Source organism: Macaca nemestrina, chromosome X (genome assembly GCF_043159975.1).
Source record: "Macaca nemestrina isolate mMacNem1 chromosome X, mMacNem.hap1, whole genome shotgun sequence".
NCBI lineage: Eukaryota > Metazoa > Chordata > Mammalia > Primates > Cercopithecidae > Macaca > Macaca nemestrina.
The window spans coordinates 101,164,711-101,236,799 of NC_092145.1; positions in this window are offsets into that span (position 1 = coordinate 101,164,711).

Sequence of the window (72,089 nt, forward strand, 5' to 3'; positions counted from 1 at the left end):
ACAGAAATAAGGCTAGAAAAGTGATCCACGAGATACAGATGTAACTCTCTGAGATGAATTAACAGAACACTAAGCAGTTTCTCAGAAAGCTTCTTTCCAGATTTCATCTGTGGATATTTCCTTTTTCACCATAGCCCACTATGGGCTTCCAAATATCACTTTGCCAATTCCACAAGAAGTGTCATAGCGAAAGGCTTCTTAAGGGGAAAGCTGTAACTCTGTGAGATGTTTTCACAGAACACAAAGAAGTTTCTCAGAAAGGTTCTTTCTCTTTGTTATCGGAGGATATTTCCTTTGGACCTATAGTCTTCAAAGGGATCCGAAATATCTGTTCTCAGATTCCACAGAAATAAGGCTAGCAAAGAGATCCACGAAATACAGATATAACTCCGTGAGATGAATTAACAGAACACTAAGCAGTTTCTCAGAAAGCTTCTTTCCAGATTTCATCTGAGGATATTTCCTTTTTCACCGTAGCCCACTATGGGCTTCCAAATATCACTTTGCCATTTCCACAAGAACTGTCTTAGCGAAAGGCTTCTTGACGCAAATCTGTAACTCTGTGAGATGATTTCACAGAACACAAAGAAGTTTCTCAGAAAGGTTCTCTCTCTTTGTTATCGGAGGATATTTCCTTTGGCCCTATACTCTTCAAAGGGATCCGAAATATCTGTTCTCAGATTCCACAGAAATAAGGCTAGCAAAGAGATCCAAGAAATACAGATGTAACTCTGTGAGTGGAAGTCACACATCACAGAGCAGTTTCTCAGAAAGCTTCTTTCCAGATTTCATCTGAGGATATTTCCTTTTTCACCATAGCCCTCTATGGGCTTCCAAATATCACTTTGCCAATTCCACAAGAACTGTCTTAGCGAAAGGCTTCTTGAGGAGGAAGCTGTAACTCTGTGAGATGATTTCACGGAACATAAAGAAGTTTCTCAGAAAGCTTCTTTCTCTTTGTTATCGGAGGATATTTCCTTTGGCCCTATAGTATTCAAAGGGATCCGAAATATCTGTTCTCAGATTCCACAGAAATAAGGCTAGCAAAGACATCCACGAAATACAGAAGTAAACCCGTGAGATGAATTAACAGAACACTAAGCAGTTTCTCATAAAGCTTCTTTCCAGATTTCATCTGAGGATATTTCCTTTTTCACCATAGCCCACTATGGGCTTCCAAATATCACTTTGCCAATTCCACAAGAACTGTCTTAGTGAAAGGCTTCTTGAGGGGAAAGCTGTAACTCTGTGAGATGATTTCATAGAACACAAATAAGTTTCTCAGAAAGCTTCTTTCTCTTTGTTATCAGAGGATATTTCCTTTGGCCCTATAGTCTTCAAAGGGATCCGAAATATCTGTTCTCAGATTGCACAGAAATAAGGCTAGCAAAGAGATACACGAAATAGAGATGTAACCCCGTGAGATGAATTAACAGAACACTAAGCAGTTTCTCAGAAAGCTTCTTTCCAGATTTCATCTGAGGATATTTCCTTTTTCACCGTAGCCCTCTATGAGCTTCCAAATATCACTTTGCCAATTCCACAAGAACTGTCTTAGCGAAAGGCTTCTTAAGGGGAAAGCTGTAACTCTGTGAGATGATTTCACAGAACATAAAGAAGTTTCTCAGAAAGCTTCTTTCTCTTTGTTATCGGAGGATATTTCCTTTGGCCCTATAGTCCTCAAAGGGATCCGAAATATCTGTTCTCAGATTAAACAGAAATAAGGCTAGCAAAGACATCCACGAAATACAGAAGTAACCCCGTGAGATGAATTAACAGAACACTAATTAGTTTCTCAGAAAGCTTCTTTCCAGATTTCATCTGAGGATATTTCCTTTTTCACCATAGCCCTCTATGGGCTTCCAAATATCACTTTGCCAATTCCACAAGAACTGTCTTACCGAAAGGCTTCTTGAGGGGAAAGCTGTAACTCTGTGAGATGATTTCATAGAACACAAAGAAGTTTCTCAGAAAGCTTCTTTCTCTTTGTTATCGGAGGATAATTCCTTTGGCCCTATAGTCTTCAAAGGGATCCGAAATATCTGTTCTCAGATTGCACAGAAATAAGGCTAGAAAAGTGATCCACGAGATACAGATGTAACTCTCTGAGATGAATTAACAGAACACTAAGCAGTTTCTCAGAAAGCTTCTTTCCAGATTTCATCTGTGGATATTTCCTTTTTTACCATAGCCCTCTATGGGCTTCCAAATATCACTTTGCCAATTCCACAAGAAGTGTCTTAGCGAAAGGCTTCTTAAGGGTAAAGCTGTAACTGTCTGAGATGTTTTCACAGAACACAAAGAAGTTTCTCAGAAAGGTTCTTTCTCTTTGTTATCGGAGGATATTTCCTTTGGCCCTATAGTCTTCAAAGGGATCCGAAATATCTGTTCTCAGATTCCACAGAAATAAGGCTAGCAAAGAGATCCACGAAATACAGATATAACTCCGTGAGATGAATTAACAGAACACTAAGCAGTTTCTCAGAAAGCTTCTTTCCAGATTTCATCCGAGGATATTTCCTTTTTCACCGTAGCCCACTATGGGCTTCCAAATATCACTTTGCCTCTTCCACAAGAACTGTCTTAGCGAAAGGCTTCTTGAGGGGAGAGCTGTAATCTGTGAGATGATTTCACAGAACACAAAGAAGTTTCTCAGAAAGGTTCTTTCTCTTTGTTATCGGAGGATATTTCCTTTGGCCCTATACTCTTCAAAGGGATCCGAAATATCTGTTCTCAGATTCCACAGAAATAAGGCTAGCAAAGAGATCCGTGAAATACAGATGTAACTCTGTGAGTGGAAGTCACACATCACAGAGCAGTTTCTCAGAAAGCTTCTTTCCAGATTTCATCTGAGGATATTTCCTTTTTCATCATAGCCCTCTATGGGCTTCCAAACATCACTTTGCCAATTCCACAATAACTGTCTTAGCGAAAGGCTTCTTGAGGGGAAAGCTGTAACTCTGTGAGATGATTTCACAGAACACAAAGAAGTTTCTCAGAAAGCTTCTTTCTCTTTGTTATCGGAGGATATTTGCTTTGTCCCTATAGTCTTCAAAGGGATGTGAAATATCTGTTCTCAGATTCCACAGAAATAAGGCTAGCAAAGAGATCCACGAAATACAGATGTAACTCCGTGAGATGAATTAACAGAACACTAAGCAGTTTCTCACAAAGCTTCTTTCCAGATTTCATCTGTGGATATTTCCTTTTTCACCATAGCCCTCTATGGGCTTCTAAATATCACTTTTCCAATTCCACAAGAACTGTCTTAGCGAAAGGCTTATTTAGGGGAAAGCTGTAACTCTGTGAGATGATTTCATAGAACACAAGGAAGTTTCTCAGAAAGCTTCTTTCTCTTTGTTATCGGAGGATATTTCCTTTGGCCCTATAGTCTTCAAAGGGATCCGAAATATCTGTTCTCAGATTGCACAGAAATAAGGCTAGAAAAGTGATCCACGAGATACAGATGTAACTCTCTGAAATGAATTAACAGAACACTAAGCAGTTTCTCAGAAAGCTTCTTTCCAGATTTCATCTGTGGATATTTCCTTTTTCACCATAGCCCACTATGGGCTTCCAAATATCACTTTGCCAATTCCACAGGAAGTGTCATAGCGAAAGGCTTCTTAAGGGGAAAGCTGTAACTCTGTGAGATGTTTTCACAGAACACAAAGAAGTTTCTCAGAAAGGTTCTTTCTCTTTGTTATCGGAGGATATTTCCTTTGGCCCTATAGTCTTCAAAGGGATCCGAAATATCTGTTCTCAGATTCCACAGAAATAAGGCTAGCAAAGAGATCCACGAAATACAGATATAACTCCGTGAGATGAATTAACAGAACACTAAGCAGTTTCTCAGAAAGCTTCTTTCCAGATTTCATCTGAGGATATTTCCTTTTTCACCATAGCCCACTATGGGATTCCAAATATCACTTTGCCATTTCCACAAGAACTGTCTTAGCGAAAGGCTTCTTGACGGGAAATCTGTAACTCTGTGAGATGATTTCACAGAACACAAAGAAGTTTCTCAGAAAGGTTCTCTCTCTTTGTTATCGGAGGATATTTCCTTTGGCCCTATACTCTTCAAAGGGATCCGAAATATCTGTTCTCAGATTCCACAGAAATAAGGCTAGCAAAGAGATCCAAGAAATACAGATGTAACTCTGTGAGTGGAAGTCACACATCACAGAGCAGTTTCTCAGAAAGCTTCCTTCCAGATTTCATCTGAGGATATTTCCTTTTTCACCATAGCCCTCTATGGGCTTCCAAATATCACTTTGCCAATTCCACAAGAACTGTCTTAGCGAAAGGCTTCTTGAGGGCAAAGCTGTAACTCTGTGAGATGATTTCACAGAACACAAAGAAGTTTCTCAGAAAGCTTCTTTCTCTTTGTTATCGGAGGATATTTGCTTTGTCCCAATAGTCTTCAAAGGGATGTGAAATATCTGTTCTCAGATTCCACAGAAATAAGGCTAGGAAAGAGATCCACGAAATACAGATGTAACTCTGTGAGATGAATTAACAGAACACTAAGCAGTTTCTCAGAAAGCTTCTTTCCAGATTTCATCTCAGGATATTTCCTTTTTCACCATAGCGTTCTATGGGCTTCCAAATATCACTTTGCCAATTCCACAAGAACTGTCTTAGCGAAAGGCTTCTTGAGGGAAAAGCTGTAACTCTGTGAGATGATTTCACAGAACACAAAGAAGTTTCTCAGAAAGCTTCTTTCTCTTTGTTATCGGAGGATATTTCCTTTGGCCCTGTAGTCTTCAAAGGGATCCGAAATATCTGTTCTCAGATTCCACAGAAATAAGGCTAGCAAAGAGATACACGAAATAGAGATGTAACCCCATGAGATGAATTAACAGAACACTAAGCAGTTTCTCAGAAAGCTTCTTTCCAGATTTCATCTAAGGATATTTCCTTTTTCACCGTAGCCCTCTATGGGCTTCCAAATATCACTTTGCCAATTCCACAAGAACTGTCTTAGCGAAAGGCTTCTTAAGGGGAAAGCTGTAACTCTGTGAGATGATTTCACAGAAGACAAAGAAGTTTCTCAGAAAGCTTCTTTCTCTTTGTTATCGGAGGATATTTCCTTTGGCCCTATAGTCTTCAAAGGGATCCGAAATATCTGTTGTCAGATTCCACAGAAATAAGGCTAGCAAAGAGATCCACGAAATACAGAAGTAACCCCTTGAGATGAATTAACAGAACACTAAGCAGTTTCTCAGAAAGCTTGTTTCCAGATTTCATCTGAGGATATTTCCTTTTTCACCGTAGCCCACTATGGGCTTCCAAATATCACTTTGCCAATTCCACAAGAACTGTCTTACCGAAAGGCTTCTTGAGGGGGAAGCTGTAACTCTGTGAGATGATTTCATAGAACACAAAGAAGTTTCTCAGAAAGCTTCTTTCTCTTTGTTATCGGAGGATATTTCCTTTGGCCCTATAGTCTTCAAAGGGATCCGAAATATCTGTTCTCAGATTGCACAGAAATAAGGCTAGAAAAGTGATCTACGAGATACAGATGTAACTCTCTGAGATGAATTAACAGAACACTAAGCAGTTTCTCAGAAAGCTTCTTTCCAGATTTCGTCTGTGGATATTTCCTTTTTTACCATAGCCCTCTATGGGCTTCCAAATATCACTTTGCCAATTCCACAAGAAGTGTCTTAGCGAAAGGCTTCTTAAGGGGAAAGCTGTAACTCTGTGAGATGTTTTCACAGAACACAAAGAAGTTTCTCAGAAAGCTTCTTTCTCTTTGTTATCGGAGGATATTTCCTTTGGCCCTATAGTCTTCAAAGGGATCCGAAATTTCTGTTCTCAGATTCCACAGAAATAAGGCTAGCAAAGAGGTCCACGAAATACAGATATAACTCCGTGAGATGAATTAACAGAACACCAAGCAGTTTCTCTGAAAGCTTCTTTCCAGATTTCATCTGAGGATATTTCCTTTTTCACCGTAGCCCACTATGGGCTTCCAAATATCACTTTGCCTCTTCCAAAAGAACTGTCTTAGCGAAAGGCTTCTTGAGGGGAAAGTTGTAACTCTGTGAGATGATTTCACAGAACACAAAGAAGTTTCTCAGAAAGGTTCTTTCTCTTTGTTATCGGAGGATATTTGCTTTGTCCCTATAGTCTTCAAAGGGATGTGAAATATCTGTTCTCAGATTCCACAGAAATAAGGCTAGCAAAGAGATCCACGAAATACGGATGTAACTACGTGAGATGAATTAACAGAACACTAAGCAGTTTCTCAGAAAGCTTCTTTCCAGATTTCATCTGAGGATATTTCCTTTTTCACACTAGCCCACTATGGGCTTTCAAATATCACTTTGCCAATTCCACAAGAACTGTCTTAGCGAAAGGCTTCTTGAGGTGAAAGCTGTAACTTTGTGAGATGATTTTACAGAACACAAAGAAGTTTCTCAGAAAGCTTCTTTCTCTTTGTTATCGGAGGATATTTCCTTTGGCCCTATAGTCTTCAAAGGGATGCGAAATATTTGTTCTCAGATCCCACAGAAATAAGGCTAGCAAAGAGATCCACGAAATACAGATGTAACTCTGTGAGTGGAAGTCACACATCACAGAGCAGTTTCTCAGAAAGCTTCTTTCCAGATTTCATCTGAGGATATTTCATTTTTCACCACAGACCTCTATGGGCTTCCAAATATGACTTTGCCAATTCCACAAGAACTGTCTTAGCGAAAGGCTTCTTGAAGGGTAAGCTGTAACTCTGTTAGACGGTTTCACAGAACACAAAGAAGTTCCTCAGAAATCTTCTTTCACTTTGTTATCAGAGGATATTTCCTTTGGCCCTATAGACTTCAAAGGGATCCGAAATATCTGTTCTCAGATTCCACAGAAATAAGGCTAGCAAAGAGATCCAGGAAATACAGATGTAACTCTTTGAGTGGAAGTCACACATCACAGAGCAGTTTCTCAGAAAGCTTCTTTCCTTATTTCATCTGACTATATTTCCTTTTTCACCATAGCCCTCTATGGGCTTCCAAATATCACTTTGCCAATTCCACAAGAACTGTCTTACCGAAAGGCTACTTGAGGGGAAAGCTGTAACTCTGTGAGATGATTTCACAGAACACAAAGAAGTTTCTCAGAAAGCTTCTTTCTCTTTGTCATCGAAGGATATTTCCTTTGACGCTATAGTCTTCAAAGGGATCCGAAATATCTGTTCTCAGATTCCACAGAAATAAGGCTAGCAAAGAGATCCACGAGTTACAGATGTCACTCTGTGAGATGAATTAACAGAACACTAAGCAGTTTCTCAGAAAGCTTCTTTCCAGATTTCATCTGAGGATATTTCCTTTTTCACCATAGCCCTCTATGGGCTTCCAAATATCACTTTGCCAATTCCACAAGAACTGTCTTAGCGAAGGGCTTCTTAAGGAGAAAGCTGTAACTCTGTGAGATGATTTCACAGAAGACAAAGAAGTTTCTCAGAAAGCTTCTTTCTCTTTGTTATCGGAGGATATTTCCTTTGGCCCTATAGTCTTCAAAGGGATCCGAAATATCTGTTCTCAGATTCCACAGAAATAAGGCTAGCAAAGATATCCACGAAATACAGATATAACTCCGTGAGATGAATTAACAGAACACTAAGCAGTTTCTCAGAAAGCTTCTTTCCAGATTTCATCTGAGGATATTTCCTTTTTCACCGTAGCCCACTATGGGCTTCCAAATATCACTTTGCCTCTTCCACAAGAACTGTCTTAGCGAAAGGCTTCTTAAGGGGAAAGCTGTAACTCTGTGAGATGATTTCACAGAACACGAAGAAGTTTCTCAGAAAGGTTCCTTCTCTTTGTTACCGGAGGATATTTCCTTTGGCCCTATAATCTTCAAAGGGATCCGAAATATCTGTTCTCAGATTCCACAGAAATAAGGCTAGCAAAGACATCCACGAAATACAGAAGTAACCCCGTGAGATGAATTAACAGAACACTAAGCAGTTTCTCAGAAAGCTTCTTTCCAGATTTCATCTGAGGATATTTCCTTTTTCACCATAGCCCACTATGGGCTTCCAAATATCACTTTGCCAATTCCACAAGAACTGTCTTAGCGAAAGGCTTCTTGAGGGGAAAGCTGTAACTCTGTGAGATGATTTCATAGAACACAAAGAAGTTTCTCAGAAAGCTTCTTTCTCTTTGTTATCGGAGGATATTTCCTTTGGACCTATAGTCTTCAAATGGATCCGAAATATCTGTTCTCAGATTGCACAGAAATAAGGCTAGAAAAGTGATCCACGAGATACAGATGTAACTCTCTGAGATGAATTAACAGAACACTAAGCAGTTTCTCAGAAAGCTTCTTTCCAGATTTCATCTGTGGATATTTCCTTTTTCACCATAGCCCTCTATGGGCTTCCAAATATCACTTTGCCAATTCCACAAGAAGTGTCTTAGCGAAAGGCTTCTTAAGGGGAAAGCTGTAACTCTGTGAGATGTTTTCACAGAACACAAAGAAGTTTCTCAGAAAGGTTCTTTCTCTTTGTTATCGGAGGATATTTCCTTTGGCCCTATACTCTTCAAAGGGATCCGAAATATCTGTTCTCAGATTCCACAGAAATAAGGCTAGCAAAGAGATCCACTAAATACAGATATAACTCCGTGAGATGAATTAACAGAACACTAAGCAGTTTCTCAGAAAGCTTCTTTCCAGATTTCATCTGAGGATATTTCCTTTTTCACTGTAGCCCACTATGGGCTTCCAAATATCACTTTGCCATTTCCACAAGAACTGTCTTAGCGAAAGGCTTCTTGAGGGGAAAGCTGTAACTCTGTGAGATGATTTCACAGAACACAAAGAAGTTTCTCAGAAAGGTTCTCTCTCTTTGTTATCGGAGGATATTTCCTTTGGCCCTATACTCTTCAAAGGGATCCGAAATATCTGTTCTCAGATTCCACAGAAATAAGGCTAGCAAAGAGATCCACGAAATACAGATGTAACTCTGTGAGTGGAAGTCACACATCACAGAGCAGTTTCTCAGAAAGCTTCTTTCCAGATTTCATCTGAGGATATTTCCTTTTTCACCATAGCCCTCTATGGGCTTCCAAATATCACTTTGCCAATTCCAAGAACTGTCTTAGTGAAAGGCTTCTTGAGGGGAAAGCTGTAACTCTGTGAGATGATTTCACAGAACACAAAGAAGTTTCTCAGAAAGCTTCTTTCTCTTTGTTATCGGAGGATATTTGCTTTGTCCCAATAGTCTTCAAAGGGATGTGAAATATCTGTTCTCAGATTCCACAGAAATAAGGCTAGCAAAGAGATCCACGAAATACAGATGTAACTCCGTGAGATGAATTAACAGAACACTAAGTAGTTTCTCAGAAAGCTTCTTTCCAGATTTCATCTGAGGATATTTCCTTTTTCACCATAGCGTTCTATGGGCTTCCAAATATCACTTTGCCAATTCCACAAGAACTGTCTTAGTGAAAGGCTTCTTGAGGGGAAAGCTGTAATTCTGTGAGATGATTTCATAGAACACAAGGAAGTTTCTCAGAAAGCTTCTTTCTCTTTGTTATCGGAGGATATTTCCTTTGGCCCTATAGTCTTCAAAGGGATCCGAAATATCTGTTCTCAGATTGCACAGAAATAAGGCTAGAAAAGTGATCCACGAGATACAGATGTAACTCTCTGAGATGAATTAACAGAACACTAAGCAGTTTCTCAGAAAGCTTCTTTCCAGATTTCATCTGTGGATATTTCCTTTTTCACCATAGCCCACTATGGGCTTCCAAATATCACTTTGCCAATTCCACAGGAAGTGTCATAGCGAAAGGCTTCTTAAGGGGAAAGCTGTAACTCTGTGAGATGTTTTCACAGAACACAAAGAAGTTTCTCAGAAAGCTTCTTTCTCTTTGTTATCGGAGGATATTTCCTTTGGCCCTATAGTCTTCAAAGGGATCCGAAATATCTGTTGTCAGATTCCACAGAAATAAGGCTAGCAAAGAGATCCACGAAATACAGAAGTAACCCCTTGAGATGAATTAACAGAACACTAAGCAGTTTCTCAGAAAGCTTCTTTCCAGATTTCACCTGAGGATATTTCCTTTTTCACCATAGCCCACTATGGGCTTCCAAATATCACTTTGCCAATTCCACAAGAACTGTCTTACCGAAAGGCTTCTTGAGGGGAAAGCTGTAACTCTGTGAGATGATTTCATAGAACACAAAGAAGTTTCTCAGAAAGCTTCTTTCTCTTTGTTATCGGAGGATATTTCCTTTGGCCCTATAGTCTTCAAAGGGATCCGAAATATCTGTTCTCAGATTGCACAGAAATAAGGCTAGAAAAGTGATCCACGAGATACAGATGTAACTCTCTGAGATGAATTAACAGAACACTAAGCAGTTTCTCAGAAAGCTTCTTTCCAGATTTCATCTGTGGATATTTCCTTTTTCACCATAGCCCTCTATGGGCTTCCAAATATCACTTTGCCAATTCCACAAGAAGTGTCTTAGCGAAAGGCTTCTTAAGGGGAAAGCTGTAACTATGTGAGATGTTTTCACAGAACACAATGAAGTTTCTCAGAAAGGTTCTTTCTCTTTGTTATCGGAGGATATTTCCTTTGGCCCTATAGTCTTCAAAGGGATCCGAAATATCTGTTCTCAGATTCCACAGAAATAAGGCTAGCAAAGAGATCCACGAAATACAGATATAACTCCGTGAGATGAATTAACAGAACACTAAGCAGTTTCTCAGAAAGCTTCTTTCCAGATTTCATCTGAGGATATTTCCTTTTTCACCGTAGCCCACTATGGGCTTCCAAATATCACTTTGCCTCTTCCACAAGAACTGTCTTAGCGAAAGGCTTCTTGAAGGGAAAGCTGTAACTCTGTGAGATGATTTCACAGAACACAAAGAAGTTTCTCAGAAAGGTTCTTTCTCTTTGTTATCGGAGGATATTTCCTTTGGCCCTATACTCTTCAGAGGGATCCGAAATATCTGTTCTCAGATTCCACAGAAATAAGGCTAGCAAAGAGATCCACGAAATGCAGATGTAACCCTGTGAGTGGAAGTCACACATCACAGAGCAGTTTCTCCGAAAGCTTCTTTCCAGATTTCATCTGAGGATAATTCCTTTTTCACCATAGCCCTCTTTGGACTTCCAAATATCACTTTGCTAATTCCACAAGAACTGTCTTAGCGAAAGGCTTCTTGAAGGGAAAGCTGTAACTCTGTGAGATGATTTCACAGAAGACTAAGAAGTTTCTCAGAAAGCTTCTTTCTCTTTGTTATCGAAGGATATTTCCTTTGGCCCTACAGTCTTCAAAGGGATCCGAAATATCTGTTCTCAGATTCCACAGAAATAAGGCTAGCAAAGAGATCCACGAGATACAGATGTCACTCTGTGAGATGAATTAACAGAACACTAAGCAGTTTCTCAGAAAGCTTCTTTCCAGATTTCATCTGAGGATATTTCCTTTTTCACCAAAGCCCTCTATGGGCTTCCAAATATCACTCTGCCAATTCCACAAGAACTGTCTTAGCGAAAGGCTTCTTAAGGGGAAAGCTGTAACTCTGTGAGATGATTTCACAGAAGACAAAGAAGTTTCTCAGAAAGCTTCTTTCTCTTTGTTATCGGAGGACATTTCCTTTGGCCCTATAGTCTTCAAAGGGATCCGAAATATCTGTTCTCAGATTCCACAGAAATAAGGCTAGCAAAGAGATCCACGAAATACAGATGTAACCCTTTGCGTGGAAGTCACACATCACAGAGCAGTTTCTCAGAAAGCTTCTTTCCAGATTTCATCTGAGGATATTTCCTTTTTCACCATAGCCCTCTATGGGCTTCCAAATATCACTTTGCCAATTCCACAAGAACTGTCTTAGTGAAAGGCTTCTTGAGGGGAAAGCTGTAACTCTGTGAGATGATTTCACAGAACACAAAGAAGTTTCTCAGAAAGCTTCTTTCTCTTTGTTATCGGAGGATACTTGCTTTGTCCCAATAGTCTTCAAAGGGATGTGAAATATCTGTTCTCAGATTCCACAGAAATAAGGCTAGCAAAGAGATCCACGAAATACAGATGTAACTCCGTGAGATGAATTAACAGAACACTAAGTAGTTTCTCAGAAAGCTTCTTTCCAGATTTCATCTGAGGATATTTCCTTTTTCACCATAGCGTTCTATGGGCTTCCAAATATCACTTTGCCAATTCCACAAGAACTGTCTTAGCGAAAGGCTTCTTGAGGGGAAAGCTGTAATTCTGTGAGATGATTTCACAGAACACAGAGAAGTTTCTCAGAAAGCTTCTTTCTCTTTGTTATCGGAGGATATTTCCTTTGGCCCTATAGTCTTCAAAGGGATCCGAAATATCTGTTCTCAGATTCCACAGAAATAAGGCTAGCAAAGAGATACACGAAATAGAGATGTAACCCCATGAGATGAATTAACAGAACACTAAGCAGTTTCTCAGAAAGCTTCTTTCCAGATTTCATCTGAGGATATTTCCTTTTTCACCGTAGCCCTCTATGGGCGTCCAAATATCACTTTGCCAATTCCACAAGAACTGTCTTAGAGAAAGGCTTCTTGAGGGGAAAGCTGTAACTCTGCGAGATGATTTCACAGAAGACAAAGAAGTTTCTCAGAAAGCTTCTTTCTCTTTGTTATCGGAGGATATTTCCTTTGGCCCTATAGTCTTCAAAGGGATCCGAAATATCTGTTCTCAGATTCCACAGAAATAAGGCTAGCAAAGAGATCCACGAAATACAGAAGTAACTCCGTGAGATGAATTAACAGAACACTAAGCAGTTTCTCAGAAAGCTTCTTTCCAGATTTCATCTGAGGATATTTCCTTTTTCACCATAGCCCTCTATGGGCTTCTAAATATCACTTTGCCAATTCCACAAGAAATGTCTTAGCGAAAGGCTTCTTGAGGGGAAAGCTGTAACTCTGTGAGATGATTTCACAGAACATAAAGAAGTTTCTCAGAAAGCTTCTTTCTCTTTGTTATCGGAGGATATTTCCTTTGGCCCTATAGTATTCAAAGGGATCCGAAATATCTGTTCTCAGATTCCACAGAAATAAGGCTAGCAAAGACATCCACGAAATACAGAAGTAACCCCGTGAGATGAATTAACAGAACACTAAGCAGTTTCTCCGAAAGCTTCTTTCCAGATTTCATCTGAGGATAATTCCTTTTTCACCATAGCCCTCTTTGGACTTCCAAATATCACTTTGCTAATTCCACAAGAACTGTCTTAGCGAAAGGCTTCTTGAAGGGAAAGCTGTAACTCTGTGAGATGATTTCACAGAAGACAAAGAAGTTTCTCAGAAAGCTTCTTTCTCTTTGTTATCGAAGGATATTTCCTTTGGCCCTACAGTCTTCAAAGGGATCCGAAATATCTGTTCTCAGATTCCACAGAAATAAGGCTAGCAAAGAGATCCACGAGATACAGATGTCACTCTGTGAGATGAATTAACAGAACACTAAGCAGTTTCTCAGAAAGCTTCTTTCCAGATTTCATCTGAGGATATTTCCTTTTTCACCAAAGCCCTCTATGGGCTTCCAAATATCACTCTGCCAATTCCACAAGAACTGTCTTAGCGAAAGGCTTCTTAAGGGGAAAGCTGTAACTCTGTGAGATGATTTCACAGAAGACAAAGAAGTTTCTCAGAAAGCTTCTTTCTCTTTGTTATCGGAGGACATTTCCTTTGGCCCTATAGTCTTCAAAGGGATCCGAAATATCTGTTCTCAGATTACACAGAAATAAGGCTAGCAAAGAGATCCACGAAATACAGATGTAACCCTTTGCGTGGAAGTCACACATCACAGAGCAGTTTCTCAGAAAGCTTCTTTCCAGATTTCATCTGAGGATATTTCCTTTTTCACCATAGCCCTCTATGGGCTTCCAAATATCACTTTGCCAATTCCACAAGAACTGTCTTAGCGAAAGGCTTCTTGAGAGGAAAGCTGTAACTCTGTGAGATGATTTCACAGAACATAAAGAAGTTTCTCAGAAAGCTTCTTTCTCTTTGTTATCGGAGGATATTTCCTTTGGCCCTATAGTATTCAAAGGGATCCGAAATATCTGTTCTCAGATTCCACAGAAATAAGGCTAGCAAAGAGATCCACGAAATACAGATGTAACCCCGTGAGATGAATTAACAGAACACTAAGCAGTTTCTCAGAAAGCTTCTTTCCAGATTTCATCTGAGGATATTTCCTTTTTCACCATAGCCCACTATGGGCTTCCAAATATCACTTTGCCAATTCCACAAGAACTGTCTTACCGAAAGGCTTCTTGAGGGGAAAGCTGTAACTCTGTGAGATGATTTCAGAGAACACAAAGAAGTTTCTCAGAAAGCTTCTTTCTCTTTGTTATCGGAGGATATTTCCTTTGGCCCTATAGTCTTCAAAGGGATCCGAAATATCTGTTCTCAGATTGCACAGAAATAAGGCTAGAAAAGTGATCCACGAGATACATATGTAACTCTCTGAGATGAATTAACAGAACACTAAGCAGTTTCTCAGAAAGCTTCTTTCCAGATTTCATCTGTGGATATTTCCTTTTTCACCATAGCCCTCTATGGGCTTCCAAATATCACTTTGCCAATTCCACAAGAAGTGTCTTAGCGAAAGGCTTCTTAAGGGGAAAGCTGTAATTCTGTGAGATGTTTTCACAGAACACAAAGAAGTTTCTCAGAAAGTTTCTTTCTCTTTGTTATCGGAGGATATTTCCTTTGGCCCTATAGTCTTCAAAGGGATCCGAAATATCTGTTCTCAGATTCCACAGAAATAAGGCTAGCAAAGAGATCCACGAAATACAGATATAACTCCGTGAGATGAATTAACAGAACACTTAGCAGTTTCTCAGAAAGCTTCTTTCCAGATTTCATCTGAGGATATTTCCTTTTTCACCGTAGCCCATTATGGGCATCCAAATATCACTTTGCCTATTCCACAAGAACTGTCTTAGCGAAAGGCTTCTTGAGGGGAAAGCTGTAACTCTGTGAGATGATTTCACAGAACACAAAGAAGTTTCTCAGAAAGGTTCTTTCTCTTTGTTATCGGAGGATATTTCCTTTTGGCCCTATATTCTTCAAAGGGATCCGAAATATCTGTTCTCAGATTCCTCAGAAATAAGGCTAGCAAAGAGATCCATGAAATACAGATGTAACTCTGTGAGTGGAAGTCACACATCACAGAGCAGTTTCTCAGAAAGCTTCTTTCCAGATTTCATCTGAGGATATTTCCTTTTTCACCATAGCCCTCTATGGGCTTCCAAATATCACTTTGCCAATTCCACAAGAACTGTCTTAGCGAAAGGCTTCTTGAGGGGAAAGCTGTAACTCTGTGAGATGATTTCACAGAACACAAAGAAGTTTCTCAGAAAGCTTCTTTCTCTTTGTTATCGGAGGATATTTCCTTTGTCCCTATACTCTTCAAAGGGATGCGAAATATCTGTTCTCAGATTCCACATAAATAAGGCTAGCAAAGAGATCCACGAAATACAGATGTAACTCCGTGAGGTGAATTAACAGAACACTAAGCAGTTTCTCAGAAAGCTTCTTTCCAGATTTCATCTGAGGATATTTCCTTTTTCAAACTAGCGCATTATGGGCTTTCAAATATCACTTTGCCAATTCCACAAGAACTGTCTTAGCGAAAGGCTTCTTGAGGTGAAAGCTGTAACTCTGTGAGATGATTTCACAGAACACAAAGAAGTTTCTCAGAAAGGTTCTTTCTCTTTGTTATCGGAGGATATTTCCTTTGTCCCTATAGTATTCAAAGGGATCCGAAATATCTGTTCTCAGATTCCACAGAAATAAGGCTAGCAAAGAGATCCACGAAATACAGATGTAACCCCGTGAGATGAAATAACAGAACACTAAGCAGTTTCTCAGAAAGCTTCTTTCCAGATTTCATCTGAGGATATTTCCTTTTTCACCATAGCCCACTATGGGCTTCCAAATATCACTTTGCCAATTCCACAAGAACTGTCTTACCGAAAGGCTTCTTGAGGGGAAAGCTGTAACTCTGTGAGATGATTTCAGAGAACACAAAGAAGTTTCTCAGAAAGCTTCTTTCTCTTTGTTATCGGAGGATATTTCCTTTGGCCCTATAGTCTTCAAAGGGATCCGAAATATCTGTTCTCACATTCCACAGAAATAAGGCTAGCAAAGAGATCCACGAAATACAGATATAACTCCGTGAGATGAATTAACAGAACACTAAGCAGTTTCTCAGAAAGCTTCTTTCCAGATTTCATCTGAGGATATTTCCTTTTTCACCGTAGCCCACTATGGGCTTCCAAATATCACTTTGCCTATTCCACAAGAACTGTCTTAGCGAAAGGCTTCTTGAGGGGAAAGCTGTAACTCTGTGAGATGATTTCACAGAACACAAAGAAGTTTCTCAGAAAGGTTCTTTCTCTTTGTTATCGGAGGATATTTCCTTTGGCCCTATAGTCTTCAAAGTGATCCGAAATATCTGTTCTCAGATTTCACAGAAATAAGACTAGCAAAGAGATCCATGAAATACAGATGTAACTCTGTGAGTGGAAGTCACACATCACAGAGCAGTTTCTCAGAAAGCTTCTTTCCAGATTTCATCTAAGGATATTTCCTTTTTCACCATAGCCCTCTATGGGCTTCCAAATATCACTTTGCCAATTCCACAAGAACTGTCTTAGCGAAAGGCTTCTTGAGGGGAAAACTGTAACTCTGTGAGATGATTTCACAGAACACAAAGAAGTTTCTCAGAAAGCTTCTTTCTCTTTGTTATCGGAGGATATTTGCTTTGTCCCTGTAGTCTTCAACGGGATGTGAAATATCTGTTCTCAGATTCCACAGAAATAAGGCTAGCAAAGAGATCCACGAAATACAGATGTAACTCCGTGAGATGAATTAACAGAACACTAAGCAGTTTCTCAGAAAGCTTCTTTCCAGATTTCATCTGAGGATATTTCCTTTTTCACACTAGCCCACTATGGGCTTTCAAATATCACTTTGCCAATTCCACAAGAACTGTCATAGCGAAAGGCTTCTTGAGGTGAAAGCTGTAACTCTGTTAGATGATTTCACAGAACACAAAGAAGTTCCTCAGAAAGCTTCTTTCTCTTTGTTATCGGAGGATATTTCCTTTGGCCCTATAGTCTTCAAAGGGATCCGAAATATCTGTTCTCAGATTCCACAGAAATTCGCTAGCAAAGAGATCCATGAAATACAGATGTTACTCTGTGAGTGGAAGTCACACATCACAGAGCAGTTTCTCAGAAAGCTTCTTTCCAGATTTCATCTGAGGATATTTCCTTTTTCACCATAGCCCTCTATGGGCTTCCAAATATCACTTTGCCAATTCCACAAGAACTGTCTTAGCGAAAGGCTTCTTGAGGGGAAAGCTGTAACTCTGTGAGATGATTTCACAGAACATAAAGAAGTTTCTCAGAAAGCTTCTTTCTCTTTGTTATCGGAGGATATTTCCTTTGGCCCTATAGTATTCAAAGGGATCCGAAATATCTGTTCTCAGATTCCACAGAAATAAGGCTAGCAAAGAGATCCACGAAATACAGATGTAACCCCGTGAGATGAATTAACAGAACACTAAGCAGTTTCTCAGAAAGCTTCTTTCCAGATTTCATCTGAGGATATTTCCTTTTTCACCATAGCCCACTATGGGCTTCCAAATATCACTTTGCCAATTCCACAAGAACTGTCTTACCGAAAGGCTTCTTGAGGGGAAAGCTGTAACTCTGTGAGATGATTTCATAGAACACAAAGAAGTTTCTCAGAAAGCTTCTTTCTCTTTGTCATCGGAGGATATTTCCTTTGGCCCTATAGTCTTCAAAGGGATCCGAAATATCTGTTCTCAGATTGCACAGAAATAAGGCTAGAAAAGTGATCCACGAGATACAGATGTAACTCTCTGAGATGAATTAACAGAACACTAAGCAGTTTCTCAGAAAGCTTCTTTCCAGATTTCATCTGTGGATATTTCCTTTTTCACCATAGCCCTCTATGGGCTTCCAAATATCACTTTGCCAATTCCACAAGAAGTGTCTTAGCGAAAGGCTTCTTAAGGGGAAAGCTGTAACTCTGTGAGATGTTTTCACAGAACACAAAGAAGTTTCTCAGAAAGCTTCTTTCTCTTTGTTATCGGAGGATATTTCCTTTGGCCCTATAGTCTTCAAAGGGATCCGAAATATCTGTTCTCAGATTCCACAGAAATAAGGCTAGCAAAGAGATCCACGAAATGCAGATGTAACCCTGTGAGTGGAAGTCACACATCACAGAGCAGTTTCTCAGAAAGCTTCTTTCCAGATTTCATCTGAGGATAATTCCTTTTTCACCATAGCCCTCTTTGGACTTCCAAATATCACTTTGCTAATTCCACAAGAACTGTCCTAGCGAAAGGCTTCTTGAAGGGAAAGCTGTAACTCTGTGAGATGATTTCACAGAAGACAAAGAAGTTTCTCAGAAAGCTTCTTTCTCTTTGTTATCGAAGGATATTTCCTTTGGCCCTACAGTCTTCAAAGGGATCCGAAATATCTGTTCTCGGATTCCACAGAAATAAGGCTAGCAAAGAGATCCACGAGATACAGATGTCACTCTGTGAGATGAATTAACAGAACACTAAGCAGTTTCTCAGAAAGCTTCTTTCCAGATTTCATTTGAGGATATTTCCTTTTTCACCATAGCCCTCTATGGGCTTCCAAATATCACTAAGCCAAGTCCACAAGAACTGTCTTAGCGAAAGGCTTCTTAAGGGGAAATCTGTAACTCTGTGAGATGATTTCACAGAAGACAAAGAAGTTTCTCAGAAAGCTTCTTTCTCTTTGTTATCGGAGGACATTTCCTTTGGCCCTATAGTCTTCAAAGGGATCCGAAATATCTGTTCTCAGATTCCACAGAAATAAGGCTAGCAAAGAGATTCACGAAATACAGATGTAACCCCGTGAGATGAATTAACAGAACACTAAGCAGTTTCTCAGAAAGCTTCTTTCCAGATTTCATCTGAGGATATTTCCTTTTTCACCATAGCCCACTATGGGCTTCCAAATATCACTTTGCCAATTCCACAAGAACTGTCTTACCGAAAGGCTTCTTGAGGGGAAAGCTGTAACTCTGTGAGATGATTTCACAGAACACAAAGAAGTTTCTCAGAAAGGTTCTTTCTCTTTGTTATCGGAGGATATTTCCTTTGTCCCTATAGTATTCAAAGGGATCAGAAATATCTGTTCTCAGATTCCACAGAAATAAGGCTAGCAAAGAGATCCACGAAATACAGATGTAACCCCGTGAGTTGAAATAACACAACACTAAGCAGTTTCTCAGAACGCTTCTTTCCAGATTTCATCTGAGGATATTTCCTTTTTCACCATAGCCCACTATGGGCTTCCAAATATCACTTTGCCAATTCCACAAGAACTGTCTTACCGAAAGGCTTCTTGAGGGGAAAGCTGTAACTCTGTGAGATGATTTCAGAGAACACAAAGAAGTTTCTCAGAAAGCTTCTTTCTCTTTGTTATCGGAGGATATTTCCTTTGGCCCTATAGTCTTCAAAGGGATCCGAAATATCTGTTCTCAGATTCCACAGAAATAAGGCTAGCAAAGAGATCCACGAAATACAGATATAACTCCGTGAGATGAATTAACAGAACACTAAGCAGTTTCTCAGAAAGCTTCTTTCCAGATTTCATCTGAGGATATTTCCTTTTTCACCGTAGCCCACTATGGGCTTCCAAATATCACTTTGCCTATTCCACAAGAACTGTCTTAGCGAAAGGCTTCTTGAGGGGAAAGCTGTAACTCTGTGAGATGATTTAACAGAACACAAAGAAGTTTCTCAGAAAGGTTCTTTCTCTTTGTTATCGGAGGATATTTCCTTTGGCCCTATAGTCTTCAAAGTGATCCGAAATATCTGTTCTCAGATTCCACAGAAATAAGACTAGCAAAGAGATCCATGAAATACAGATGTAACTCTGTGAGTGGAAGTCACACATCACAGAGCAGTTTCTCAGAAAGCTTCTTTCCAGATTTCATCTAAGGATATTTCCTTTTTCACCATAGCCCTCTATGGGCTTCCAAATATCACTTTGCCAATTCCACAAGAACTGTCTTAGCGAAAGGCTTCTTGAGGGGAAAACTGTAACTCTGTGAGATGATTTCACAGAACACAAAGAAGTTTCTCAGAAAGCTTCTTTCTCTTTGTTATCGGAGGATATTTGCTTTGTCCCTGTAGTCTTCAACGGGATGTGAAATATCTGTTCTCAGATTCCACAGAAATAAGGCTAGCAAAGAGATCCACGAAATACAGATGTAACTCCGTGAGATGAATTAACAGAACACTAAGCAGTTTCTCAGAAAGCTTCTTTCCAGATTTCATCTGAGGATATTTCCTTTTTCACACTAGCCCACTATGGGCTTTCAAATATCACTTTGCCAATTCCACAAGAACTGTCATAGCGAAAGGCTTCTTGAGGTGAAAGCTGTAACTCTGTTAGATGATTTCACAGAACACAAAGAAGTTCCTCAGAAATCTTCTTTCTCTTTGTTATCGGAGGATATTTCCTTTGGCCCTATAGTCTTCAAAGGGATCCGAAATATCTGTTCTCAGATTCCACAGAAATAAGGCTAGCAAAGAGATCCACGAAATAGAGATGTAACCCCGTGAGATGAATTAACAGAACACTAAGCAGTTTCTCAGAAAGCTTCTTTCCAGATTTCATCTGAGGATATTTCCTTTTTGACCGTAGCCCTCTATGGGCTTCCTAATATCACTTTGCCAATTCCACAAGAACTGTCTTAGCGAAAGGCTTCTTAAGGGGAAAGCTGTAACTCTGTGAGATGATTTCACAGAAGACAAAGAAGTTTCTCAGAAATCTTCTTTCTCTTTGTTATCGGAGGATATTTCCTTTGGCCCTATATTCTTCAAAGGGATCCGAAATATCTGTTCTCAGATTCCACAGAAATAAGGCTAGCAAAGAGATCCATGAAATACAGATATAACTCTGTGAGTGGAAGTCACACATCACAGAGCAGTTTCTCAGAAAGCTTCTTTCCAGATTTCATCTGAGGATATTTCCTTTTTCACCAAAGCCCTCTATGGGCTTCCAAATATCACTTTGCCAATTCCAGAAGAACTGTCTTAGCGAAAGGCTTCTTGAGGGGAAAGCTGTAACTCTGTGAGATGATTTCACAGAACACAAAGAAGTTTCTCAGAAAGCTTCTTTCTCTTTGTTATCGGAGGATATTTCCTTTGGCCCTATAGTCTTCAAAGGGATCCGAAATATCTGTTCTCAGATTCCACAGAAATAAGGCTAGCAAAGAGATACACGAAATAGAGATGTAACCCCATGAGATGAATTAACAGAACACTAAGCAGTTTCTCAGAAAGCTTCTTTCCAGATTTCATCTGAGGATATTTCCTTTTTCACCGTAGCCCTCTATGGGCTTCCCAATATCACTTTGCCAATTCCACAAGAACTGTCTTAGCGAAAGGCTTCTTAAGGGGAAAGCTGTAACTCTGTGAGATGATTTCACAGAAGACAAAGAAGTTTCTCAGAAAGCTTCTTTCTCTTTGTTATCGGAGGATATTTCCTTTGGCCCTATATTCTTCAAAGGGATACGAAATATCTGTTCTCAGATTCCTCAGAAATAAGGCTAGCAAAGAGATCCATGAAATACAGATATAACTCTGTGAGTGGAAGTCACACATCACAGAGCAGTTTCTCAGAAAGCTTCTTTCCAGATTTCATCTGAGGATATTTCCTTTTTCACCAAAGCCCTCTATGGGCTTCCAAATATCACTTTGCCAATTCCACAAGAACTGTCTTAGCGAAAGGCTTCTTGAGGGGAAAGCTGTAACACTGTGAGATGATTTCACAGAACACAAAGAAGTTTCTCAGAAAGCTTCTTTCTCTTTGTTATCGGAGGATATTTCCTTTGGCCCTATAGTCTTCAAAGGGATGTGAAATATCTGTTCTCAGATTCCACAGAAATAAGGCTAGAAAAGAGATCCATGAAATACAGATGGAACTCCGTGAGATGAATTAACAGAACACTAAGCAGTTTCTCAGAAAGCTTCTTTCCAGTTTTCATCTAAGGATGTTTCCTTTTTCACACAAGCCCACTATGGGCTTTCAAATATCACTTTGCCAATCCCACAAGAACTGTCTTAGCGAATGGCTTCTTGAGGTGAAAGCTGTAACTCTGTGAGATGATTTCACAGAACACAAAGAAGTTTCTCAGAAATGTTCTTTCTCTTTGTTATCGGAGGATATTTCCTTTGGCCCTATAATCTTCAAAGGGATCCGAAATATCTGTTCTCAGATTCCACGGAAATAAGGCTAGCAAAGAGATCCACGAAATACGGATGTAACTCTGTGAGTGGAAGTCACACATCACAGAGCAGTTTCTCAGAAAGCTTCCTTCCAGATTTTATCTGAGGATATTTCCTTTTTCACCATAGCCCTCTAGGGGCTTCCAAATATCACTTTGCCAATTCCACAAGAACTCTATTAGCGAAAAGATTCTTGAGGGGAAAGCTGTAACTCTGTGAGATGATTTCACATAACACAAAGAAGTTTCTCAGAAAGCTTCTTTCTCTTTGTTATCGGAGGATATTTCCTTTGGCCCTATAGTCTTCAAAGGGATCCGAAATATCTGTTCTCGGATTGCACAGAAATAAGGCTAGCAAAGAGATCCAAGAAATACAGATATAACTCTGTGAGTGGAAGTCACACATCACAGAGCAGTTTCACAGAAAGCTTCTTTCCAGATTTCATCTGAGGATATTTCCTTTTTCACCGTAGCCCTCTATGGGCTTCCGAATATCACTTTTCCAATTCCACAAGAACTGTCTTACCGAAAGGCTTCTTGAGGGGAAAGCTGTAACACTGTAAGATGATTTCACAGAACACAAAGAAGGTTCTCAGAAAGCTTCTATCTCTTTGTTATCGGAGGATATTTCCTTTGTCTCTATAGTCTACAAAGGGATCCGAAATATCTGTTCTCAGATTCCACAGAAATAAGGCTAGCAAAGAGATCCAGGAAATACAGATGTAACTCTGTGAGTGGAAGTCACACATCACAGAGCAGTTTCACAGAAAGCTTCTTTCCAGATTTCATCTGAGGATATTTCCTTTTTCACCATAGCACACTATGGGATTCCAAATATCACTTTGCCAATTCCACAAGAATTGTCTTAGCGAACGGCTTGTTGAGGGGAAAGCTGTAACTCTGTGAGATGATTTCACAGAACACAAAGTAGTTTCGTAGAAAGCTTCTTTCTCTTTGTTATCGGAGGATATTTCCTTTGTCCCTATAGTCTTCAAAGGGATCCGAAATATCTCTTCTCGGATTGCACAGAAATAAGGCTAGCAAAGAGATCCACGAAATACACATGTAAGTCTGTGAGTCGAAGTCACACATCACAGAGCAGTTTCTCAGAAAGCTTCTTTCCAGATTTCATCTGAGGATATTTCCTTTTTCACCATAGCCCTCTCTGGAATTCCAAATATCACTTTGCCAACTCCACAATAACTGTCTTAGCGAAAGGCTCCTTGAGGGGAAAGCTGTAACTCTGTGAGATGATTTCACGGAACACAAAGAAGTTTCTCAGAAAGCTTCTTTCTCTTTGTTATCGGAGGATATTTCCTTTGGTCCTATAGTCTTCGAAGGGATCCGAAATATCTATTCTCAGATTCCACGGAAATAAGGCTAGCAAAGAGATCCACGAAATAAAGATATAACTCTGTGAGATGAATTAACAGAACACTAAGCAGTTTCTCAGAAAGCTTCTTTCCAGATTTCATCTGAGGATATTTCCTTTTTCACCATAGCCCTCTATGGGCTTACAAATATCACTTTGCCAATTCCACAAGAACTGTCTTAGCGAAAGGTTTCTTGAGGGGAAAGCTGTAACTCTGTGAGATGATTTCACAGAACACAAAGACGTTTATCAGAAAGCTTATTTCTCTTTGTTATCGGAGGATATTTCCTTTGGCCCTATAGTCTTCAAAGGGATACGAAATATCTGTTCTCAGATTCCACAGAAATAAGGCTAGCAAACAGATCCACGAAATACAGATGTAACTCTGTGAGTGGAAGTCACACATCACAGAGCAGTTTCTCAGAAAGCTTCTTTCTAGAAATCATCTGATTATATTTCCTTTTTCACCATAGCCCTCTATGGGCTTCCAAATATCACTTTGCCAATTCCACAAGAACTGTCCTAGCGAAAGACTTCTTGAGGGGAAAGCTGTAACTCTGTGAGATGATTTCACAGAACACAAAGAAGTTTCTCAGAAAGCTTCTTTCTCTTGGTTTTCGGAGGATATTTCCTTTGGCCCTATAGTCTTCAAAGGGATCCGAAATATCTGTTCTCAGATTCCACAGAAATAAGGCTAGCAAAGAGATCCACGAAATACAGATGAACTCTGTGAGATGAATTAACAGAAAAATAAGCAGTTTCTCAGAAAGCTTCTTTCCAGATTTCATCTGAGGATATTTCCTTTTAAACCATAGCCCTCTATGGGCTTCCAAATATCACTTTGCCAATTCCAGAAGAAGTGTCTTAGCTAAAGGCTTCTTGAGGGGGAAGCTGTAACTCTGTGAGATGATTTCACGGAACACAAATAAGTTTCTCAGAAAGCTTCTTTCTCTTTGTTATCGGAGGATATTTCCTTTGGCACTGTAGTCTTCAAAGGGATCCGAAATATCTATTCTCAGATTCCAAAGAAATAAAGCTAGCAAAGAGATCCACGAAATACAGATAAAACTCTGTGAGATGAATTAACAGAACACTAAGCAGTTTCTAAGAAATCTTCTTTCCAGATTTCATCTGAGGATATTTCCTTTTTGACCGTAGCCCTCTATGGGCTTCCTAATATCACTTTGCCAATTCCACAAGAACTGTCTTAGCGAAAGGCTTCTTAAGGGGAAAGCTGTAACTCTGTGAGATGATATCACAGAAGACAAAGAAGTTTCTCAGAAATCTTCTTTCTCTTTGTTATCGGAGGATATTTCCTTTGGCCCTATATTCTTCAAAGGGATCCGAAATATCTGTTCTCAGATTCCTCAGAAATAAGGCTTGCAAAGAGATCCATGAAATACAGATATAACTCTGTGAGTGGAAGTCACACATCACAGAGCAGTTTCTCAGAAAGCTTCTTTCCAGATTTCATCTGAGGATATTTCCTTTTTCACCAAAGCCCTCTATGGGCTTCCAAATATCACTTTGCCAATTCCAGAAGAACTGTCTTAGCGAAAGGCTTCTTGAGGGGAAAGCTGTAACTCTGTGAGATGATTTCACAGAACACAAAGAAGTTTCTCAGAAAGCTTCTTTCTCTTTGTTATCGGAGGATATTTCCTTTGGCCCTATAGTCTTCAAAGGGATCCGAAATATCTGTTCTCAGATTCCACAGAAATAAGGCTAGCAAAGAGATACACGAAATAGAGATGTAACCCCATGAGATGAATTAACAGAACACTAAGCAGTTTCTCAGAAAGCTTCTGTCCAGATTTCATCTGAGGATATTTCCTTTTTCACCGTAGCCCTCTATGGGCTTCCCAATATCACTTTGCCAATTCCACAAGAACTGTCTTAGCGAAAGGCTTCTTAAGGGGAAAGCTGTAACTCTGTGAGATGATTTCACAGAAGACAAAGAAGTTTCTCAGAAAGCTTCTTTCTCTTTGTTACCGGAGGATATTTCCTTTGGCCCTATATTCTTCAAAGGGATCCGAAATATCTGTTCTCAGATTCCTCAGAAATAAGGCTAGCAAAGAGATCCATGAAATACAGATATAACTCTGTGAGTGGAAGTGACACATCACAGAGCAGTTTCTCAGAAAGCTTCTTTCCAGATTTCATCTGAGGATATTTCCTTTTTCACCAAAGCCCTCTATGGGCTTCCAAATATCACTTTGCCAATTCCACAAGAACTGTCTTAGCGAAAGGCTTCTTGAGGGGAAAGCTGTAACTCTGTGAGATGATTTCACAGAACACAAAGAAGTTTCTCAGAAAGCTTCTTTCTCTTTGTTATCGGAGGATATTTCCTTTGGCCCTATAGTCTTCAAAGGGATGTGAAATATCTGTTCTCAGATTCCACAGAAATAAGGCTAGAAAAGAGATCCATGAAATACAGATGGAACTCCGTGAGATGAATTATCAGAACACTAAGCAGTTTCTCAGAAACCTTCTTTCCAGTTTTCATCTGAGGATGTTTCCTTTTTCACACTAGCCCACTATGGGCTTTCAAATATCACTTTGCCAATCCCACAAGAACTGTCTTAGCGAAAGGCTTCTTGAGGTGAAAGCTGTAACTCTGTGAGATGATTTCACAGAACACAAAGAAGTTTCTCAGAAGTGTTCTTTCTCTTTGTTATCGGAGGATATTTCCTTTGGCCCTATAATCTTCAAAGGGATCCGAAATATCTGTTCTCAGATTCCACGGAAATAAGGCTAGCAAAGAGATCCACGAAATACAGATGTAACTCTGTGAGTGGAAGTCACACATCACATAGCAGTTTCTCAGAAAGCTTCTTTCCAGATTTTATCTGAGGATATTTCCTTTTTCACCATAGCCCTCTAGGGGCTTCCAAATATCACTTTGCCAATTCCACAAGAACTCTATTAGCGAAAAGATTCTTGAGGGGAAAGCTGTAACTCTGTGAGATGATTTCACAGAACACAAAGAAGTTTCTCAGAAAGCTTCTTTCTCTTTGTTATCGGAGGATATTTCCTTTGGCCCTATAGTCTTCAAAGGGATCCGAAATATCTGTTCTCGGATTGCACAGAAATAAGGCTAGCAAAGAGATCCAAGAAATACAGATATAACTCTGTGAGTGGAAGTCACACATCACAGAGCAGTTTCACAGAAAGCTTCTTTCCAGATTTCATCTGAGGATATTTCCTTTTTCACCGTAGCCCTCTATGGGCTTCCGAATATCACTTTGCCAATTCCACAAGAACTGTCTTACCGAAAGGCTTCTTGAGGGGAAAGCTGTAACACTGTAAGATGATTTCACAGAACACAAAGAAGGTTCTCAGAAAGCTTCTATCTCTTTGTTATCGGAGGATATTTCCTTTGGCTCTATAGTCTTCAAAGAGATCCGAAATATCTGTTCTCAGATTCCACAGAAATAAGGCTAGCAAAGAGATCCAGGAAATACAGATGTAACTCTGTGAGTGGAAGTCACACATCACAGAGCAGTTTCACAGAAAGCTTCTTTCCAGATTTCATCTGAGGATATTTCCTTTTTCACCATAGCACACTATGGGATTCCAAATATCACTTTGCCAATTCCACAAGAATTGTCTTAGCGAACGGCTTGTTGAGGGGAAAGCTGTAACTCTGGGAGATGATTTCACAGAACACAAAGTAGTTTCTTAGAAAGCTTCTTTCTCTTTGTTATCGGAGGATATTTCCTTTGGCCCTATAGTCTTCAAAGGGATCCGAAATATCTGTTCTCGGATTGCACAGAAATAAGGCTAGCAAAGAGATCCACGAAATACAGATGTAACTCTGTGAGATGAATTAACAGAAAAATAAGCAGTTTCTCAGAAATCTTCTTTCCAGATTTCATCTGAGGATATTTCCTTTTAAACCATAGCCCTCTATGGGCTTCCAAATATCACTTTGGCAATTCCAGAAGAAGTGTCTTAGCTAAAGGCTTCTTGAGGCGGAAGCTGTAACTCTGTGAGATGATTTCACGGAACACAAATAAGTTTCTCAGAAAGCTTCTTTCTCTTTGTTATCGGAGGATATTTCCTTTGGCACTGTAGTCTTCAAAGGGATCCGAAATATCTATTCTCAGATTCCAAAGAAATAAAGCTAGCAAAGAGATCCACGAAATACAGATAAAACTCTGTGAGATGAATTAACAGAACACTAAGCAGTTTCTAAGAAATCTTCTTTCCAGATTTCATCTGAGGATATTTCCTTTTTCACCATAGCCCACTATGGGCTTCCAAATATCACTTTGCCAATTCCACAAGAACTGTCTTAGCGAAAGGCTTCTTGAGGGAAAAGCTGTAACTCTGTGAGATGATTTCACAGAACACAAAGAAGTTTCTCAGAAAGCTTCTTTCTCTTTGTTATCAGAGGATATTTCCTTTGGCCCTATAGTCTTCAAAGCGATCCGAAATATCTGTTCTCAGTTTCCACAGAAATAAGGCTAGCAAAGAGATCCACGAAATACAGATGTAACTCTGTGAGTGAAAATCACACATCCCAGAGCAGTTTCTCAGAAAGCTACTTTCCAGATTTCAACTGAGGATATTTCCTTTTTCACCATAGCCCTCTAGGGGTTCCAAATATCACTTTGCCAATTCCCCAAGAACTGTCCTAGCGAAAGGCTTCTTGAGGGCAAAGCTGTAACTCTGTGAGATGATTTCACGGAACACAAAGAAGTTTCTCAGAAAGCTTCTTTCTCTTTGTTATCGGAGGATATTTCCTTTGGCCCTACAGTCTTCAAAGGGATCCGAAATATCTGTTCTCAGATTCCACAGAAATAAGGCTAGTAAAGAGATCCACGAAATACAGATGTAACTCTGTGAGATGAATTAACAGAACAATAAGCAGTTTCTCAGAAAGCTTCTTTCCAGATTTCATCTGAGGATATTTCCTTTTTCACCATAGCCCTCTAGGGGCTTCCAAATATCACTTTGCCAAGTCCACAAGCACTGTCTTAGCGAAAGGCTCCTTGAGGGGAAAGCTGTAACTCTGTGAGATGATTTCACAGAATACAAAGAAGTTTCTCAGAAAGCTTCTTTCTCTTTGTTATCGGAGGATATTTCCTTTGGCCCTATAGTCTTCAAAGGGATCCGAAATATCTGTTCTCAGATTCCACAGAAATAAGGCTAGCAAAGAGATCCACGAAATACAGATGTAATTCTGTGAGTGGAAGTCACACATCACAGAGCAGTTTCTCAGAAAGCTTCTTTCCAGATTTCATCTAAGGATATTTCCTTTTTCACCATAGCCCTCTATGGGCTTCCAAATGTCACTTTGCCAATTCCACAAGAACTGTCTTAGCGAAAGGCTTCTTGAGGGGAAAGCTGTAACTCTGTGAGATGATTTCACAGAATACAAAGAAGTTTCTCAGAAAGCTTCTTTCTCTTTGTTATCAGAGGATATTTCCTTTGGCCCTATAGTCTTCAAAGGGATTCGAAATATCTGTTCTCAGATTCCACAGAAATAAGGGTAGCAAAGAGATCCACGAAATACAGATGTAATTCTGTGAGTGGAAGTCACACATCACAGAGCAGTTTCTCAGAAAGCTTCTTTCCAGATTTCATCTGAGGATATTTCCTTTTTCACCATAGCCCTCTATGGGCTTCCAAATATCACTTTGCCAATTCCACAAGAACTGTCTTAGCGAAAGGCTTCTTGAGGGGAAAGCTGTAACTCTGTGAGATGATTTCACAGAACACAAAGAAGTTTCTCAGAAAGCTTCTTTCTCTTTGTTATCGGAGGATATTTCCTTTGCCCCTATAGTCTTCAAAGGGATCCGAAATATCTGTTCTCAGATTCCACAGAAATAACGCTAGAAAAGAGATCCACGAAATACAGATGTAACTCTGTGAGTGGAAGTCACACATCACAGAGCAGTTTCTCAGAAAGCTTCTTTCCAGATTTCATCTGAGGATATTTCCTTTTTCACCCTAGCCCTCTATGGGCTTCCGAATATCACTTTGCCAATTCCACAAGAACTGTCTTAGCGAAAGGCTTCTTGAGGGGAAAGCTGTAACTCTGTGAGATGATTTCACAGAACACAAAGAAGTTTCTCAGTAAGATTCTTTCTCTTTGTTATCGGAGGATATTTCCTTTGGCCGTATGGTCTCCAAAGGGATCCGACATATCTGTTCTCAGATTCCACAGAAATAAGGCAAGCAAAGAGATCCACGAAATACAGATGTAACTCTGTGAGTGGAAGTCACACATCACAGAGCAGTTTCTCAAAAAGCTTCTTTCCAGATTTCATCTGAGGATATTTCCTTTTTCACCATAGCCCTCTATGGGCTTCCAAATATCACTTTGCCAATTCCACAAGAACTGTCTTAGCGAAAGGCTTCCAGAGGGGAAAGCTGTAACTCTGTGAGATGATTTCACAGAACACAAAGAAGTTTCTCAGAAAGCTTCTTTCTCTTTGTTATCGGAGGATATTTCCTTTGGCCCTATAGTCTTCAAAGGGATCCCAAATATAGGTTCTCAGATTCCACAGAAATAAGTCTAGCAAAGAGATCCACGAAATACAGATGTAACTCTGTGAGTGGAAGTCACATATCACAGAGCAGTTTCTCAGAAAGCTTCTTTCCAGATTTCATCTGAGGATATTTCCTTTTTCACCATAGCCCTCTATGGGCTTCCAAATATCACTTTGCCAATTCCACAAGAAGTGTCTTAGCGAAAGGCTTCTTGTGGGGGAAGCTGTAACTCTGTGAGATGATTTCACGGAACTCAAAGAAGTTTCTCAGAAACCTTCTTTCTCTTTGTTATCGGAGGATATTTCCTTTGGCCCTATAGTCTTCAAAGGGATCCGAAATATCTTTTCTCAGATTCCACAGAAATAAAGCTAGCAAAGAGATCCACGAAATACAGATGTAACTCTGTGAGATGAATTAACAGAACACTAAGAAGTTTCTCAGAAAGCTTCTTTCCAGATTTCATCTGAGGATATTTCCTTTTACACCACAGCGCTCTATGGGCTTCCAAATATCACTTTGCCAATTCCACAATAACTGTCTTAGCGAAAGTCTTCTTCAGCGGAAATCTGTAACTCTGTGAGATGATTTCACAGAACAGAAAGAAGTTTCTCAGAAAGCTTCTTTCTCTGTGTTATCGGAAGATATTTCCTTTGGCCCTATAGTCTTCAAAGGGATCCGAAATATCTGTTCTCAGATTCCACAGAAATAAGGCTAGCAAAGAGATCCACGAAATACAGATGTAAATCTGTGAGATGATTTAACAGAACACTAAGCAGTTTCTGAGAAAGCTTCTTTCCAGATTTCATGTGAGGATATTTCCTTTTTCAACATAGCCCTCTATGGGCTTCCAAATATCACTTTGACAATTCCACAAGAACTGTCTTAGCGAAAGTCTTCTTCAGGAGAAAGCTGTAACTCTGTGAGATGATTTCACAGAACACAAAGAAGTTTCTCAGAAAGCTTCTTTCTCTTTATGGTCGGAGGATATTTCCTTTGGCCCTATAGTCTTCAAAGGGATCCGAAATATCTGTTCTCAGATTCCACAGAAATAAGACTAGCAAAGAGATCCACGAAATACAGATGTAACTCTGTGAGATGAATTAACAGAACACTAAGCAGTTTCTCAGAAAGCTTCTTTCCAGATTTCATCTGAGGATATTTCCTTTTTCTCCATAGCCCTCTAAGGGCTTCCAAATATCTCTTTGCCAATTCCACAAGAACTGTCTTAGCGAAAGGCTTCTTGAAAGAAAACTGTAACTCTGGAAGATGATTTCACCGAACACAAAGAAGTTTCTCAGAAAGCTTCTTTCTCTTGGTTATCGGAGGATAATTCCTTTGGACCTATAGTCTTCAAAGGGATCTGAAATATCTGTTCTCAGACTCCGAAGAAAAAAGGATAGCAAGGAGATCCACGAAATACAGATGTAACTCTGTGAGATGAATTAACAGAACACTAAGAAGTTTCTCAGAAAGCTTCTTTCGAGATTTCATCTGAGGATATTTCCTTTTACACCCCAGCCCTCTATGGGCTTCCAAATATCACTTTGCCAATTCCACAAGAACTGTCTTAGCGAAAGCCTTCTTCAGGGGAAATCTGTAACTCTGTGAGATGATTTCACAGAACAGAAAGAAGTTTCTCAGAAAGCTTCTTTCTCTTTGTTTTCGGAGGATATTTCCTTTGGCCCTATAGTCTTCAAAGGGATCCGAAATATCTGTTCTCAGATTCCACAGAAATAAGGCTAGTAAAGAGATCCACGAAATACAGATGTAACTCTGTGAGATGAATTAACAGAACACTAAGCAGTTTCTCAGAAAGCTTATTTCCAGATTTCATCTGAGGATATTTCCTTTTTCACCATAGCCCTCTAAGGGCTTCCAAATATCACTTTGCCAATACCACAAGAACAGTCTTACCGAAAGGCTTCTTGAGGGTAAAGCTGTAACTCTGTGAGATGATTTCACAGAACACAAACAAGTTTCTCAGAAAGCTTCTTTCTCTTTGTTATCGGAGGATAATTCCTTTGGCCCTATAGTCTTCAAAGGGATCCGAAATATCTGTTCTCAGATTCCACAGAAATAAGGGTAGCAAAGAGATCCACGAAATACAGATGTAACTCTGTGAGTGGAAGTCACACATCACAGAGCAGTTTCTCAGAAAGCTTCTTTCCAGATTTCATCTGAGGATATTTCCTTTTTCACCATAGCCCTCTATGGGCTTCCAAATATCACTTTGCCAAATCGACAAGAACTGTCTTAGCTAAAGACTTCTTGAGGGGAAAGCTGTAACTCTGTGAGAAGATTTCACAGAATACAAAGTAGTTTCTCAGAAAGCTTCTTTCTCTTTGTTATCAGAGAATATTTCCTTTGGCCCTATAGTCTTCAAAGGGATCCGAAATATCTGTTCTCAGATTCCACAGAAATAAGGCTAGCAAAGAGATCCACGAAATACAGATGTAACTCTGTGAGATGAATTAACAGAACACTAAGCAGTTTCTCAGAAAGCTTCTTTCCAGATTTCATGTGAGGATATTTCCTTTTTCAACATAGCCCTCTATGGGCTTCCAAATATCACTTTGCCAATTCCACAAGAACTGTCTTAGCGAAAGTCTTCTTCAGGAGAAAGCTGTAACTCTGTGAGATGATTTCACAGAACACAAAGAAGTTTCTCAGAAAGCTTCTTTCTCTTTGTGGTCGGAGGATATTTCCTTTGGCCCTATAGTCTTCAAAGGGATCCGAAATATCTGTTCTCAGATTCCACAGAAATAAGGCTAGCAAAGAGATCCACGAAATACAGATGTAATTCTGTGAGATGAATTAACAGAACACTAAGCAGTTTCTCAGAAAGCTTCTTTCCAGATTTCATCTGAGGATATTTCCTTTTTCACCAAAGCCCTCTATGGGCTTCCAAATATCACTTTGCCAATTCCACAAGAACTGTCTTAGCGAAAGGCTTCTTGAGGGGAAAGCTGTAACTCTGTGAGATGATTTCACAGAACACAAAGAAGTTTCTCAGAAAGCTTCTTTCTCTTTGTTATCGGAGGATATTTCCTTTGGCCCTATAGTCTTCAAAGGGATGTGAAATATCTGTTCTCAGATTCCACAGAAATAAGGCTAGAAAAGAGATCCATGAAATACAGATGGAACTCCGTGAGATGAATTAACAGAACACTAAGCAGTTTCTCAGAAAGCTTCTTTCCAGTTTTCATCTGAGGATGTTTCCTTTTTCACACTAGCCCACTATGGGCTTTCAAATATCACTTTGCCAATCCCACAAGAACTGTCTTAGCGAAAGGCTTCTTGAGGTGAAAGCTGTAACTCTGTGAGATGATTTCACAGAACACAAAGAAGTTTCTCAGAAATGTTCTTTCTCTTTGTTATCGGAGGATATTTCCTTTGGCCCTATAATCTTCAAAGGGATCCGAAATATCTGTTCTCAGATTCCACGGAAATAAGGCTAGCAAAGAGATCCACGAAATACAGATGTAACTCTGTGAGTGGAAGTCACACATCACAGAGCAGTTTCTCAGAAAGCTTCTTTCCAGATTTTATCTGAGGATATTTCCTTTTTCACCATAGCCCTCTAGGGGCTTCCAAATATCACTTTGCCAATTCCACAAGAACTCTATTAGCGAAAAGATTCTTGAGGGGAAAGCTGTAACTCTGTGAGATGATTTCACATAACACAAAGAAGTTTCTCAGAAAGCTTCTTTCTCTTTGTTATCAGAGGATATTTCCTTTGGCCCTATAGTCTTCAAAGGGATCCGAAATATCTGTTCTCGGATTGCACAGAAATAAGGCTAGCAAAGAGATCCAAGAAATACAGATATAACTCTGTGAGTGGAAGTCACACATCACAGAGCAGTTTCACAGAAAGCTTCTTTCCAGATTTCATCTGAGGATATTTCCTTTTTCACCGTAGCCCTCTATGGGCTTCCGAATATCACTTTGCCAATTCCACAAGAACTGTCTTACCGAAAGGCTTCTTGAGGGGAAAGCTGTAACACTGTAAGATGATTTCACAGAACACAAAGAAGGTTCTCAGAAAGCTTCTATCTCTTTGTTATCGGAGGATATTTCCTTTGGCTCTATAGTCTTCAAAGAGATCCGAAATATCTGTTCTCAGATTCCACAGAAATAAGGCTAGCAAAGAGATCCAGGAAATACAGATGTAACTCTGTGAGTGGAAGTCACACATCACAGAGCAGTTTCACAGAAAGCTTCTTTCCAGATTTCATCTGAGGATATTTCCTTTTTCACCATAGCACACTATGGGATTCCAAATATCACTTTGCCAATTCCACAAGAATTGTCTTAGCGAACGGCTTGTTGAGGGGAAAGCTGTAACTCTGGGAGATGATTTCACAGAACACAAAGTAGTTTCTTAGAAAGCTTCTTTCTCTTTGTTATCGGAGGATATTTCCTTTGGCCCTATAGTCTTCAAAGGGATCCGAAATATCTGTTCTCGGATTGCACAGAAATAAGGCTAGCAAAGAGATCCACGAAATACAGATGTAACTCTGTGAGTTGAATTAACAGAAAAATAAGCAGTTTCTCAGAAATCTTCTTTCCAGATTTCATCTGAGGATATTTCCTTTTAAACCATAGCCCTCTATGGGCTTCCAAATATCACTTTGGCAATTCCAGAAGAAGTGTCTTAGCTAAAGGCTTCTTGAGGGGGAAGCTGTAACTCTGTGAGATGATTTCACGGAACACAAATAAGTTTCTCAGAAAGCTTCTTTCTCTTTGTTATCGGAGGATATTTCCTTTGGCACTGTAGTCTTCAAAGGGATCCGAAATATCTATTCTCAGATTCCAAAGAAATAAAGCTAGCAAAGAGATCCACGAAATGCAGATAAAACTCTGTGAGATGAATTAACAGAACACTAAGCAGTTTCTAAGAAATCTTCTTTCCAGATTTCATCTGAGGATATTTCCTTTTTCACCATAGCCCACTATGGGCTTCCAAATATCACTTTGCCAATTCCACAAGAACTGTCTTAGCGAAAGGCCTCTTGAGGGAAAAGCTGTAACTCTGTGAGATGATTTCACAGAACACAAAGAAGTTTCTCAGAAAGCTTCTTTCTCTTTGTTATCAGAGGATATTTCCTTTGGCCCTATAGTCTTCAAAGCGATCCGAAATATCTGTTCTCAGTTTCCACAGAAATAAGGCTAGCAAAGAGATCCACGAAATACAGATGTAACTCTGTGAGTGAAAATCACACATCCCAGAGCAGTTTCTCAGAAAGCTACTTTCCAGATTTCAACTGAGGATATTTCCTTTTTCACCATAGCCCTCTAGGGGTTCCAAATATCACTTTGCCAATTCCCCAAGAACTGTCCTAGCGAAAGGCTTCTTGAGGGCAAAGCTGTAACTCTGTGAGATGATTTCACGGAACACAAAGAAGTTTCTCAGAAAGCTTCTTTCTCTTTGTTATCGGAGGATATTTCCTTTGGCCCTACAGTCTTCAAAGGGATCCGAAATATCTGTTCTCAGATTCCACAGAAATAAGGCTAGTAAAGAGATCCACGAAATACAGATGTAACTCTGTGAGATGAATTAACAGAACAATAAGCAGTTTCTCAGAAAGCTTCTTTCCAGATTTCATCTAAGGATATTTCCTTTTTCACCATAGCCCTCTATGGGCTTCCAAATGTCACTTTGCCAATTCCACAAGAACTGTCTTAGCGAAAGGCTTCTTGAGGGGAAAGCTGTAACTCTGTGAGATGATTTCACAGAATACAAAGAAGTTTCTCAGAAAGCTTCTTTCTCTTTGTTATCGGAGGATATTTCCTTTGGCCCTATAGTCTTCAAAGGGATCCGAAATATCTGTTCTCAGATTCCACAGAAATAAGGGTAGCAAAGAGATCCACGAAATACAGATGTAATTCTGTGAGTGGAAGTCACACATCACAGAGCAGTTTCTCAGAAAGCTTCTTTCCAGATTTCATCTGAGGATATTTCCTTTTTCACCATAGCCCTCTATGGGCTTCCAAATATCACTTTGCCATTTCCACAAGAACTGTCTTAGTGAAAGGCTTCTTGAGGGGAAAGCTGTAACTCTGTGAGATGATTTCACAGAACACAAAGAAGTTTCTCAGAAAGCTTCTTTCTCTTTGTTATCGGAGGATATTTCCTTTGCCCCTATAGTCTTCAAAGGGATCCGAAATATCTGTTCTCAGATTCCACAGAAATAACGCTAGCAAAGAGATCCACGAAATACAGATGTAACTCTGTGAGTGGAAGTCACACATCACAGAGCAGTTTCTCAGAAAGCTTCTTTCCAGATTTCATCTGAGGATATTTCCTTTTTCACCCTAGCCCTCTATGGGCTTCCGAATATCACTTTGCCAATTCCACAAGAACTGTCTTAGCGAAAGGCTTCTTGAGGGGAAAGCTGTAACTCTGTGAGATGATTTCACAGAACACAAAGAAGTTTCTCAGTAAGATTCTTTCTCTTTGTTATCGGAGGATATTTCCTTTGGCCCTATGGTCTTCAAAGGGATCCGACATATCTGTTCTCAGATTCCACAGAAATAAGGCTAGCAAAGAGATCCACGAAATACAGATGTAACTCTGTGAGTGGAAGTCACACATCACAGAGCAGTTTCTCAAAAAGCTTCTTTCCAGATTTCATCTGAGGATATTTCCTTTTTCACCATAGCCCTCTATGGGCTTCCAAATATCACTTTGCCAATTCCACAAGAACTGTCTTAGCGAAAGGCTTCCAGAGGGGAAAGCTGTAACTCTGTGAGATGATTTCACAGAACACAAAGAAGTTTCTCAGAAAGCTTCTTTCTCTTTGTTATCGGAGGATATTTCCTTTGGCCCTATAGTCTTCAAAGGGATCCCAAATATAGGTTCTCAGATTCCACAGAAATAAGGCTAGCAAAGAGATCCACGAAATACACATGTAACTCTGTGAGTGGAAGTCACACATCACAGAGCAGTTTCTCAGAAAGCTTCTTTCCAGATTTCATCTGAGGATATTTCCTTTTTCACCATAGCCCTCTAAGGGCTTCCAAATATCACTTTGCCAATTCCACAAGAACTGTCTTAGCGAAAGGCTTCTTGTGGGGGAAGCTGTAACTCTGTGAGATGATTTCACGGAACTCAAAGAAGTTTCTCAGAAACCTTCTTTCTCTTTGTTATCGGAGGATATTTCCTTTGGCCCTATAGTCTTCAAAGGGATCCGAAATATCTTTTCTCAGATTCCACAGAAATAAAGCTAGCAAAGAGATCCACGAAATACAGATGTAACTCTGTGAGATGAATTAACAGAACACTAAGAAGTTTCTCAGAAAGCTTCTTTCCAGATTTCATCTGAGGATATTTCCTTTTACACCACAGCCCTCTATGGGCTTCCAAATATCACTTTGCCAATTCCACAATAACTGTCTTAGCGAAAGTCTTCTTCAGGGGAAATCTGTAACTCTGTGAGATGATTTCACAGAACAGAAAGAAGTTTCTCAGAAATCTTCTTTCTCTTTGTTATCGGAGGATATTTCCTTTGGCCCTATAGTCTTCAAAGGGATCCGAAATATCTGTTCTCAGATTCCACAGAAATAAGGCTAGCAAAGAGATCCACGAAATACAGATGTAAATCTGTGAGATGATTTAACAGAACACTAAGCAGTTTCTGAGAAAGCTTCTTTCCAGATTTCATGTGAGGGTATTTCCTTTTTCAACATAGCCCTCTATGGGCTTCCAAATATCACTTTGCCAATTCCACAAGAACTGTCTTAGCGAAAGTCTTCTTCAGGAGAAAGCTGTAACTCTGTGAGATGATTTCACAGAACACAAAGAAGTTTCTCAGAGAGCTTCTTTCTCTTTATGGTCGGAGGATATTTCCTTTGGCCCTATAGTCTTCAAAGGGATCCGAAATATCTGTTCTCAGATTCCACAGAAATAAGGCTAGCAAAGAGATCCACGAAATACAGATGTAACTCTGTGAGATGAATTAACAGAACACTAAGCAGTTTCTCAGAAAGCTTCTTTCCAGATTTCATCTGAGGATATTTCATTTTCACCATAGCCCTCTATGGGCTTCCAAATATCACTTTGCCAAATCGACAAGAACTGTCTTGGCGAAAGACTTCTTGAGGGGAAAGCTGTAACTCTGTGAGAAGATTTCACAGAATACAAAGTAGTTTCTCAGAAAGCTTCTTTCTCTTTGTTATCAGAGAATATTTCCTTTGGCCCTATAGGCTTAAAAGGGATCCGAAATATCTGTTCTCAGATTCCACAGAAATAAGGCTAGCAAAGAGATCCACGAAATACAGATGTAACTCTGTGAGATGAATTAACAGAACACTAAGCAGTTTCTCAGAAAGCTTCTTTCCAGATTTCATGTGAGGATATTTCCTTTTACACCCCAGCCCTCTATGGGCTTCCAAATATCACTTTGCCAATTCCACAAGAACTGTCTTAGCGAAAGTCTTCTTCAGGAGAAAGCTGTAACTCTGTGAGATGATTTCACAGAACACAAAGAAGTTTCTCAGAAAGCTTCTTTCTCTTTGTGTTCGGAGGATATTTCCTTTGGCCCTATAGTCTTCAAAGGGATCCGAAATATCTGTTCTCAGATTCCACATAAATAAGGCTAGCAAAGAGATCCACGAAATACAGATGTAATTCTGTGAGATGAATTAACAGAACACTAAGCAGTTTCTCAGAAAGCTTCTTTCCAGATTTCATCTGAGGATATTTCCTTTTTCACCATAGCCCTCTATGGGCTTCCAAATATCACTTTGCCAATACCACAAGAACTGTCTTAGCGAAAGGCTTCTTGAGGGGAAAGCTGTAACTCTGTGAGATGATTTCAAAGAACAGAAAGAAGTTTCTCAGAAAGCTTCTTTCTCTTTGTTATCGGAGGATAATTCCTTTGGCCCTATAGTCTACAAAGGGATCCGAAATATCTGTTCTCAGATTCCACAGAAATAAGGCTAGCAAAGAGATCCACGAAATACAGATGTAACTCTGTGAGTGGAAGTCACACATCACAGAGCAGTTTCTCAAAAAGCTTCTTTCCAGATTTCATCTGAGGATATTTCCTTTTTCACCATAGCCCTCTATGGGCTTCCAAATATCACTTTGCCAATTCCACAAGAACTGTCTTAGCGAAAGGCTTCTTGAGGGGAAAGCTGTAACTCTGTGAGATGATTTCACAGAACACAAAGAAGTTTCTCAGAAAGCTTCTTTCTCTTTGTTATCGGAGGATATTTCCTTTGGCCCTATAGTCTTAAAAGGGATCCGAAATATCTGTTCTCAGATTCCACAGAAATAAGGCTAGCAAAGAGATCCACGAAATACAGATGTAACTCTGTGAGTGGAAGTCACACATCACAGAGCAGTTTCTCAGAAAGCTTCTTTCCAGATTTCATCTGAGGATATTTCCTTTTTCACCATAGCCCTCTATGGGCTTCCAAATATCACTTTGCCAATTCCACAAGAACTGTCTTACCGAAAGACTTCTTGAGGGGAAAGCTGTAACTCTGTGAGATGATTTCACAGAACACAAAGAAGTTTCTCAGTAAGCTTCTTTCTCTTTGTTATCGGAGGATATTTCCTTTGGCCCTATAGTCTTCCAAGGGATCCGAAATATCTGTTCTCAGATTCCAAAGAAATAAGGCTAGCAAAGAGACCAACGAAATACAGATGTAACACTGTGAGATGAATTAACAGAACACTAAGCAGTTTCTCAGAAAGCTTCTTTCCAGATTTCATCTGAGGATATTTCCTTTTTCACCCTAGCCCTCTATGGGCTTCCAAATATCACTTTGCCAATTCCACAAGAACTGTCTTAGCGAAAGGCTTCTTGAGGGGAAAGCTGTAACTCCGTGAGATGATTTCACAGAACACAAAGAAGTTTCTCAGAACGCTTCTTTCTCTTTGTTATCGGAGGATATTTCCTTTGGCCCTATAGTCTTCAAAGGGATCCGAAATATCTGTTCTCAGATTCCACAGAAATAAGGCTAGCAAAGAGATCCACGAAATACAGATGTAACTCTGTGAGTGGAAGTCACACATCACAGAGCAGTTTCTCAGAAAGCTTCTTTCCAGAAATCATCTGAGGATATTTCCTTTTTCACCATAGCCCTCTATGGGCTTCCAAATATCACTTTGCCAATTCCACAAGAACTGTCTTAGCGAAAGGCTTCTTGAGGGGAAAGCTGTAACTCTGTGAGATGATTTCACAGAACACAAAGAAGTTTCTCAGAAAGCTTCATTCTCTTGGTTTTCGGAGGATATTTCCTTTGGCCCTATAGTCTTCAAAGGGATCCGAAATATCTGTTCTCAGATTCAACAGAAATAAGGCTAGCAAAGAGATCCACGAAATACAGATGTAACTCTGTGAGATGAATTAACAGAACACTAAGCGGTTTCTCAGAAAGCTTCTTTCCAGATTTCATCTGAGGATATTTCCTTTTAAACCATAGCCCTCTATGGGCTTCCAAATATCACTTTGCCAATTCCAGAAGAAGTGTCTTAGCTAAAGGCTTCTTGAGGGGGAAGCTGTAACTCTGTGAGATGATTTCACGGAACACAAATAAGTTTCTCAGAAAGCTTCTTTCTCTTTGTTATCGGAGGATATTTCCTTTGGCCCTGTAGTCTTCAAAGGGATCCGAAATATCTATTCTCAGATTCCAAAGAAATAAAGCTAGCAAAGAGATCCACTAAATACAGATAAAACTCTGTGAGATGAATTAACAGGACACTAAGCAGTTTCTAAGAAATCTTCTTTCCAGATTTCATCTGAGGATATTTCCTTTTTCACCATAGCCCACTATGGGCTTCCAAATATCACTTTGCCAATTCCACAAGAACTGTCTTAGCGAAAGGCTTCTTGAGGGGAAAGCTGTAACTCTGTGAGATGATTTCACAGAACACAAAGAAGTTTCTCAGAAAGCTTCTTTCTCTTTGTTATCAGAGGATATTTCCTTTGGCCCTATAGTCTTCAAAGCGATCCGAAATATCTGTTCTCAGATTCCACAGAAATAAGGCTAGCAAAGAGATCCACGAAATACAGATGTAACTCTGTGAGTGGAAGTCACACATCACAGAGCAGTTTCTCAGAAAGCTTCTTTCCAGATTTCATCTGAGGATATTTCCTTTTTCACCATAGCCCTCTATGGGCTTCCAAATATCACTTTGCCAATTCCACAAGAAGTGTCTTAGCGAAAGGCTTCTTGTGGGGGAAGCTGTAACTCTGTGAGATGATTTCACGGAACTCAAAGAAGTTTCTCAGAAAGCTTCTTTCTCTTTGTTATCGGAGGATATTTCCTTTGGCCCTATAGTCTTCAAAGGGATCCGAAATATCTTTTCTCAGATTCCACAGAAATAAAGCTAGCAAAGAGATCCACGAAATACAGATATAACTCTGTGAGATGAATTAACAGAACACTAAGCAGTTTCTAAGAAATCTTCTTTCCAGATTTCATCTGAGGATATTTCCTTTTTCACCATAGCCCACTATGGGCTTCCAAATATCACTTTGCCAATTCCACAAGAACTGTCTTAGCGAAAGTCTTCTTGAGGGGAAAGCTGTAACTCTGTGAGCCGATTTCACAGAACACAAAGAAGTTTCTCAGAAAGCTTCTTTCTCTTTCTTATTGGAGGATATTTCCTTTGGCCCTATAGTCTTCAAAGGGATCCGAAATATCTGTTCTCAGATTCCACAGAAATAACGCTAGCAAAGAGATCCACGAAATACAGATGTAACTCTGTGAGTGGAAGTCACACATCACAGAGCAGTTTCTCAGAAAGCTTCTTTCCATATTTCATCTGAGGATATTTCCTTTTTCACCCTAGCCCTCTATGGGCTTCCGAATATCACTTTGCCAATTCCACAAGAACTGTCTTAGCGAAAAGCTTCTGGAGGGGAAAGCTGTAACTCTGTGAGATGATTTCACAGAACACAAAGAAGTTTCTCAGTAAGATTCTTTCTCTTTGTTATCGGATGATATTTCCTTTGGCCCTATAGCCTTCAAAGGGATCCGACATATCTGTTCTCAGATTCCACAGAAATAAGGCTAGTAAAGAGGTCCACGAAATACAGATATAACTCTGTGAGTGGAAGTCACACATCACAGAGCAGTTTCTCAGAAAGCTTCTTTCCAGATTTCATCTGAGGATATTTCCTTTTTCACCATAGCCCTCTATGGGCTTCCAAATATCACTTTGGCAATTCCACAAGAACTGTCTTAGCGAAAGGCTTCTAGAGGGGAAAGCTGTAACTCTGTGAGATGATTTCACAGAACACAAAGAAGTTTCTCAGAAAGCTTCTTTCTCTTTGTTATCGGAGGATATTTCCTTTGGCCCTACAGTCTTCAAAGGGATCCGAAATATCTGTTCTCAGATTCCACAGAAATAAGGCTAGTAAAGAGATCCACGAAATACAGATGTAACTCTGTGAGATGAATTAACAGAACAATAAGCAGTTTCTCAGAAAGCTTCTTTCCAGATTTCATCTGAGGATATTTCCTTTTTCACCATAGCCCTCTAGGGGCTTCCAAATATCACTTTGCCAAGTCCACAAGAACTGTCTTAGCGAAAGTCTTCTTGAGGGGAAAGCTGTAACTCTGTGAGATGATTTCACAGAACACAAAGAAGTTTCTCAGAAAGCTTCTTTCTCTTTGTTATCGGAGGATATTTCCTTTGGCCCTATAGTCTTCAAAGGGATCCCAAATATCTGTTCTCAGATTCCACAGAAATAAGGCTAGCAAAGAGATCCACGAAATACAGATGTAATTCTGTGAGTGGAAGTCACACATCAGAGAGCAGTTTCTCAGAAAGCTTCTTTCCAGATTTCATCTGAGGATATTTCCTTTTTCACCATAGCCCTCTATGGGCTTCCAAATGTCACTTTGCCAATTCCACAAGAACTGTCTTAGCGAAAGGCTTCTTGAGGCGAAAGCTGTAACTCTGTTAGATGATTTCACAGAACACAAAGAAGTTTCTCAGAAAGCTTCTTTCTCTTTGTTATCGGAGGATATTTCCTTTGGCCCTATAGTCTTCAAAGGGATCCGAAATATCTGTTCTCAGATTCCACAGAAAAAAGGCTAGCAAAGAGATCCACGAAATACAGATGTAACTCTGTGAGTGGAAGTCACACATGACAGAGCAGTTTCTCAGAAAGCTTCTTTCCAGATTTAATCTGAGGATATTTCCTTTTTCACCATAGCCCACTATGGGGTTCCAAATATCACTTTGCCAATTCCACAAGAAGTGTCTTAGCGAAAGGCTTCTTGAGGGGGAAGCTGTAACTCTGTGAGATGATTTCACGGAACACAAAGAAGTTTCTCAGAAAGCTTCTTTCTCTTTGTTATCGGAGGATATTTCCTTTGGCCCTATAGTCTTCAAAGGGATCCGAAATATCTATTCTCAGATTCCACAGAAATAAGGCTAGCAAAGAAATCCAAGAAATACAGATATAACTCTGTGAGATGAATTAACAGAACACTAAGCAGTTTCTAAGAAATCTTCTTTCCAGATTTCATCTGAGGATATTTCCTTTTTCACCATAGCCCACTAAGGGCTTCCAAATATCACTTTGCCAATTCCACAAGAACTGTCTTAGCGAAAGGCTTCTTGAGGGGAAAGCTGTAACTCTGTGAGATGATTTCACAGAACACAAAGAAGTTTCTCAGAAAGCTTCTTTCTCTTTGTTATCAGAGGATATTTCCTTTGGCCCTATAGTCTTCAAAGCGATCCGAAATATCTGTTCTCAGATTCCACAGAAATAAGGCTAGCAAAGAGATCCACGAAATACAGATGTAACTCTGTGAGTGGAAGTCACACATCACAGAGCAGTTTCTCAGAAAGCTTCTTTCCAGATTTCATCTGAGGATATTTCCTTTTTCACCATAGCCCTCTATGGGCTTCCAAATATCACTTTGCCAATTCCACAAGAACTGTCTTAGCGAAAGGCTTTTTGAGGGCAAAGCTGTAACTCTGTGAGATGATTTCACAGAACACAAAGAAGTTTTTCAGAAAGCTTCTTTCTCTTTGTTATCGGAGGGTATTTCCTTTGGCCCTATAGTCTTCAAAGGGATCCGAAATATCTGTTCTCAGGTTCCACAGAAATAAGGCTAGTAAAGAGATCCACGAAATACAGATGTAACTCTGTGAGATGAATTAACAGAACAATAAGCAGTTTCTCAGAAAGCTTCTTTCCAGATTTCATCTGAGGATATTTCCCATTTCACCATAGCCCTCTATGGGCTTCCAAATATCACCTTGCCAACTCCACAAGAACTGTCTTAGCGAAAGGCTTCTTGAGGGGAAAGCTGTAACTCTGTGAGATGATTTCACAGAACACAAAGAAGTTTCTCAGTAAGATTCTTTCTCTTTGTTATCGGAGGATATTTACTTTGGCCCTATAGTCTTCAAAGGGATCCGAAATATCTGTTCTCAGATTCCACAGAAATAACGCTAGCAAAGAGATCCACGAAATACAGATGAACTCTGTGAGATGAATTAACAGAAAAATAAGCAGTTTCTCAGAAAGCTTCTTTCCAGATTTCATCTGAGGATATTTCCTTTTAAAGCATAGCCCTCTATGGGCTTCCAAATATCACTTTGCCAATTCCAGAAGAAGTGTCTTAGCTAAAGGCTTCTTGAGGGGGAAGCTGTAACTCTGTGAGATGATTTCACGGAACACAAATAAGTTTCTCAGAAAGCTTCTTTCTCTTTGTTATCGGAGGATATTTCCTTTGGCACTGTAGTCTTCAAAGGGATCCGAAATATCTATTCTCAGATTCCAAAGAAATAAAGCTAGCAAAGAGATCCACGAAATACAGATAAAACTCTGTGAGATGAATTAACAGAACACTAAGCAGTTTCTAAGAAATCTTCTTTCCAGATTTCATCTGAGGATATTTCCTTTTTGACCGTAGCCCTCTATGGGCTTCCTAATATCACTTTGCCAATTCCACAAGAACTGTCTTAGCGAAAGGCTTCTTAAGGGGAAAGCTGTAACTCTGTGAGATGATATCACAGAAGACAAAGAAGTTTCTCAGAAATCTTCTTTCTCTTTGTTATCGGAGGATATTTCCTTTGGCCCTATATTCTTCAAAGGGATCCGAAATATCTGTTCTCAGATTCCTCAGAAATAAGGCTAGCAAAGAGATCCATGAAATACAGATATAACTCTGTGAGTGGAAGTCACACATCACAGAGCAGTTTCTCAGAAAGCTTCTTTCCAGATTTCATCTGAGGATATTTCCTTTTTCACCAAAGCCCTCTATGGGCTTCCAAATATCACTTTGCCAATTCCAGAAGAACTGTCTTAGCGAAAGGCTTCTTGAGGGGAAAGCTGTAACTCTGTGAGATGATTTCACAGAACACAAAGAAGTTTCTCAGAAAGCTTCTTTCTCTTTGTTATCGGAGGATATTTCCTTTGGCCCTATAGTCTTCAAAGGGATCCGAAATATCTGTTCTCAGATTCCACAGAAATAAGGCTAGCAAAGAGATACACGAAATAGAGATGTAACCCCATGAGATGAATTAACAGAACACTAAGCAGTTTCTCAGAAAGCTTCTGTCCAGATTTCATCTGAGGATATTTCCTTTTTCACCGTAGCCCTCTATGGGCTTCCCAATATCACTTTGCCAATTCCACAAGAACTGTCTTAGCGAAAGGCTTCTTAAGGGGAAAGCTGTAACTCTGTGAGATGATTTCACAGAAGACAAAGAAGTTTCTCAGAAAGCTTCTTTCTCTTTGTTACCGGAGGATATTTCCTTTGGCCCTATATTCTTCAAAGGGATCCGAAATATCTGTTCTCATTTTCCTCAGAAATAAGGCTAGCAAAGAGATCCATGAAATACAGATATAACTCTGTGAGTGGAAGTGACACATCACAGAGCAGTTTCTCAGAAAGCTTCTTTCCAGATTTCATCTGAGGATATTTCCTTTTTCACCAAAGCCCTCTATGGGCTTCCAAATATCACTTTGCCAATTCCACAAGAACTGTCTTAGCGAAAGGCTTCTTGAGGGGAAAGCTGTAACTCTGTGAGATGATTTCACAGAACACAAAGAAGTTTCTCAGAAAGCTTCTTTCTCTTTGTTATCGGAGGATATTTCCTTTGGCCCTATAGTCTTCAAAGGGATGTGAAATATCTGTTCTCAGATTCCACAGAAATAAGGCTAGAAAAGAGATCCATGAAATACAGATGGAACTCCGTGAGATGAATTATCAGAACACTAAGCAGTTTCTCAGAAAGCTTCTTTCCAGTTTTCATCTGAGGATGTTTCCTTTTTCACACTAGCCCACTATGGGCTTTCAAATATCACTTTGCCAATCCCACAAGAACTGTCTTAGCGAAAGGCTTCTTGAGGTGAAAGCTGTAACTCTGTGAGATGATTTCACAGAACACAAAGAAGTTTCTCAGAAATGTTCTTTCTCTTTGTTATCGGAGGATATTTCCTTTGGCCCTATAATCTTCAAAGGGATCCGAAATATCTGTTCTCAGATTCCACGGAAATAAGGCTAGCAAAGAGATCCAAGAAATACAGATGTAACTCTGTGAGTGGAAGTCACACATCACAGAGCAGTTTCACAGAAAGCTTCTTTCCAGATTTCATCTGAGGATATTTCCTTTTTCACCGTAGCCCTCTATGGGCTTCCGAATATCACTTTGCCAATTCCACAAGAACTGTCTTACCGAAAGGCTTCTTGAGGGGAAAGCTGTAACACTGTAAGATGATTTCACAGAACACAAAGAAGGTTCTCAGAAAGCTTCTATCTCTTTGTTATCGGAGGATATTTCCTTTGGCTCTATAGTCTTCAAAGAGATCCGAAATATCTGTTCTCAGATTCCACAGAAATAAGGCTAGCAAAGAGATCCAGGAAATACAGATGTAACTCTGTGAGTGGAAGTCACACATCACAGAGCAGTTTCACAGAAAGCTTCTTTCCAGATTTCATCTGAGGATATTTCCTTTTTCACCATAGCACACTATGGGATTCCAAATATCACTTTGCCAATTCCACAAGAATTGTCTTAGCGAACGGCTTGTTGAGGGGAAAGCTGTAACTCTGGGAGATGATTACACAGAACACAAAGAAGTTTCTCAGAAAGCTTCTTTCTCTTTGTTATCGGAGGATATTTCCTTTGGCCCTATAGTCTTCAAAGGGATCCGAAATATCTGTTCTCGGATTGCACAGAAATAAGGCTAGCAAAGAGATCCAAGAAATACAGATATAACTCTGTGAGTGGAAGTCACACATCACAGAGCAGTTTCACAGAAAGCTTCTTTCCAGATTTCATCTGAGGATATTTCCTTTTTCACCGTAGCCCTCTATGGGCTTCCGAATATCACTTTGCCAATTCCACAAGAACTGTCTTACCGAAAGGCTTCTTGAGGGGAAAGCTGTAACACTGTAAGATGATTTCACAGAACACAAAGAAGGTTCTCAGAAAGCTTCTATCTCTTTGTTATCGGAGGATATTTCCTTTGGCTCTATAGTCTTCAAAGAGATCCGAAATATCTGTTCTCAGATTCCACAGAAATAAGGCTAGCAAAGAGATCCAGGAAATACAGATGTAACTCTGTGAGTGGAAGTCACACATCACAGAGCAGTTTCTCAGAAAGCTTCTTTCCAGATTTAATCTGAGGATATTTCCTTTTTCACCATAGCCCACTATGGGGTTCCAAATATCACTTTGCCAATTCCACAAGAAGTGTCTTAGCGAAAGGCTTCTTGAGGGGGAAGCTGTAACTCTGTGAGATGATTTCACGGAACACAAAGAAGTTTCTCAGAAAGCTTCTTTCTCTTTGTTATCAGAGGATATTTCCTTTGGCCCTATAGTCTTCAAAGGGATCCGAAATATCTATTCTCAGATTCAACAGAAATAAGGCTAGCAAAGAAATCCACGAAATACAGATATAACTCTGTGAGATGAATTAACAGAACACTAAGCAGTTTCTAAGAAATCTTCTTTCCAGATTTCATCTGAGGATATTTCCTTTTTCACCATAGCCCACTAAGGGCTTCCAAATATCACTTTGCCAATTCCACAAGAACTGTCTTAGCGAAAGGCTTCTTGAGGGGAAAGCTGTAACTCTGTGAGATGATTTCACAGAACACAAAGAAGTTTCTCAGAAAGCTTCTTTCTCTTTGTTATCAGAGGATATTTCCTTTGGCCCTATAGTCTTCAAAGCGATCCGAAATATCTGTTCTCAGATTCCACAGAAATAAGGCTAGCAAAGAGATCCACGAAATACAGATGTAACTCTGTGAGTGGAAGTCACACATCACAGAGCAGTTTCTCAGAAAGCTTCTTTCCAGATTTCATCTGAGGATATTTCCTTTTTCACCATAGCCCTCTATGGGCTTCCAAATATCACTTTGCCAATTCCACAAGAACTGTCTTAGCGAAAGCCTTTTTGAGGGCAAAGCTGTAACTCTGTGAGATGATTTCACAGAACACAAAGAAGTTTTTCAGAAAGCTTCTTTCTCTTTGTTATCGGAGGGTATTTCCTTTGGCCCTATAGTCTTCAAAGGGATCCGAAATATCTGTTCTCAGGTTCCACAGAAATAAGGCTAGTAAAGAGATCCACGAAATACAGATGTAACTCTGTGAGATGAATTAACAGAACAATAAGCAGTTTCTCAGAAAGCTTCTTTCCAGATTTCATCTGAGGATATTTCCTTTTTCACCATAGCCCTCTATGGGCTTCCATATATCACTTTGCCAATTCCACCAGAACTGTCTTAGCGAAAGTCTTCTTGAGGGGAAAGCTGTAACTCTGTGAGCCGATTTTACAGAACACAAAGAAGTTTCTCAGAAAGCTTCTTTCTCTTTATTATCGGAGGATATTTCCTTTGGCCCTATAGTCTTCAAAGGGATCCGAAATATCTGTTCTCAGATTCCACAGAAATAACGCTAGCAAAGAGATCCAGGAAATACAGGTGTAACTCTGTGAGTGGAAGTCACACATCACAGAGCAGTTTCTCAGAAAGCTTCTTTCCATATTTCATCTGAGGATATTTCCTTTTTCACCCTAGCCCTCTATGGGCTTCCGAATATCACTTTGCCAAGTCCACAAGAACTGTCTTAGCGAAAAGCTTCTGGAGGGGAAAGCTGTAACTCTGTGAGATGATTTCACAGAACACAAAGAAGTTTCTCAGTAAGATTCTTTCTCTTTGTTATCGGAGGATATTTCCTTTGGCCCTACAGCCTTCAAAGGGATCCGACATATCTGTTCTCAGATTCCACAGAAATAAGGCTAGCAAAGAGGTCCACGAAATACAGATGTAACTCTGTGAGTGGAAGTCACACATCACAGAGCAGTTTCTCAGAAAGCTTCTTTCCAGATTTCATCTGAGGATATTTCCTTTTTCACCATAGCCCTCTATGGGCTTCCAAATATCACTTTGCCAATTCCACAAGAACTGTCTTAGCGAAAGGCTTCCAGAGGGGAAAGCTGTAACTCTGTGAGATGATTTCACAGAACACAAAGAAGTTTCTCAGAAAGCTTCTTTCTCTTTGTTATCGGAGGATATTTCCTTTGGCCCTATAGTCTTCCAAGGGATCCCAAATATCTGTTCTCAGATTCCACAGAAATAAGGCTAGCAAAGAGATCCACGAAATACAGATGTAACTCTGTGAGTGGAAGTCACACATCACAGAGCAGTTTCTCAGAAAGCTTCTTTCCAGATTTCATCTGAGGATATTTCCTTTTTCACCATAGCCCTCTATGGGCTTCCAAATATCACTTTGCCAATTCCACAAGAAGTGTCTTAGCGAAAGGCTTCTTGTGGGGGAAGCTGTAACTCTGTGAGATGATTTCACGGAACTCAAAGAAGTTTCTCAGAAAGCTTCTATCTCTTTGTTATTGGAGAACATTTCCTTTGGCCCTATAGTCTTCAAAGGGATCCGAAATATCTATTCTCAGATTCCACAGAAATAAGGCTAGCAAAGAGATCCACGAAATACAGATATAACTCTGTGAGATGAATTAACAGAACACTAAGGTGTTTCTCAGAAAGCTTCTTTCCAGATTTCATCTGAGGATATTTCCTTTTTCACCATAGCCCTCTATGGGCTTCCAAATATCACTTTGCCAAATCCACAAGAACTGTCTTAGCGAAAGGCTTCTTGAGGGGAAAGCTGTAACTCTGTGAGATGATTTCACAGAACACAAAGAAGTTTCTCAGAAAGCTTCTTTCTCTTTGTTTTCAGAGGATATTTCCTTTGGTCCTATAGTCTTCAAAGGGATCCGAAATATCTGTTGTCAGATTCCACAGAAATAAGGCTAGCAAAGAGATCCACGAAATGCAGTTGTAACTCTATGAGTCGAAGTCACACATCACAGAGCAGTTTCTCAGAAAGCTTCTTTCCAGATTTCATCTGAGGATATTTCCTTTTTCACCATAGCCCTCTAAGGGCTTCCATATATCACTTTGCCAATTCCACAAGAACTGTCTTAGCGAAAGGCTTCTTTGAGGGGAAAGCTGTAACTCTGTGAGATGATTTCACAGAACACAAAGCAGTTTCTCAGAAAGCTTCTTTCTCTTTGTTATCGGAGGATATTTCCTTTGGCCCTATAGTCTTCAAAGGGATCCGAAATATCTGTTCTCAATTCCACAGAAATAAGGCTAGCAAAGAGATCCACGAAATACAGATGTAACTCTGTGAGATGAATTAAGAGAACACTAAGCAGTTTCTCAGAAAGCTTCTTTCCAGATTTCATCTGAGGATATTTCCTTTTTCACCATAGCCCTCTATGGGCTTCCATATATCACTTTGCCAATTCCACAAGAACTGTCTTAGCGAAAGGCTTCTTGAGGGGAAAGCTTTAACTCTGTGAGCCGATTTCACAGAACACAAAGAAGTTTCTCAGAAAGCTTCTTTCACTTTCTTATCGGAGGATATTTCCTTTGGCCCTATAGTCTTCAAAGGGATCCGAAATATCTGTTCTCAGATTCCACAGAAATAAGGCTAGCAAAGAGATCCACGAAATACAGATGTAACTCTGTGAGTGGAAGTCACACATCACAGAGCAGTTTCTCAGAAAGCTTCTTTCCATATTCCATCTGAGGATATTTCCTTTTTCAGCATAGCCCTCTATGGGCTTCCGAATATCACTTTGCCAATTCCACAAAAACTGACTTAGCGAAAGGCTTCTTGAGGGGAAAGCTGTAACTCTGTGAGATGATTTCACAGAACACAAAGAAGTTTCTCAGAAAGCTTCTTTCTCTTTGTTATCGGAGGATATTTCCTTTGGCCCTAGAGTCTTCAAAGGGATCCGACATATCTATTCTCAGATTCCACAGAAATAAGGCTAGCAAAGAGATCCACGAAATACAGATGTAACTCTGTGAGTGGAAGTCACACATCACAGAGAAGTTTCTCAGAAAGCTTCTTTCCAGATTTCATCTGAGGATATTTCCTTTTTCACCATAGCCCTCTATGGGCTTCCAAATATCACTATGCGAATTCCACAAGAACTGTCTTAGCGAAAGGCTTCTTGAGGGGAAAGCTGTAACACTGTGAGATGATTTCACAGAACACAAAGAAGTTTCTCAGAAAGCTTCTTTCTCTTTGTTATCGGAGGATATTTCCTTTGGCCCTATAGTCTTCAAAGGGATCCGAAATATCTGTTCTCAGATTCCACAGAAATAAGGCTAGCAAAGAGATTCACGAAATACAGATGTAACTCTGTAAGATGAATTAACAGAACACTAAGCAGTTTCTCAGAAAGCTTCTTTCCATATTTCATCTGAGGATATTTCCTTTTTCACCATAGCCCTCTATGGGCTTCCAAATATCACTTTGCCAATTCCACAACAAGTGTCTTAGCGAAAGGCTTCCTGTGGGGAAAGCTGTAACTCTGTGAGATGATTTCACAGAACACAAAGAAGTTTCTCAGAAAGCTTCTTTCTCTTTGTTATCGGAGGATATTTCATTTGGCCCTATAGTCTTCAAACGGATCCGAAATATCTGTTCTCAGATTCCACAGAAATAAGGCCAGCAAAGAGATACACGAAATACAGATGTAACTCTGTGAGTGGAGGTCACATATGACAGAGCAGTTTCTCAGAAATCTTCTTTCCAGATTTCATCTGAGGATATTTCCTTTTTCTCCATAGCCCTCTAAGGGCTTCCAAATATCTCTTTGCCAATTCCACAAGAACTGTCTTAGCGAAAGGCTTCTTGAAGGAAAACTGTAACTCTGGAAGATGATTTCACCGAACACAAAGAAGTTTCTCAGAAAGCTTCTTTCTCTTGGTTATCAGAGGATAATTCCTTTGGACCTATAATCTTCAAAGAGATCCGAAATATCTGTTCTCAGATTCCGAAGAAAAAAGGCTAGCAAGGAGATCCACGAAATACAGATGTAACTCTGTGAGATGAATTAACAGAACACTAAGAAGTTTCTCAGAAAGCTTCTTTCCAGATTTCATCTGAGGATATTTCCTTTTACACCACAGCCCTCTATGGGCTTCCAAATATCACTTTGCCAATACCACAAGAACTGTCTTACCGAAAGGCTTCTTGAGGGGAAAGCTGTAAATCTGTGAGATGATTTCACAGAACACAAAGAAGTTTCTCAGAAAGCTTCTTTCTCTTTGTTATCGGAGGATAATTCCTTTGGCCCTATAGTCTTCAAAGGGATCCGAAATATCTGTTCTCAGATTCCACAGAAATAAGGCTAGCAAAAAGATCCACGAAATACAGATGTAACTCTGTGAGATGAATTAACAGAACACTAAGCAGTTTCTCAGAAAGCTTCTTTCCAGATTTCATGTGAGGATATTTCCTTTTTCACCATAGCCCTCTATGGGCTTCCAAATATCACTTTGCCAATTCCACAAGAACTGTCTTAGCGAAATTCTTCTTCAGGAGAAAGCTGTAACTCTGTGAGATGATTTCACAGAACACAAAGAAGTTTCTCAGAAAGCTTCTTTCTCTTTGTTATCGGAGGATATTTCCTTTGGCCCTATAGTCTTCAAAGGGATCCGAAATATCTGTTCTCAGATTCCACAGAAATAAGGCTAGCAAAGAGATCCACGAAATACAGATGTAACTCTGTGAGATGAATTAACAGTACACTAAGCAGTTTCTCAGAAAGCTTCTTTCCAGATTTCATCTGAGGATATTTCCTTTTTCACCATAGCCCACTATGGGCTTCCAAATATCACTTTGCCAATTCCACAAGAACTGTCTTAGCGAAAGGCTTCTTGAGGGGAAAGCTGTAACTCTGTGAGATGATTTCCAAAAACACAAAGAAGTTTCTCAGAAAGCTTCTTTCTCTTTGTTATTGGAGGATAATTCCTTTGGCCCTATAGTCTACAAAGGGATCCGAAATATCTGTTCTCAGATTCCACAGAAATAAGGCTAGCAAAAAGATCCACGAAATACAGATGTAACTCTGTGAGTGGAAGTCACACATCACAGAGCAGTTTCTCAAAAAGCTTCTTTCCAGATTTCATCTGAGGATATTTCCTTTTTCACCATAGCCCTCTATGGGCTTCCAAATATCACTTTGCCAATTCCACAAGAACTGTCTTAGCGAAAGGCTTCTTGAGGGGAAAGCTGTAACTCGGTGAGATGATTTCACAGAACACAAAGAAGTTTCTCAGAAAGCTTCTTTTCTTTGTTATCGGAGGATATTTCCTTTGGCCCTATAGTCTTCAAAGGAATCTGAAATATCTGTTCTCAGAATCCACAGAAATAAGGCTAGCAAAGAGATCCACGAAATACAGATGTAACTCTGTGAGTGGAAGTCACACATCACAGAGCAGTTTCTCAGAAAGCTTCTTTCCAGATTTCATCTGAGGATATTTCCTTTTTCAACATAGCCCTCTATGGGCTTCCAAATATCACTTTGCCAATTCCACAAGAACTGTCTTAGCGAAAGGCTTCTTGAGGGGAAAGCTGTAACTCTGGGAGATGATTTCACAGAACACAAAGAAGTTTCTCAGAAAGCTTCTTTCTCTTTGTTATCGGAGGATATTTCCTTTGGCCCTATAGTCTTCAAAGGGATCCGAAATATCTGTTCTCAGATTCCACAGAAATAAGGCTAGCAAAGAGATCCACGAAATACCGATGTAACTCTGTGAGTGGAAGTCACACATCACAGAGCAGATTCTCAGAAAGCTTCTTTCCAGATTTCATCTGAGGATATTTCCTTTTTCACCATAGCCCTCTATGGGCTTCCAAATATCACTTTGCCAATTCCAAAAGAACTGTCTTAGCGAAAGGCTTCTTGAGGGGAAAGCTGTAACTCTGTGAGATGATTTCACAGAACACAAAGAAGTTTCTCAGTAAGCTTCTTTCTCTTTGTTATCGGAGGATATTTCCTTTGGCCCTATAGTCTTCAAAGGGATCCGAAATATCTGTTCTCAGATTCCACAGAAATAAGGCTAGCAAAGAGATCCACGAAATACAGATGTAACTCTGTGAGATGAATTAACAGAACACTAAGCAGTTTCTCAGAAAGCTTCTTTCCAGATTTCATCTGAGGATATTTCCTTTTTCACCATAGCCCTCTATGGGATTCCAAATATCACTTTGCCAATTCCACAAGAACTGTCTTAGCGAAAGGCTTCTTGAGGGGAAAGCTGTAACTCTGGGAGATGATTTCACAGAACACAAAGAAGTTTCTCAGAAAGCTTCTTTCCCTTGGTTATCGGAGGATATTTCCTTTGGCCCTATAGTCTTCAAAGGGATCCGAAATATCTGTTCTCAGATTCCACAGAAAAAAGGCTAGCAAAGAGATCCACGAAATACAGATGTAACTCTGTGAGTGGAAGTCACACATCACAGAGCAGTTTCTCAGAAAGCTTCTTTCCAGATTTCATCTGAGGATATTTCCTTTTTCACCATAGCCCTCTATGGGATTCCAAATATCACTTTGCCAATTCCACAAGAACTGTCTTAGCGAAAGGCTTCTTGAGGGGAAAGCTGTAACTCTGTGAGATGATTTCACAGAACACAAAGTAGTTTCTCAGAAAGCTTCTTTCTCTTTGTTATCGGAGGATATTTCCTTTGGCCCTATAGTCTTCAAAGGGATCGGAAATATCTGTTCTCAGATTCAACAGAAATAAGGCTAGCAAAGAGATCCACGAAATACACATGTAACTCTGTGAGATGAATTAACAGAACACTAAGCAGTTTCTCAGAAAGCTTCTTTCCAGATTTCATCTGAGGATATTTCCTTTTTCACCATAGCCCTCTATGGGCTTCCAAATATCACTTTGCCAATTCCACAAGAACTGTCTTAGCGAAAGGCTTCTTCAGGGGAAAGGTGTAACTCTGTGAGATGATCTCACAGAACAGAAAGAAGTTTCTCAGAAAGCTTCTTTCTCTTTGTTATCGGAGGATATTTCCTTTGGCCCTATAGTCTTCAAAGGGATCCGAAATATCTGTTCTCAGATTCCACAGAAATAAGGCTAGCAAAGAGATCCACGAAATACAGATGTAACTCTGTGAGATGAATTAACAGAACACTAAGCAGTTTCTCAGAAAGCTTCTTTCCAGATTTCATCTGAGGATATTTCCTTTTTCACCATAGCCCTCTATGGGCTTCCAAATATCACTTTGCCAATTCCACAGAACTGTCTTAGCGAAAGGCTTCCTGAGGGGAAAGCTGTAACTCTGTGAGATGATTTCACAGAACACAAAGAAGTTTCTCAGAAAGCTTCTTTCTCTTTGTTATCGGAGGATATTTCCTCTGGCCCTATAGTCTTCAAAGGGATCCGAAATATCGGTTCTCAGATTCCACAAAAATAAGGCTAGCAAAGAGATCCACGAAATACAGATGTAAATCTGTGAGTGGAAGTCACACATCACAGAGTAGTTTCTCAGAAAGCTTCTTTCCGGATTTCATCTGAGGATATTTCCTTTTTCACCATAGCCCTCTATGGGCTTCCAAATATCACTTTGCCAATTCCACAAGAACTGTCTTAGCGAAAGGCTTCTTGAGGGCAAAGCTGTAACTCTGTGAGATGATTTCACAGAACACAAAGAAGTTTCTCAGAAAGCCTCTTTCTCTTTGTTATCGAAGGATATTTTCTTTGGCCCTATAGTCTTCAAAGGGATCCGAAATATCTATTCTCAGATTCCACAGAAATAAGGCTAGCAAAGAGATCCACGAAATACAGATGTAACTCTGTGAGATGAATTAACAGAACACTAAGAAGTTTCTCAGAAAGCTTCTTTCCAGATTTCATCTGAGGATATTTCCTTTTACACCACAGCCCTCTAAGGGCTTCCAAATATCACTTTGCCAATTCCACAAGAACTGTCTTAGGGAAAGTCTTCTTCAGGGGAGATCTGTAACTCTGTGAGATGATTTCACAGAACAGAAAGAAGTTTCTCAGAAAGCTTCTTTCTCTTTGTTATCGGAGGATATTTCCTTTGGCCCTATAGTCTTCCAAGGGATCCGAAATATCTGTTCTCAGATTCCACAGAAATAAGGCTAGCAAAGAGATCCACGAAATACAGATGTAACTCTGTGAGATGAATTAACAGAACACTAACCAGTTTCTCAGAAAGCTTCTTTCCAGATTTCATCTGAGGATATTTCCTTTTTCACCATAGCCCTCTAAGGGCTTCCAAATATCACTTTGCCAATACCACATGAACTGTCTTAGCGAAAGGCTTCTTGAGGGGAAAGCTGTAACTCTGTGAGATGATTTCAAAGAACACAAAAAAGTTTCTCAGAAAGCTTCTTTCTCTTTGTTATCGGAGGATAATTCCTTTGGCCCTATAGTCTTCAAAGGGATCCGAAATATCTGTTCTCATATTCCACAGAAATAAGGGTAGCAAAGAGATCCACGAAATACAGATGTAACTCTGTGAGTGGAAATCACACATGACAGATCAGTTTCTCAGAAAGCTTCTTTCCAGATTTCATCTGAGGATATTTCCTTTTTCACCATAGACCACTATGGGCTTCCAAATATCACTTTGCCAATTCCATAAGAAGTGTCTTAGCGAAAGGCTTCTGGAGGGGGAAGCTGTAACTCTGTGAGATGATTTCACGGAACACAAAGAAGTTTCTCAGAAAGCTTCTTTCTCTTTGTTATCGGAGGATATTTCCTTTGGCCCTATAGTCTTCAAAGGGATCCGAGATATCTATTCTCAGATTCCACAGAAATAAGGCTAGCAAAGAGATCCACGAAATACAGATATAACTCTGTGAGGTGAATTAACAGAACACTAAGCTGTTTCTCAGAAAGCTTCTTTCCAGATTTCATCTGAGGATATTTCCTATTTCACCATAGCCCACTATGTGCTTCCAAATATCACTTTGCCAATTCCACAAGAAGTGTCTTAGCGAAAGGCTTCTTGAGGGGGAAGCTGTAACTCTGTGAGATGATTTCACGGAACACAAAGAAGTTTCTCAGAAAGCTTCTATCTCTTTGTTTTTGGAGGATATTTCCTTTGGCCCTATAGTCTTCAAAGGGATCCGAAATATCTATTCTCAGATTCCACAGAAATAAGGCTAGCAAAGAGACCCACGAAATACAGATATAACTCTGTGAGATGAATTAACAGAACACTAAGGTGTTTCTCAGAAAGCTTCTTTCCAGATTTCATCTGAGGATATTTCCTTTTTCACCATAGCCCTCTATGGGCTTCCAAATATCACTTTGCCAATTCCACAAGAACTGTCTTAGCGAAAGGCTTCTTGAGGGGAAAGCTGTAACTCTGTGAGATGATTTCACAGAACACAAAGAAGTTTCCCAGAAAGCTTCTTTCTCTTTGTTATCGGAGGATATTTCCTTTGGCCCTATAGTCTTCAAAGGGATCCGAAATATCTGTTCTCAGATTCCACAGAAATAAGGCTAGCAAAGAGATCCACGAAATGCAGTTGTAACTCTGTGAGTCGAAGTCACACATCACAGAGCAGTTTCTCAGAAAGCTTCTTTCCAGATTTCATCTGAGGATATTTCCTTTTTCACCATAGCCCTCTAAGGGCTTCCATATATCACTTTGCCAATTCCACAAGAAATGTCTTAGCGAAAGGCTTCTTGAGGGGAAAGCTGTAACTCTGTGAGATGATTTCACAGAACACAAAGCAGTTTCTCAGAAAGCTTCTTTCTCTTTGTTATCGGAGGATATTTCCTTTGGCCCTATAGTCTTCAAAGGGACCAGAAATATCTGTTCTCAATTCCACAGAAATAAGGCTAGCAAAGAGATCCACGAAATACAGATGTAACTCTGTGAGATGAATTAAGAGAACACTAAGCAGTTTCTCAGAAAGCTTCTTTCCAGATTTCATCTGAGGATATTTCCTCTTTCACCTTAGCCCTCTATGGGCTTCCAAATATCACTATGCGAATTCCACAAGAACTGTCTTAGCGAAAGGCTTCTTGAGGGGAAAGCTGTAACACTGTGAGATGATTTCACAGAACACAAAGAAGTTTCTCAGAAAGCTTCTTTCTCTTTGTTATCGGAGGATATTTCCTTTGGCCCTATATTCTGCAAAGGGATCCGAAATATCTGTTCTCAGATTCCACAGAAATAAGGCTAGCAAAGAGATTCACGAAATACAGATTTAACTCTGTAAGATGAATTAACAGAACACTAAGCAGTTTCTCAGAAAGCTTCTTTCCAGATTTCATCTGAGGATATTTCCTTTTTCACCATAGCCCTCTATGGGCTTCCAAATATCAGTTTGCCAATTCCACAAGAAGTGTCTTAGCGAAAGGCTTCCTGAGGGGAAAGCTGTAACTCTGTGAGATGATTTCACAGAACACAAAGAAGTTTCTCAGAAAGCTTCTTTCTCTTTGTTATCGGAGGATATTTCATTTGGCCCTATAGTCTTCAAACGGATCCGAAATATCTGTTCTCAGATTCCACAGAAACAAGGCTAGCAAAGAGATACACGAAATACAGATGTAACTCTGTGAGTGGAAGTCACACATGACAGAGCAGTTTCTCAGAAATCTTCTTTCCAGATTTCATCTGAGGATATTTCCTTTTTCTCCATAGCCCTCTAAGGGCTTCCAAATATCTCTTTGCCAATTCCACAAGAACTGTCTTAGCGAAAGGCTTCTTGAAGGAAAACTGTAACTCTGGAAGATGATTTCAGCGAACACAAAGAAGTTTCTCAGAAAGCTTCTTTCTCTTGGTTATCAGAGGATAATTCCTTTGGACCTATAGTCTTCAAAGAGATCCGAAATATCTGTTCTCAGATTCCGAAGAAAAAAGGCTAGCAAGGAGATCCACGAAATACAGATGTAACTCTGTGAGATGAATTAACAGAACACTAAGCAGTTTCTCAGAAAGATTCTTTCCAGATTTCATCTGAGGATATTTCCTTTTTCACCATAGCCCTCTATGGGCTTCCAAATATCACTTTGCCAATTCCACAAGAACTGTCTTAGCGAAAGGCTTCTTGAGGGGAAAGCTGTAACTGTGTGAGATGATTTCACAGAACAAAAAGAAGTTTCTCAGAAAGCTTCTTTCTCTTTCTTATCGGAGGATGTTTCCTTTGGCCCTACAGTCTTCAAAGGGATCCGAAATATCTGTTCTCAGATTCCACAGAAAAAAGGCTAGCAAAGAGATCCACGAAATACAGATGTAACTCTGTGAGTGGAAGTCACACATCACAGAGCAGTTTCTCAGAAAGCTTCTTTCCAGATTTCATCTGAGGATATTTCCTTTTTCACCATAGCCCTCTATGGGCTTCCAAATATGACTTTGCCAATTCCACAAGAACTGTCTTAGCGAAAGGCTTCTTGAGGGGAAAGCTGTACCTCTGTGAGATGATTTCACAGAACACAAAGAAGTTTCTCAGAAAGCTTCTTTCTCTTTGTTATCGGAGGATATTTCCTTTGGCCCTGTAATCTTCAATGGGATCCGAAATATCTGTTCTCAGATTCCACAGAAATAAGGCAGGCAAGGAGATCCACGAAATACAGATGTAACTCTGTGAGATGAATTAAAAGAACACTAAGCAGTTTCTCAGAAAGCTTCTTTCCAGATTTCATCTGAGGATATTTCCTTTTTCACCATAGCCCTCTATGGGCCTCCAAATATCACTTTGCCAATTCCACAAGAACTTTCTTAGCGAAAGACTTCTTCAGGGGAAAGCTGTAACTCTGTGAGATGATTTCACAGAACACATAGAAGTTTCTCAGAAAGTTCTTTCTCTTTGTTATCGGAGGATATTTCCTTTGGCACTATAGTCTTAAAGGGAACCGAAATATCTGTTCTAGATTCCACAGAAATAAGGCTAGCAAAGAGATCCACGAAATACAGATGTAACTCTGTGAGATGAATTAACAGAACACTAAGCAGTTTCTCAGAAGGATTCTTTCAAGATTTCATCTGAGGATAATTCCTTTTTCACCATAGCCCTCTATGGGCTTCCAAATATCACTTTGCCAATACCACAAGAACTGTCTTAGCGAAAGGCTTCTTGAGGGGAAAGCTGTAACTCTGTGAGATGGTTTCAAAGAACACAAAGAAGTTTCTCAGAAAGCTTCTTTCTCTTTGTTATCGGAGGATATTTCCTTTGGCCCTATAGTCTTCAAAGGGATCCGAAATATCTGTTCTCAGATTCCACAGAAATAAGGCTAGCAAAGAGATCCACGAAATACAGATGTAACTCTGTGAGTGGAAGTCACACATCACAGAGCAGTTTCTCAGAAAGCTTCTTTCCAGATTTCATCTGAGGATATTTCCTTTTTCAACATAGCCCTCTATGGGCTTCCAAATATCACTTTGCCAATTCCACAAGAACTGTCTTAGCGAAAGGCTTCTTGAGGGGAAAGCTGTAACTCTGTGAGATGATTTCACAGAACACAAAGAAGTTTCTCAGAAAGCTTCTTTCTCTTTCTTATCGGAGGATATTTCCTTTGGCCCTATAGTCTTCAAAGGGATCCGAAATATCTGTTCTCAGATTCCACAGAAATAAGGCTAGCAAAGAGATCCACGAAATACAGATGTAACTCTGTAAGATGAATTAACAGAACACTAAGCAGTTTCTCAGAAAGCTTCTTTCCAGATTTCATCTGAGGATATTTCCTTTTTCACCATAGCCCTCTATGGGCTTCCAAATATCACTTTACCAATTCCACAAGAACTGTCTTAGCGAAAGGCTTCTTGAGGGGAAAGCTGTAACTCTGTGAGATGATTTCACAGAACACAAAGAAGTTTCTCAGAAAGCTTCTTTCTCTTGGTTATCGGAGGATATTTCCTTTGGCCCTATAGTCTTCAAAGGGATCCGAAATATCTGTTCTCAGATTCCACAGAAAAAAGGCTAGCAAAGAGATCCACGAAATACAGATGTAACTCTGTGAGTGGAAGTCACACATCACAGAGCAGTTTCTCAGAAAGCTTCTTTCCAGATTTCATCTGAGGATATTTCCTTTTTCACCATAGCCCTCTATGGGATTCCAAATATCACTTTGCCAATTCCACAAGAACTGTCTTAGCGAAAGGCTTCTTGAGGGGAAAGCTGTAACTCTGTGAGATGATTTCACAGAACACAAAGTAGTTTCTCAGAAAGCTTCTTTCTCTTTGTTATCGGAGGATATTTCCTTTGGCCCTATAGTCTTCAAAGGGATCGGAAATATCTGTTCTCAGATTCCACAGAAATAAGGCTAGCAAAGAGATCCACGAAATACAGATATAACTGTGTGAGATGAATTAACAGAACACTAAGGTGTTTCTCAGAAAGCTTCTTTCCAGATTTCATCTGAGGATATTTCCTTTTTCACCATAGCCCTCTATGGGCTTCCAAATATCACTTTGCCAATTCCACAAGAACTGTCTTAGCGAAAGGCTTCTTGAGGAGAAAGCTGTAACTCTGTGAGATGATTTCACAGAACACAAAGAAGTTTCTCAGAAAGCTTCTTTCTCTTTGTTATCAGAGGATATTTCCTTTGGCCCTATAGTCTTCAAAGGGATCCGAAATATCTGTTCTCAGATTCCACAGAAATAAGGCTAGCAAAGAGATCCACGAAATGCAGTTGTAACTCTGTGAGTCGAAGTCACACATCACAGAGCAGTTTCTCAGAAAGCTTCTTTCCAGATTTCATCTGAGGATATTTCCTTTTTCACCATAGCCCTCTAAGGGCTTCCATATATCACTTTGCCAATTCCACAAGAAATGTCTTAGCGAAAGGCTTCTTGAGGGGAAAGCTGTAACTCTGTGAGATGATTTCACAGAACACAAAGCAGTTTCTCAGAAAGCTTCTTTCTCTTTGTTATCGGAGGATATTTCCTTTGGCCCTATAGTCTTCAAAGGGATCAGAAATATCTGTTCTCAATTCCACAGAAATAAGGCTAGCAAAGAGATCCACGAAATACAGATGTAACTCTGTGAGATGAATTAAGAGAACACTAAGCAGTTTCTCAGAAAGCTTCTTTCCAGATTTCATCTGAGGATATTTCCTTTTTCACCATAGCCCTCTATGGGTTCCATATATCACTTTGCCAATTCCACAAGAACTGTCTTAGCGAAAGGCTTCTTGAGGGGAAAGCTGTAACTCTGTGAGCCGATTTCACAGAACACAAAGAAGTTTCTCAGAAAGCTTCTTTCTCTTTCTTATCGGAGGATATTTCCTTTGGCCCTAGAGTCTTCAAAGGGATCCGAAATATCTGTTCTCAGATTCCACAGAAATAAGGCTAGCAAAGAGATTCACGAAATACAGATGTAACTCTGTGAGTGGAAGTCACACATCACAGAGCAGTTTCTCAGAAAGCTTCTTTCCATATTCCATCTGAGGATATTTCCTTTTTCAGCATAGCCCTCTATGGGCTTCCGAATATCACTTTGCCAATTCCACAAAAACTGACTTAGCGAAAGGCTTCTTGAGGGGAAAGCTGTAACTCTGTGAGATGATTTCAAAGAACACAAAGAAGTTTCTCAGAAAGCTTCTTTCTCTTTGTTATCGGAGGATATTTCCTTTGGCCCTAGAGTCTTCAAAGGGATCCGACATATCTGTTCTCAGATTCCACAGAAATAAGGCTAGCAAAGAGATCCACGAAATACAGATGTAACTCTGTGAGTGGAAGTCACACATCACAGAGCAGTTTCTCAGAAAGCTTCTTTCCAGATTTCATCTGAGGGTATTTCCTTTTTCACCATAGCCCTCTATGGGCTTCCAAATATCACTATGCGAATTCCACAAGAACTGTCTTAGCGAAAGGCTTCTTGAGGGGAAAGCTGTAACACTGTGAGACGATTTCACAGAACACAAAGAAGTTTCTCAGAAAGCTTCTTTCTCTTTGTTATCGGAGGATATTTCCTTTGGCCCTATAGTCTGCAAAAGGATCCGAAATATCTGTTCTCAGATTCCACAGAAATAAGGCTAGCAAAGAGATTCACGAAATACAGATTTAACTCTGTAAGATGAATTAACAGAACACTAAGCAGTTTCTCAGAAAGCTTCTTTCCAGTTTTCATCTGAGGATATTTCCTATTTCACCATAGCCCTCTATGGGCTTCCAAATATCACTTTGCCAATTCCACAAGAAGTGTCTTAGCGAAAGGCTTCCTGAGGGGAAAGCTGTAACTCTGTGAGATGATTTCACAGAACACAAAGAAGTTTCTCAGAAAGCTTCTTTCTCTTTGTTATCGGAGGATATTTCATTTGGCCCTATAGTCTTCAAACGGATCCGAAATATCTGTTCTCAGATTCCACAGAAATAAGGCTAGCAAAGAGATACACGAAATACAGATGTAACTCTGTGAGTGGAAGTCACACATGACAGAGCAGTTTCTCAGAAATCTTCTTTCCAGATTTCATCTGAGGATATTTCCTTTTTCTCCATAGCCCTCTAAGGGCTTCCAAATATCTCTTTGCCAATTCCACAAGAACTGTCTTAGCGAAAGGCTTCTTGAAGGAAAACTGTAACTCTGGAAGATGATTTCACCGAACACAAAGAAGTTTCTCAGAAAGCTTCTTTATCTTGGTTATTAGAGGATAATTCCTTTGGACCTATAGTCTTCAAAGAGATCCGAAATATCTGTTCTCAGATTCCGAAGAAAAAAGGCTAGCAAGGAGATCCACGAAATACAGATGTAACTCTGTGAGATGAATTAACAGAACACTAAGCAGTTTCTCAGAAAGATTCTTTCCAGATTTCATCTGAGGATATTTCCTTTTTCACCATAGCCCTCTATGGGCTTCCAAATATCACTTTGCCAATTCCACAAGAACTGTCTTAGCGAAAGGCTTCTTGAGGGGAAATCTGTAACTGTGTGAGATGATTTCACAGAACAAAAAGAAGTTTCTCAGAAAGCTTCTTTCTCTTTGTTATCGGAGGATGTTTCCTTTGGCCCTACAGTCTTCAAAGGGATCCGAAATATCTGTTCTCAGATTCCACAGAAAAAAGGCTAGCAAAGAGATCCACGAAATACAGATGTAACTCTGTGAGTGGAAGTCACACATCACAGAGCAGTTTCTCAGAAAGCTTCTTTCCAGATTTCATCTGAGGATATTTCCTTTTTCACCATAGCCCTCTATGGGCTTCCAAATATCACTTTGCCAATTCCACAAGAACTGTCTTAGCGAAAGGCTTCTTGAGGGGAAAGCTGTACCTCTGTGAGATGATTTCACAGAACACAAAGAAGTTTCTCAGAAAGTTCTTTCTCTTTGTTATCGGAGGATATTTCCTTTGGCACTATAGTCTTAAAGGGAACCGAAATATCTGTTCTAGATTCCACAGAAATAAGGCTAGCAAAGAGATCCACGAAATACAGATGTAACTCTGTGAGATGAATTAACAGAACACTAAGCAGTTTCTCAGAAAGCTTCTTTCCAGATTTCATCTGAGGATATTTCCTTTTTCACCATAGCCCTCTATGGGCTTCCAAATATCACTTTGCCAATTCCACAAGAACTGTCTTAGCGAAAGGCTTCTTGAGGGGAAAGCTGTAACTCTGTGAGATGATTTCACAGAACACAAAGAAGTTTCTCAGAAAGCTTCTTTCTCTTGGTTATCGGAGGATATTTCCTTTGGCCCTATAGTCTTCAAAGGGATCCGAAATATGTGTTCTCAGATTCCACAGAAAAAAGGCTAGCAAAGTGATCCACGAAATACAGATGTAACTCTGTGAGTGGAAGTCACACATCACAGAGCAGTTTCTCTGAAAGCTTCTTTCCAGATTTCATCTGAGGATATTTCCTTTTTCACCATAGCCCTCTATGGGATTCCAAATATCACTTTGCCAATTCCACAAGAACTGTCTTAGCGAAAGGCTTCTTGAGGGGAAAGCTGTAACTCTGTGAGATGATTTAACAGAACACAAAGTAGTTTCTCAGAAAGCTTCTTTCTCTTTGTTATCGGAGGATATTTCCTTTGGCCCTATAGTCTTCAAAGGGATCCGAAATATCTGTTCTCAGATTCAACAGAAATAAGGCTAGCAAAGAGATCCACGAAATACAGATGTAACTCTGTGAGATGAATTAACAGAACACTAAGCAGTTTCTCAGAAAGCTTCTTTCCAGATTTCATCTGAGGATATTTCCTTTTTCACCATAGCCCTCTATGGGCTTCCAAATATCACTTTGCCAATTCCACAAGAACTGTCTTAGCGAAAGGCTTCTTCAGGGGAAAGCTGTAACTCTTTGAGATGATCTCACAGAACAGAAAGAAGTTTCTCAGAAAGCTTCTTTCTCTTTGTTATCGGAGGATATTTCCTTTGGCCCTATAGTCTTCAAAGGGATCCGAAATATCTGTTCTCAGATTCCACAGAAATAAGGCTAGCAAAGAGATCCACGAAATACAGATGTAACTCTGTGAGACGAATTAACAGAACACTAAGCGGTTTCTCAGAAAGCTTCTTTCCAGATTTCATCTGAGGATATTTCCTTTTTCACCCTAGCCCTCTATGGGCTTCCAAATATCACTTAGCCAATACCACAAGAACTGTCTCAGCGAAAGGCTTCTTGAAGGGAAAGCTGTAACTCTGTGAGCCGATTTCAGAGAACACAAAGAAGTTTCTCAGAAAGCTTCTTTCTCTTTCTTATCGGAGGATATTTCCTTTGGCCCTAGAGTCTTCAAAGGGATCCGAAATATCTGTTCTCAGATTCCACAGAAATAAGGCTAGCAAAGAGATTCACGAAATACAGATGTAACTCTGTGAGTGGAAGTCACACATCACAGAGCAGTTTCTCAGAAAGCTTCTTTCCATATTCCATCTGAGGATATTTCCTTTTTCAGCATAGCCCTCTATGGGCTTCCGAATATCACTTTGCCAATTCCACAAAAACTGACTTAGCGAAAGGCTTCTTGAGGGGAAAGCTGTAACTCTGTGAGATGATTTCAAAGAACACAAAGAAGTTTCTCAGAAAGCTTCTTTCTCTTTGTTATCGGAGGATATTTCCTTTGGCCCTAGAGTCTTCAAAGGGATCCGACATATCTGTTCTCAGATTCCACAGAAATAAGGCTAGCAAAGAGATCCACGAAATACAGATGTAACTCTGTGAGTGGAAGTCACACATCACAGAGCAGTTTCTCAGAAAGCTTCTTTCCAGATTTCATCTGAGGGTATTTCCTTTTTCACCATAGCCCTCTATGGGCTTCCAAATATCACTATGCGAATTCCACAAGAACTGTCTTAGCGAAAGGCTTCTTGAGGGGAAAGCTGTAACACTGTGAGACGATTTCACAGAACACAAAGAAGTTTCTCAGAAAGCTTCTTTCTCTTTGTTATCGGAGGATATTTCCTTTGGCCCTATAGTCTGCAAAAGGATCCGAAATATCTGTTCTCAGATTCCACAGAAATAAGGCTAGCAAAGAGATTCACGAAATACAGATTTAACTCTGTAAGATGAATTAACAGAACACTAAGCAGTTTCTCAGAAAGCTTCTTTCCAGTTTTCATCTGAGGATATTTCCTTTTTCACCATAGCCCTCTATGGGCTTCCAAATATCACTTTGCCAATTCCACAAGAAGTGTCTTAGCGAAAGGCTTCCTGAGGGGAAAGCTGTTACTCTGTGAGATGATTTCACAGAACACAAAGAAGTTTCTCAGAAAGCTTCTTTCTCTTTGTTATCGGAGGATATTTCATTTGGCCCTATAGTCTTCAAACGGATCCGAAATATCTGTTCTCAGATTCCACAGAAATAAGGCTAGCAAAGAGATACACGAAATACAGATGTAACTCTGTGAGTGGAAGTCACACATGACAGAGCAGTTTCTCAGAAATCTTCTTTCCAGATTTCATCTGAGGATATTTCCTTTTTCTCCATAGCCCTCTAAGGGCTTCCAAATATCTCTTTGCCAATTCCACAAGAACTGTCTTAACGAAAGGCTTCTTGAAGGAAAACTGTAACTCTGGAAGATGATTTCACCGAACACAAAGAAGTTTCTCAGAAAGCTTCTTTATCTTGGTTATTAGAGGATAATTCCTTTGGACCTATAGTCTTCAAAGAGATCCGAAATATCTGTTCTCAGATTCCGAAGAAAAAAGGCTAGCAAGGAGATCCACGAAATACAGATGTAACTCTGTGAGATGAATTAACAGAACACTAAGCAGTTTCTCAGAAAGATTCTTTCCAGATTTCATCTGAGGATATTTCCTTTTTCACCATAGCCCTCTATGGGCTTCCAAATATCACTTTGCCAATTCCACAAGAACTGTCTTAGCGAAAGGCTTCTTGAGGGGAAATCTGTAACTGTGTGAGATGATTTCACAGAACAAAAAGAAGTTTCTCAGAAAGCTTCTTTCTCTTTGTTATCGGAGGATGTTTCCTTTGGCCCTACAGTCTTCAAAGGGATCCGAAATATCTGTTCTCAGATTCCACAGAAAAAAGGCTAGCAAAGAGATCCACGAAATACAGATGTAACTCTGTGAGTGGAAGTCACACATCACAGAGCAGTTTCTCAGAAAGCTTCTTTCCAGATTTCATCTGAGGATATTTCCTTTTTCACCATAGCCCTCTATGGGCTTCCAAATATCACTTTGCCAATTCCACAAGAACTGTCTTAGCGAAAGGCTTCTTGAGGGGAAAGCTGTACCTCTGTGAGATGATTTCACAGAACACAAAGAAGTTTCTCAGAAAGTTCTTTCTCTTTGTTATCGGAGGATATTTCCTTTGGCACTATAGTCTTAAAGGGAACCGAAATATCTGTTCTAGATTCCACAGAAATAAGGCTAGCAAAGAGATCCACGAAATACAGATGTAACTCTGTGAGATGAATTAACAGAACACTAAGCAGTTTCTCAGAAAGCTTCTTTCCAGATTTCATCTGAGGATATTTCCTTTTTCACCATAGCCCTCTATGGGCTTCCAAATATCACTTTGCCAATTCCACAAGAACTGTCTTAGCGAAAGGCTTCTTGAGGGGAAAGCTGTAACTCTGTGAGATGATTTCACAGAACACAAAGAAGTTTCTCAGAAAGCTTCTTTCTCTTGGTTATCGGAGGATATTTCCTTTGGCCCTATAGTCTTCAAAGGGATCCGAAATATGTGTTCTCAGATTCCACAGAAAAAAGGCTAGCAAAGTGATCCACGAAATACAGATGTAACTCTGTGAGTGGAAGTCACACATCACAGAGCAGTTTCTCTGAAAGCTTCTTTCCAGATTTCATCTGAGGATATTTCCTTTTTCACCATAGCCCTCTATGGGATTCCAAATATCACTTTGCCAATTCCACAAGAACTGTCTTAGCGAAAGGCTTCTTGAGGGGAAAGCTGTAACTCTGTGAGATGATTTAACAGAACACAAAGTAGTTTCTCAGAAAGCTTCTTTCTCTTTGTTATCGGAGGATATTTCCTTTGGCCCTATAGTCTTCAAAGGGATCCGAAATATCTGTTTTCAGATTCAACAGAAATAAGGCTAGCAAAGAGATCCACGAAATACAGATGTAACTCTGTGAGATGAATTAACAGAACACTAAGCAGTTTCTCAGAAAGCTTCTTTCCAGATTTCATCTGAGGATATTTCCTTTTTCACCATAGCCCTCTATGGGCTTCCAAATATCACTTTGCCAATTCCACAAGAACTGTCTTAGCGAAAGGCTTCTTCAGGGGAAAGCTGTAACTCTTTGAGATGATCTCACAGAACAGAAAGAAGTTTCTCAGAAAGCTTCTTTCTCTTTGTTATCGGAGGATATTTCCTTTGGCCCTATAGTCTTCAAAGGGATCCGAAATATCTGTTCTCAGATTCCACAGAAATAAGGCTAGCAAAGAGATCCACGAAATACAGATGTAACTCTGTGAGACGAATTAACAGAACACTAAGCGGTTTCTCAGAAAGCTTCTTTCCAGATTTCATCTGAGGATATTTCCTTTTTCACCCTAGCCCTCTATGGGCTTCCAAATATCACTTAGCCAATACCACAAGAACTGTCTCAGCGAAAGGCTTCTTGAAGGGAAAGCTGTAACTCTGTGAGATGATTTCAAAGAACACAAAGAAGTTTCTCAGAAAGCTTCTTTCTCTTTGTTATCGGAGGTTAATTCCTTTGGCCCTATAGTCTTAAAAGGGATCCGAAATATCTGTTCTCAGATACCACAGAAATAAGGGTAGCAAAGAGATCCACGAAATACAGATGTAACTCTGTGAGTGGAAGTCACACATCACAGAGCAGTTTCTCAGAAAGCTTCTTTCCAGATTTCATCTGAGGATATTTCCTTTATCACCATAGCCCTCTATGGGTTTCCAAATATCACTTTGCCAATTCCACAAGAACTGTCTTAGCGAAAGTCTTTTTGAGGGGAAAGCTGTAACTCTGTGAGATGATTTCACAGAACACCAAGAGGTTTGTCAGTAAGCTTCTTTCTCTTTGTTATCGGAGGATATTTTCTTTGGCTCTGTAGTCTTCAAAGGGATCCGAAATATCTGTTCTCAGATTCCAAAGAAATAAGGCTAGCAAAGAGATCCACGAAATACAGATGTAACTCTGTGAGATGAATTAACAGAACACTAAGCAGTTTCTCAGAAAGCTTCTTTCCAGATTTCATCTGAGGATATTTCCTTTTTCACCATAGCCCTCTAAGGGCCTCCAAATATCACTTTGCCAATTCCACAAGAACTTTCTTAGCGAAAGACTTCTTCAGGGGAAAGCTGTAACTCTGTGAGATGATTTCACAGAACACATAGAAGTTTCTCAGAAAGTTCTTTCTCTTTGTTATCGGAGGATATTTCCTTTGGCACTATAGTCTTAAAGGGAACCGAAATATCTGTTCTAGATTCCACAGAAATAAGGCTAGCAAAGAGATCCACGAAATACAGATGTAACTCTGTGAGATGAATTAACAGAACACTAAGCAGTTTCTCAGAAGGATTCTTTCCAGATTTCATCTGAGGATAATTCCTTTTTCACCATAGCCCTCTATGGGCTTCCAAATATCACTTTGCCAAGTCCACAAGAACTGTCTTAGCGAAAGGCTTCTTGAGGGGAAAGCTGTAACTCTGTGAGATGGTTTCAAAGAACACAAAGAAGTTTCTCAGAAAGCTTCTTTCTCTTTCTTATCGGAGGATATTTCCTTTGGCCCTATAGTCTTCAAAGGGATCCGAAATATCTGTTCTCAGATTCCACAGAAATAAGGCTAGCAAAGAGATCCACGAAATACAGATGTAACTCTGTGAGTGGAAGTCACACATCACAGAGCAGTATCTCAGAAAGCTTCTTTCCAGATTTCATCTGAGGATATTTCCTTTTTCAACATAGCCCTCTATGGGCTTCCAAATATCACTTTGCCAATTCCACAAGAACTGTCTTAGCGAAAGGCTTCTTGAGGGGAAAGCTGTAACTCTGTGAGATGATTTCACAGAACACAAAGAAGTTTCTCAGAAAGCTTCTTTCTCTTTCTTATCGGAGGATATTTCCTTTGGCCCTATAGTCTTCAAAGGGATCCGAAATATCTGTTCTCAGATTCCACAGAAATAAGGCTAGCAAAGAGATCCACGAAATACAGATGTAACTCTGTAAGATGAATTAACAGAACACTAAGCAGTTTCTCAGAAAGCTTCTTTCCAGATTTCATCTGAGGATATTTCCTTTTTCACCATAGCCCTCTATGGGCTTCCAAATATCACTTTACCAATTCCACAAGAACTGTCTTAACGAAAGGCTTCTTGAGGGGAAAGCTGTAACTCTGTGAGATGATTTCACAGAACACAAAGAAGTTTCTCAGAAAGCTTCTTTCTCTTGGTTATCGGAGGATATTTCCTTTGGCCCTATAGTCTTCAAAGGGATCCGAAATATCTGTTCTCAGATTCCACAGAAAAAAGGCTAGCAAAGAGATCCACGAAATACAGATGTAACTCTGTGAGTGGAAGTCACACATCACAGAGCAGTTTCTCAGAAAGCTTCTTTCCAGATTTCATCTGAGGATATTTCCTTTTTCACCATAGCCCTCTATGGGATCCCAAATATCACTTTGCCAATTCCACAAGAACTGTCTTAGCGAAAGGCTTCTTGAGGGGAAAGCTGTAACTCTGTGAGATGATTTCACAGAACACAAAGTAGTTTCTCAGAAAGCTTCGTTCTCTTTGTTATCAGAGGATATTTCCTTTGGCCCTATAGTCTTCAAAGGGATCGGAAATATCTGTTCTCAGATTCAACAGAAATAAGGCTAGCAAAGAGATCCACGAAATACAGATGTAACTCTGTGAGATGAATTAACAGAACACTAAGCAGTTTCTCAGAAAGCTTCTTTCCAGATTTCATCTGAGGATATTTCCTTTTTCACCATAGCCCTCTATGGGCTTCCAAATATCACTTTGCCAATTCCACAAGAACTGTCTTAGCGAAAGGCTTCTTCAGGGGAAAGCTGTAACTCTGTGAGATGATCTCACAGAACAGAAAGAAGTTTCTCAGAAAGCTTCCTTCTCTTTGTTATCGGAGGATATTTCCTTTGGCCCTATAGTCTTCAAAGGGATCCGAAATATCTGTTCTCAGATTCCACAGAAATAAGGCTAGCAAAGAGATCCACGAAATACAGATGTAACTCTGTGAGATGAATTAACAGAACACTAAGCAGTTTCTCAGAAAGC